General features: G+C 33.1%; 2 protein-coding genes across 10 annotated transcripts; both read right to left on the bottom strand.

Moving 5' to 3' along the window:
• Positions 1 to 19: 19 nt before the first annotated feature.
• LOC132744491 (uncharacterized) lies at positions 20 to 2,227 on the bottom strand. Its single transcript, XM_060733216.1, has 5 exons — positions 1,965 to 2,227; positions 1,468 to 1,628; positions 1,038 to 1,098; positions 599 to 753; positions 20 to 104 (listed from the first exon to the last, which is right to left on the bottom strand). The coding sequence occupies exons 1-5, from the start codon at positions 2,190 to 2,192 to the stop codon at positions 20 to 22; spliced, it is 690 nt and encodes a 229-aa protein (XP_060589199.1). The 5' UTR covers positions 2,193 to 2,227.
• Positions 2,228 to 20,011: 17,784 nt separating this feature from the next.
• Positions 20,012 to 53,856, bottom strand: LOC132744494 (uncharacterized). Of its 9 annotated transcripts, XM_060733219.1 has the most exons (13): positions 28,564 to 28,713; positions 28,315 to 28,401; positions 27,625 to 27,741; positions 26,594 to 26,883; positions 25,727 to 25,896; positions 24,824 to 24,887; positions 24,503 to 24,654; positions 24,053 to 24,251; positions 23,737 to 23,838; positions 22,998 to 23,033; positions 22,510 to 22,638; positions 22,092 to 22,178; positions 20,012 to 20,709 (listed from the first exon to the last, which is right to left on the bottom strand). In XM_060733219.1, exons 4-13 carry the CDS (start codon positions 26,876 to 26,878, stop codon positions 20,437 to 20,439), a joined length of 1,497 nt encoding a protein of 498 aa, XP_060589202.1. In that variant the 5' UTR covers positions 26,879 to 26,883; positions 27,625 to 27,741; positions 28,315 to 28,401; positions 28,564 to 28,713; the 3' UTR covers positions 20,012 to 20,436. The 9 variants fall into 9 exon arrangements, with proteins under 9 accessions (XP_060589202.1, XP_060589203.1, XP_060589204.1 ...); XM_060733220.1 differs by lacking the exons at positions 28,315 to 28,401; positions 28,564 to 28,713 and adding an exon at positions 30,501 to 30,581; XM_060733221.1 differs by lacking the exons at positions 28,315 to 28,401; positions 28,564 to 28,713 and adding an exon at positions 30,501 to 30,581 and having other exon boundaries at positions 26,594 to 26,880.
• Between the last annotated feature and the right edge of the window lie 4,598 nt (positions 53,857 to 58,454).

The raw sequence follows: 58,454 nt of genomic DNA, 5'->3' as shown, positions 1-58,454 counted from the left end.
TCGTAACTCACTGAAAATTTTAATTTTGTGGTCTGTTAGGATCAGAGAGCTCTGCTATTGCTGGATTGTCGACAACTAAATGCTGCTCGGGAACTTTACTAAGTCTACAAAAATAAAAGATGAAACGGTACATTAAAGATGGTAATTAGCTTTAAAATTTTGTAAGTATGCCCAATTGAAATTGCATGTCATTTTGAAAAAAAAATATTATAGAAATAATAAATTAAGGAAAATTTAATAAGTAAAATAGTCATAAGCAGATTCTTAACTTATTGCCTCTTAATTATGACAAAGTAAACTAGGAACTGTTAAGGCCATCAATCAGGATCATTAAGATGTAATACGTAAAAAAGCGCAAACAATAAAATGATAATTAAAACAAGCTTATTCATAAAAGAAAGTTTAGGCACCTCAAGGTGCACGCATGTTTGTATGACCCAAAGCTTCAAATACATTTGATGAAAATCACGCTTAAAATATATAATTTGGAAATAAATGGGTAAAATGAAAAGTGTTTTCTTCTTAGAAATAAACAAAGAAATATTTTTTTACCGCTGAATCAAAGCTTGTTTCTCATGATTGAGTGCATTCAGATTACCCTCCTAACTCTTTTCTTATGCCTTTAAGATGATCAATAAGTTTCATCGCGCTTTTGTTTGAATCTATCAGGAACGTTATTTCATCTTCTTGATTCTGTACTTTAACTGTAACTCTTTTATGCATTGGTCGGTATTTCGTTCTGTTCCTTTTTCTCTGTTAAATTAAATTAAAACAAGATTATTGTTAAAAATAGAATGTTCTAGCTCTTTCTTTATTCAAGTGAACAGATGTAATATGTCTGTCAATTGCTTTTATATCTTTTAATGTTAAATTCGAAAGTGTTTAGACATAGATAATCAATTAAGACCTGTGACTCTTGCTTCAAATGTTATGAACGCATAATAAATTTATCATACTACGGTGTTAAATTTGTGTGTACATATTCTTAGATTCTGACAAACAGATACATTAATTATAATTAAAATAAATCACTTTACATGAGTTTCTTGTTTAGATTGTTCCTGTCCACGTCCTTGTTGTGCCTGGTGTGAATCATTTCTAGATTGAATTATTCAGAACTTGATAATTGGAGGTTTGCATATACAAAATGTACATGTGAATGATAATAAAATGACTTCTTATGTTGAATAAAATATTAAAAGACTTCATATATTTATAATGATTAAATGTCTTGATATATATTATAATCAAATAGCTTCATATATATAAAACGGCATATTGTCATGTATATATATATATATGAGATACCTAACTATTTTTTTATTTTTTTTAAAGTAAATAAGAAAAGTATTATTTACAATTAGGACAAAATAGAAAATATTCTATGTTTCAAGTAATTTTCAGTATATAATTACAGAAACATTTTAATTTGTATCAGGAACTGTTTGAAGAATTCTGATAGGATACCTTTTCGTTTCATTAACAGTTTGAGACAATAGTGCCTCGATATCTTTATGAGCCTTTCTGAGCCTTTCATTTTCTTTCATTTGCCTGTTCAATTCTGTTCTTAGATGCTGTATTTCTTCGGAGTCGGCTTGTCTTATGTTCGTTTGACTGGCCGGTCCCATCTTTTAGATAAGAACATTGTCAAATGCTAAAAGTGCCTTTTATATGCATGTATACAAATACAAATTTATTCTCAATTGTATTTTGTATTTCAAATTTATTATACCAATCATTGACTGACAGGTATCTACTTAACGTTGAAGAAGGTTAATAGGTCAGTATATTTTGTATTCAGTTATCTGATTCAATATGAAAACATATACATGTATGTATTACAACTATAATCAAATACAATTATATCTTTACTTTAATCAAACTGATACAAATAAACGTTTTGATATAATAAAATCTGATATCATTCTCGTATAACCTTTCATGTATTAAAAGTAAATACATACCATGTCCTCATTGAATATATGTATCTTATTTTCTAGATCCTTCATTATCTGACAAATAAGGGATCTTGCATTGCCATCAAATCTCATCTCTCTTTGTAAGCTTCTAATGGTATGTGATGTTTTATAACATTCGCCATCCAACACTTTATACAAATCAGAGGTCTTCATTAAATGGTAGGGTACTTGGTTCTTACTTAGACCTCGGTCTAATACATGTACGTTGCCCATCCTTTTTGTCTTTAAAGAAAAACTGTTATTATGAAGTAGAAAACCAATCAATCTATGAATGTTTATAACTTTATATATTTGTTTCCTATATATATGTATTCCCATCTAAACACAACGGTGAGGTGTTAAATTAATAAAAAAGAAAAGTTTACAGGAAACTACAATTGTATTTTCGATTAAACCCTAGGAATCTTATAATGAAGTAAAACTCGATCAAAACAGTACTGCTAACTGACCTATGTCAGCTTAAATATTTAATAATATTCTATATATTTAATCAAAATGTTTTATAAAATAGTTCGTGTTTCATTGTACGTAGGTTATATATATAATTAGCTATAAAGGGAAAGGAATTCAGCTTAGATCTAATGATTTATAATAAACAGTTATCTGACGGATAAAATCAATACCGTACTGATTATGACCTTGATATGCTTGCAATAAACCAATGTTATAATAAACATGTTAACTGAAATAGATAAATATTTAGAGTATTTAGGGTGTTCAATGTTATGGTTTGATTAAAAAATGATTTAAAACTGTAAATGAAATGCTCTATAATTTTGAAGGTTGTTTTGTGTAAACATGTTATATATGATAACAATAATTTTACATAGTGTTCGGTATCTAGTTTAAATGTCAAAATATTGGGAACTTGTATGCATTCATAAGCAAATTAAAAAAAAATTTACATATTGTGTAATTTGTTCCAATCAAATTTTTCCAAAAAATTATTTCGTCTGTTTAATTTTCCGCGAAAGGTTTTTCACTGTAAAATTCGATTGAAATTTACGTGAAAATTTTAAATTTTTAAAAGGGGGTTTTATTGTTTTAAAATTCTGACTTTACTCTTTTTAAAAGATATAAAATTAACTAGAAATGGTCAGGGTTTAAAATAGTGGCTATAAACGAAAAATATATTCTACCTAAGGTGATTTAAAATTTTTTACAAAAATTTCATAACAATTAACTGTTGCAAAGATCATTTAAAAATGATCCCATGTCATGATATATGTTTTTTTTAAATTAACACAATTTGGGAAATTTTTGGTTTTTTTAAAAAGTTGTGTATCCGCTGTCATAAAGGGAAAATTAAATTAAAATATTGACAACAACATTTATATTGCTTTATCACATAAACCGCGGCGCAGGAGTGTAATAAAGCCATTTAATAATCAAAGCACTGAATGTACTGATGGGGAGGCTATGAGAGAATGTTTCAGACTTACAGTTTCTTTTCTTTTTGCTTAAGATATGCTACCAAAATAAAAAGATATGCACATTGCGCTATTTATCCTTACTGTTGTGTTCAACCATTCATATATATGGTTAATGTGGTTGACTATTCATTTTGTTAATATTCCAGAACATTTCATTGAGGTGTCCATTCGGACTGTTAATCATGCAAATTTTGAAAAACCTAAACTGTCAATAATAAATGACATACCAGCAAGTATGACGACTGTTCATTATCAGATAACAATAACATTTTACAACTGACGGTTCCTTATCAAAATATTATAGGACTGTTCATCATAAATATTTTATGTCATTTTAATATTATTGAATGATAATAACAACTGCAAGTGATGCAACATTTTTATTGAACATAAAAATTATACACGTTTAGCTGTACCATAATTGAGATCAATAAGATACTGTCTTGTGATAAGTATTAATATTCATGCTCTACGGACAGAAGGTTGTCTTCTCCAGAAGCAAATCTCGAATAAAATCACGTTTCAGAAAATTATTCCTATTTCATTACTGACGGCGTCGGATAATATTAAAGCTAAATATTTCTTGAAAGAATACATATCTGCAAAGCTTATTCAAAACTGAATCAACCTAAGTGAAAATTGATCAGGAAGTTATATCTTCTTTTTATACCGCCAACACTCAACCAACTTATGGTAGTTAATCGATAGATTTTACGTGTATTTTTAAACCTCACTAGCTTGAAATATATACTGCGGAAAATCTGTTGTTAACAGGGTGTGCGGTTATTACGTAGGGTTTCCCTGTCGACCATTTCCCGCAAATAGATGAGAACATCGAAGCCGACAGTGCTATGAATGGTGTTATAAATGGCGTGTTTTGGAAGTGTTTGTTGAAACTTCTCCAAATCCCTCCAGAGGCGTGCACGTCGCGGAGAAGGTACACGGAAGGTCATAGTCAATTCATCAGAAGTACCAGAGGTGATTGGTTGACCTGTCGTGACTTACTCTGGAGGTTTGGCGCTAATAGATGCCGTTTTTGTTGTCGTCAGTCAGAAAGTTGATGCCTTGACGGTATTGTCGTCTCCTTTACCACCAAAGAACGAAGAATGGGCTTCCAGGAAGAATCTGCTTGAAAAAGACGTTCCAGATGCTATAATCTCGGACATATGGTTATTCCGGTGCCGAGTATAAATAAACTTAAAACACACACACTTTTGTTGAAAAAAAACAAAAAAAAACAACAACACATTTTCTGTAGTAATTTTTCAAGTGTTGTAAAATGAATAAGAAATTCCTCTTATGCCGCCGATTATTTTTAGAACACAAACATAAAAGTTCTTTTTTTTTATTTTTCAAATAAACATTAATCACTTCAGCGCGCGCAAATATCGTTTTCAAATTAAAGTTTCGTAAGATATTTTAATGACTTCCTGATGCTCGACTGTAAGTAATTTGTATATGTATGCGTTTTTTTTTTGTTTTTTGTTTTTTAATTAAAGCTTCTTATTCTTTAATATTTTTATGTATCTCATAATCTGTATTGAAAATTTGAATTTTATTACACATGGACTATCAAATTATGATGTATGCCCTAGAATTGAATAAACTTTCTAATTACACAATACGGGGTCATACTGATCTTTGCGTCTTTCTCTGAAATAATTATTTCCTTGTTAAAACATATTTGACCACATATTTCTGTCAATTAACTGTTCACTTTACTTCCGATTTTTGTTGTACGGAAACACATGTTTTTATTTGTGTTTTCTAATCAATTCGAATCTATAATCAGTTTAATGGGATCACCACCGGGTAAACGACTACTAGGTACTTCGGTCATGTTTTTTACCCCAAATATTTGAATGTTTCTATTGGGATTAAAATGAGCATAGTTAACTAAACAACTGGTTGTATAAATCCCTGACCTGTATAATTCTAATTATGAGATTAGTGAATATATAAGACTTTCACTACAAAATATTCCTAAACAAAAGAGCACATGTTTAAATTTATTCCTATACAAATAAAAGATCAGAGTAGGGATCTGTCAATTGCCAAAGATACTTTTATGTTAAAAGTTTGATTAATGAATTATGTAAGATGAAAATATAAGTATTGCTTTTTATTTTGCTAATGTAAAATGTAATATTGTGCTGGAATTTTGTCGGAGGGTCCTTAGGGGTTTTGTAGTTAAATAGTTTTTTTTCGGCGATAATGGTTCAAGAATATAATGTTTTCAAACTATATGTTCATCACCATCAGTGAATTTTTAGTTAAATGTATGCAAAATATTTACCAACAGCTATATGATATAGCGGTTTATGACCGTTTTCCGCGTACAGCCTCCTGGGGTGTACTAATAAGTTAGTTTTCCTTAGTTATCACGCAAGCATGACCCATGTCTCTGATGTAAGCGACAGTTTACAATTATTTGTCTTTAAAAAATATTAAGGACTATTAATGGTTTATAACAACAAAAGAGCATGCATGATATTGAGAATACGGTGTTGCAACGTTCTAGTTAATGACCTGTCATAAACAGTTGGTCGCTGCGTAGTAATTGGAAAATTTTTATCAAAAATAATAAAGAATATTTGCCACTAAATTAAAGCATTTACTTATAAATTTTCATTTATGCTTTTTGTTAAAAAAATATTGATAAAGTTATTATTTTGAAGGGTGTTCATACCAGAACTATTTATTACAGACGTATGTATGCCTAAACCTGATAACCGCGGCAGTATGACGTCACAGAGTAGTGATTTAAACAAAAATCAAGAATTTTTCAGAGAATTATTATCTTTACAAATTGCAGATATGAAATTAAAGAATGAAAATATTTTCATATTGTAAATGTCTGTGATGAGTGATGAGTCAGCTTAGAAAAAATCAAGGTACTATTTTTGACCTGATTACCGCGGCAGTAAGATTTGACGGACGGTTATTAACATTGGGTCGGCATAGCCTCCCCAAAAACGATATTACACTAGTGTAATAACACTTTGACGTGACGTCATTTGCGCTATATAAAAACATAGCGTTAAAGCGCGCTAATGTTAGCGTTACACTATGGGCGCGTCATTGAAAAATTACTCATTTTAACAGTTTAATGTTCTTATTTTATATATGTGATAAATAGAATATAATATTCGTGTAGATTCAATACTAAATTTATTGAACTCGTTGAATAAAACAATATTATGCTCGCCATATAATATGATTTTATTCACTCGTTCAATAAATTTAGAATTTAACTACACTCATTCAATATCCTATATTTATCATAAACATATTTAATTGAACAACCAATACGAAATAAGAAATAATACAATTCCGAGAATTTATCAATCAGCCCTCGTGCATCTGTTAAACGTACAAAATTAAAGGAATTCTCAAAATAAATCTAGTATAAAAGTTTTAATTTAATTTATAAAGATCCTGTTAATTATTATATTTTTATTTGATGTCTTTATGTGATCATATGTTTTGCACTTTTATTTTAAACTACTTAATAATCTTTCATTTCCTCTCTGATTTTTAAACGGTTTTTACTACAACGGTAAAAGATAATTTAACATATACAACAACAATCATGTAGATAAAGATATTATATTTATCATTTAGATATGAATACTATATTTATAAGGAATTTAAAGATGGTACCTACTATTAAAATAGGTTAATCTTTTTTTATGGTAAGCTTGTTCTTTTATATAGGAAAAAGACTGTTCTCTATCGAATGTATATATCTAGAAGTTTATCTAGAAACCTGTATACATCAACACAATTACTGACAGTGCTGAAAAAAACAAACTATTCAGTCAGCTATGCCTTCATTGTTTTGCTAACTGGTGTATTGTTAGTTGATAAAAACACGTTGAATAAGTTCCCATTATTAATGATATGAATCTAAAGTCACGTGACGAATATGGCGGACGTTATTTTTCCGATCTCGGATTTTGTCAAATTTTTTGCTAAATATAAAAAATCACGGAGTATTATGGATATAAAAGTGCTATTTTTGAAGGTTGAACTGTATGGTTTCTCAGTTTGAGTGACTTAAAAAGAGAAATTTGAGTGTAAATGAGTGTATAGCGATTTATAGTTTGGTTTGTGTGTTGAATGGCGTAAGCTTTTCATTTTCGATGGTTTGAATGAGTGGTAACAGGGGAAATAAGGGAAACAAAAAGAGGACTAGGTCTGATTCTTCTCCAAATTATACTAATGACCAGCCTGGCAAACGCGTAACAATGACAGACCAATCACAGGCATCGGTTACATCTCCAGGTATGTCAGGGAGCTTTTTGTCTCAGCTTCCACCTATAAATGGTGGCTTTTACCCCGTAGCTCCCCCACAGTATATAAATCAACAGCCGACGGATGTTCAACAATTACAAAGTAACGGTACAAACTTCAATCAAGTAAAATTGGACGCCATGGATAATCGGTTACGTAAACTTGATTCAATAGAAACACAGATAACCAAAATGTCACAAAAATTGACCTTGATGGATGAACGTGTGTCTTCTTTGGAGAGACAATCTTTTGACCTAAACAAACAAGTATCGGATATAGAGCTCAGCAGGCAATATGATAGTCAAATTTGTGATGAGATCAAAACAAAACAAGCTGAAATTGATAATAAATTGATTTCTGAGTCATCAAAATTAAAACACATTGATAAACAATATGAAGCCATTAAGCAGGAAAATTCACGTCTATCTGAAGAGGTATAAGACATTCAGTCTAGATCCATGAGAGATAATCTTATGTTTATAATTTTGACGAGTTAAACACAGTGGAGGAGAGGAAAAGTGAAAACTGTGTCAATAAAATTTTAGAATTTTGTGAAAAAGATCTGGGGATAGTAGGGGCCGGAGAATCCATTAAAATTAATCGAGCACATCGCATCGGTAGATATATTAGCTCTAAGACCCGTCCGATTGTTGTCAACTTTAGCCACACCCCTGATAAATTGAATGTTAAGCAAAAAGTATTCGAGAAGCGTGATGACACAGCTATCAGGGTCTCGGACCAATATCCGAAAGAAATTAAGGAGCGGCGGAAAAAATTAATTCCTGAACTTGTTAAAGCCAAAAATCTTAATAAAACAGCAGTCTTGGTCTATGACAAGATATACATCGACGGACGTTAGTTCGTATCATCTTCAGATAAGGACAGCGATGAGAAGCAGTTTAGCTTTTTATTATGGAACGTTCAGGGGATTAAGAATAAACTAGACGATCCAGAGTTTTTGAATTTCGTTAAATCATATGATATGCTATTGTTGACTAAAACATGGAACTCCAAAACAGCAAACATTGATATTGATGGATATTACTCTTTTGTTTGTGCGAGACCAAAAACAAACCGTAGAGCGTGGAGGAGTTATCATATACTATAAGGAAGAGTATCGAAATAAAATTGATCTAATAAGCTTAAATTCAAACGGTATTGTTTGGTTCAAATTAAAGAAAGAGCATTTTGGGACATTTAATGACCTTTATTTTTGCACATGCTATATACCCCCTGAAGAATCTAATGTATATAAAAATGTTAGTTCTAACTTATATCAATTCGATTTTTTCGGACAGTTAAATACTGACATAAGGCACTATAGTTTTCTTGGTGACGTATTTTTGACAGGTGACCTCAATTCAAGGACAGGTAAAAAACCCGACTTCGTGCAAGATATTAATCTTGACCGTTATATCGATTAACCCGTGAATAACCAGTCCGTAATTAATATTCCTGCACGCACTTCTCAAGATAATCATGTAAATGGATTTGGTAATCGTCTGCTTTCCCTTTGTAAAGAAAATGACATTATTATTGCAAATGGTCGCCTTGAGAGGGATGAATTTACCTGTCATAATTTGAGTAGCAAAAAAATGCAGCTAGTGTTGTAGATTATCTCATAACGAGTTACACTAATTTTCCTTGTATATCGAGTATGAATGTGCATAGTTTAACTGAATTTTCCGATCACTGCCAAGTATCTTTTTCTATGAATATTGAAAAAATAACTTTTTCTATATGACTGATAGATTTACGTATGATAAAATTGTATGGGAAAATACAGACCCAGAACAGTTGCAAACTTTATTAGAGGAAAATAGATATACCTTTAATGAGTTGTCACATAAACTGAACACAGGTGAAATTGATTTAAATGTACATGTATGTATAAATGAATTTTCAAAGACAGTATATGATATATCATTTAGGTTGAATGGTCGCACCTACACAAGTCAAAAAAGAAAACATATTAAAAAGGAGAAAGCCCCATGGTTTAATGAACAGTGTAAAAGTGCTAAAGCTGTTTTTCAACGCAATAAGATAATTTTTTATTTTGATAAAACTGAAATAAACAAAGTTAAGTTTCTTAAAAGTAGGAGTGAATATTCAATTATTAAACGGGCTGTTAAACGTTCATATTATATTAAAGAGAGGTCCAAATTAAATGAAATGAGCAAGAAAAGTCCAAGGAAATTTTGAAAGTACATAAATAAGTTTAAAAATAGTAAAAAATCTAAATCATCAGATGTGAGTACAAATGATTTCGTAGAACATTTTAAGAATATTTCTAATACAATGCAAAATGACTTTTCATTTGACGATGTACATGAAGTGAGGTATGAGGAGGTAAACATTGATGAGCTTGATCGTCCTTTTGATATTGAAGAGGTTACAAAAACAATTGCATCTATGAATAGGGGCAAAAGTTGCGATTATGACAGGAATGTAGCTGATTTTTTAATCGATTCTAATAGTTTTATCTCCCTATACCTTGTTTCTATTTTTAATAAAATTTATGATTCTGGTTTATACCCAGAAGCTTGATGTAAGGGTATAATTGTACCAATTTACAAAAAAGGCGATGTAACAAATCCTTCTACTTACCGAGGTATTACCCTTGTGAATGTTATAGGTAAAATATTTTCTTTATTGCTTAGAAATAGATTGAATAAATGGTGTGAGCAAAATCATGTATAAAATGAAACACAATTTGGTTTTAGAGATAATCATTCTACCGCTGACTGCATAGTTTTCTTTCATTCCATCATTCAAAAAGTATTGACTAATAAATCGAAATTGTTTTGTGCATTCATTGACTATGAAAAAGCGTTCGACACAGTTGTTAGAGATGCCTTATGGGTAAAGCTTTTAAAACAAGGTGTCAGCTGTAAAATGGTTAATATTGTTAAGTCTATATATGCAAATGTTAAATCATGTGTACAAGTGTCTGCTATGAATTTTTTGACGTGTCTATAGGTTTAAAATAGGGGAACCACTCTCGCCATTATTATTTATTCTTTTCGTTAATGACATTAATGAAAATTTTGATTTTAACCTATTAACTGAAAATGACCTAAATCAGTTAAATATGTATATGCTCCTTTTTGCTGATGATATTGCTTTATTCACAACTAACCCTGAATCTTTGCAAGCTCAGTTAGATGTTGTTAATAACTGTTCTATTAAATGGGGCCTTAAAATAAATGTAAATAAAACAAAAATATGTATTTTTGAGAAAAGAAGACAAGTAAATAATTTTGTTTGGAAAATAAATGATGAAGAAATTGAGGTAGTAGATAATTTTACTTATCTTTGTCTAAATTTTACTTATACAGGAAACATGAAAAGTCTGTTAAAGCACTGTCAGATCAAGCTCTTAAAGCCTATAAGTCACTTTTGTCTCTTTTTGATAAAGTAAATTTTGATATCAAAATGAAGCTTGCACTTTTTGATTCTTTGGTTGTACCAATTATTCTCTATAGCTCTGAAGTATGGGGTATCTATGAATTTCCTGAAGTAGATAAAATACATATAAAATTTTGTAAACTTGTTTTTGGTGTTAAACAACAAACTCCTAATTTAGCTGTTCTTGGTGAACTGGGTAGGTACCCACTTTCTGTTATTTGTAAAGAAAGAGCTATTAAATATTGGTTAAAAAAATGAAAAATCAGGATTCACCTATGTATAGATTATATTTAGATCTTAGCAATGGAAATAATGTGAATTGCTGGGCCTTTAAGATTAAACAACTGATTGACAATTTAGGCTACAGTAATGTTTTAGTGAATTTTAGGCACGATGTAAATTATTTTCCTGCTATGAAACAACGTATTAGAGATCAGTTTATACAATCTTGGAATGAGACAACATTGAATATGTCTAAACTAGATTACTATAGAAAGTATAAAATGTGTTTTGGTTATGAAAGTTATCTGAGCATTATAAGAAATGATAAATTACAAAAATGTTTAACATGTTTCAGAATGTGTTATCACAACCTATAAATTGAATTCGGAAGATTAAGTGGTTCACAAAGAGACGGACGAATCTGTAAAATGTGTAATACAAAAATGATTGAATCAGAGTATCACTTTGTATTAACTTGTCCTGCATATGTTGATTTGAGAGCTAAATATTTGGGTAATTGTTCATGGCCCATTGTGCATAAATTTGTTAATATTATGTCTTGTAGTAGTAAATGTAAGCTGTATAAAACTGCAAAATACATATATGAGGCTTTCCAGTTAAGGAAGATATGTCTAAAAACGGAAGCTGCTTCTTAAACTTTGAAAATGTACATATTTGTTTATATGTTTATATGCTTATCTTGTAAACTATGTATGTTATATGTCTTGGCCATATTCGTCATTTGTATTTGTTAAATTGGCAAAAGGTACGTTAAATATGCCGATTTGCCAAATAAAAACTGAAACTGAAAACTGAAACTGAATTAATAAGAGTTGGGTCAACCCCTTCCAGCCATCTATGCAGTTTCGGGAGAGATTTAAAGGTAATGATTTTAAAATATATACTATGTTATCATTATCAACCAGTGTTAATCAAATACATATTAACAACAAAATATTTTGTTTTGTATGGTGTCCTTATCGTGCCATTTAGAATGTCGTCCGTCGCGTCTAAGGGTAGACACACGACAATGCGAAGTGACATCGCGACAATGCGAAGCGACGCTCGACAACGCGAAGCGATATGCGACAATGCGAAGCGACGCTCGACAGTGTCAAACGATATGTCGCACTGTCGCCTAGAAATGTCGCGGTAAAAAAGGGCGACATTTAAGAGATGTCGCTTCGCGTTGTCGAGTGTCGCTTCGCATTGTCGAGCGTCGCTTCGCGTTGTCGCGATGTCACTTCGCGTTGTCGCGATGTCACTTCGCGTTGTCGCGATGTCACTTCGCGTTGTCGCATTGTCACTTCGCATTGTCGAGTGTCGAGGTTGGTAGAAGTGCATACCACGACACTCGACAATGCGAAACGACAACGCGACAATGCGATACGACGCTCGACAATGCGAAGTGACACTCGACATCGCGAAGCGACATTTTTAAAATGTCGAGTAAATGTCGCGTTATTTTTATGATTTTTACACCGCGACGCTCAACATTGCGAAGCGACACTCGACAATGCGAAGCGACACTCGACAACGCGAAGCGATACTCGACAACGCGAAGCGACACTCGACAATGCGAAGCGACATTTGGAATAATATCGTATCGCATTGTCGTGCGTCTACCGGTGCTTGGTCAGAATTTACTAACTCACCGACAAACGGTGCGATCATGGAAGGGGTCGCACTAAACTGCTGACGAATTAGCTGACGATATAGAATATATAGGAAACTGCTGACCAGTTAAACAAAGAAGGATTATCGAAAACTGCTGACCAGTTACACAAAGAAGGGAAACATTGAAGGTGTCAAATTGCCGTTGGTGATATTACAGGCGAGGTCGAGAAATACTTGATAAAATGTTTTTTCAAGATGTCAATATTACAAATGATACATATTAATTATAAAAAATTCAATTGATATATACTGTATATTTCTCAATTTATTTTGACATAATATTTTATTTAAGTACCTTAATGAATTTTCTTCTATGTGTTATATATTGGTTAAAATTTTAAAAATGTAGTCAAAATATGATGTACGAAAAATCATAATTTGTTTCAAGTACGTATAAAACTATGCATCATAGGTTAAAATATATACATGTACATATACGTAATGTATATTTTAACAAAATATAATTATTATGTCGTATTTAGTGCAAATATGAAATAAAGTGATTTCTGTTTCCTTATTTGTTGTCGTATAATTGTATAAGTAATATTGAACAAAAATTAATAATGTGCTAATTGTTATAGTTAATAAGCTTTTATTACATTATAAAACAACATGTTTCCACAGATATCCATTAAACTGATAATTTATCGAGATCGATATGCCCCAAGGTCATATTAAAATCGATTTCACACGCGACGTGTCATTCTTGATTTATCTATGACAAAATACAATAAACAGTCAAAAATATGTTATTAAAATGCTGACCATATTGTAGAATCTGCTGACCAGTTAGATATATAGAGAAAAATATATTTAAATGCTACGAAATTGTTACTCATTATGCAAATTTTAATATATTTTATAAAATAATGTCGACATTTAATTAAGTAAAAACACTGCTGACCAATTTAATGTTAATTCAAATTGATTTAAGCCGTAAAACTCTCTTATTATATATGGTCAGCAAATTTAACGCTCTTTACATTCAGGCGAGAAAATGCTGACCAGTTAAACATATAGTAGAATCTGCTGACCAGTTAGATATATAGGGAAACTGCTGACCAGTTAGATATATAGAGAAAATATATTTTGCCGTGAAATTGTAATTCATTTTATAATGTATGCAAATTCAATATATTTTGTAAAATTATGTCGACATTTAATTAAGTAAAACACTGCTGACCAATTTAATATTATTTCAAATTGATTTAAGCCGTAAAAGTCTTCTTATTCTATATGGTCAGCAAATTTAACGCTCTTTACATTCAGGCGAGAAAATGCTGACCAGTTAAACATATAGTAGAATCTGCTGACCAGTTAGATATATAGGGAAACTGCTGACCAGTTAGAAATATAGAAAAATATATATTTTGTCGTGAAATTGTTACTCATTTTATAATGTATGCAAATTTTATATATTATATAAAATCATGTCGACATTTAATTAAGTAAAAACACTGCTGACCAATTTAATGTTAATTCAAATTGATTTAAGCCGTAAAACTCTCTTATTCTATATGGTCAGCAAATTTAACGCTCTTTCACATTCAGGCGAGAAAATGCTGACCAGTTAAACATATAGTAGAATCTGCTGACCAGTTAGATATATAGGGAAACTGCTGACCAGTTAGATATATAGAGAAAAATATATATTGCCGTGAAATTGTTACTCATTTTATAATGTATGCAAATTCAATATACTTTATAAAATTATGTCGACATTTAATTAAGTGAAAACACTGCTGACCAATTTAATATTATTTCAAATTGATTTAAGCCGTAAAAGTCTTCTTATTCTATATGGTCAGCAAATTTAACGCTCTTTACATTCAGGCGAGAAAATGCTGACCAGTTAAACATATAGTAGAATCTGCTGACCAGTTAGATATATAGGGAAACTGCTGACCAGTTAGAAATATAGAAAAATATATATTTTGCCGTGAAATTGTTACTCATTTTATAATGTATGCAAATTTTATATATTATATAAAATCATGTCGACATTTAATTAAGTAAAAAACACTGCTGACCAATTTAATGTTAATTCAAATTGATTTAAGCCGTAAAACTCTTCTTATTCTATATGGTCAGCAAATTTAACGCTCTTTCACATTCAGGCGAGAAAAATGCTGACCAGTTAAACATATATAGTAGAATCTGCTGACCAGTTAGATATATAGGGAAACTGCTGACCAGTTAGACATATAGAGAAAAATATATATTGCCGTGAAATTGTTACTCATTTTATAATGTATGCAAATTCAATATACTTTATAAAATTATGTCGACATTTAATTAAGTAAAAACACTGCTGACCAATTTAATATTATTTCAAATTGATTTAAGCCGTAAAAGTCTTCTTATTCTATATGGTCAGCAAATTTAACGCTCTTTACATTCAGGCGAGAAAATGCTGACCAGTTAAACATATAGTAGAATCTGCTGACCAGTTAGATATATAGGGAAACTGCTGACCAGTTAGAAATATAGAAAAATATATATTTTGCCGTGAAATTGTTACTCATTTTATAATGTATGCAAATTTTATATATTATATAAAATCATGTCGACATTTAATTAAGTAAAAACACTGCTGACCAATTTAATGTTAATTCAAATTGATTTAAGCCGTAAAACTCTCTTATTCTATATGGTCAGCAAATTTAACGCTCTTTACATTCAGGCGAGAAAATGCTGACCAGTTAAACATATATAGTAGAATCTGCTGACCAGTTAGATACGAGGGATGTCCGGAAAGTTCATATACATCTTCATTTTTTTATTGTAAAACAATACATACGCTGTACAAATTTTGTCAGCATAAAAATACATATCTAGCGAACACATTTATCAAAAATTACTGAACTGTGACTAACGTTTGTATTTTAAAAGTATTTACATACAACATATATACATAATCATGGAGCACTTTGACAACGTCAACGGCGTCAAATTAAATTCATGTTTACCAACTATTTAATTTCTTCCGATTTCAAAAGCCATCATGGTACCTGTCTGACGTATACTTAATACATGTTATTGCTTCATACATTTCATATTTAAAATTATTATTTAAAAATAAAGATTTCACTGGTTCCCATACTGTGTGTAAGATGTCTGCCTTTTTCAAAAAATGTTGTAACGCAATCTACGATATTTCAGCCATGCTACTTTTGGTCACTTCTGGAGCGTTTCTTATACAATATCCTGTCATCACCGCTTCTTTATCTTGTTTGACATTTATTCATTTAAACACAAGTTGCCTTAACATTTCATGGTTAATTTTGTTTTAAAGGTAAAGATTATAATCTCAGATGGCGCCATATTAGCGTTGCTATGAAGTTAAATATCATTACGTTGCTCCGTCCGTTAATTTGACGTCATTTTTGCAACACAAAATGTACGCACCTTCATTGCCTATAATCGCCGTAAACAAGCTGTTTATTTACGTATGACATCATAATTTACACTGAATATCATGTTATACTATCCTATGATGTCACAAAATTAAAACGAGAGATTGCATTAAAATTACATCTTTTAGCAACTTTTTATTCGAGTAGCTATCATCATGAAATCAAAGTGCTCCGTGGTTCGTTGATCATGTTGCCATGGTGATCGGCGCTTTGCGAATATTACTTTTATCATGTTTTTTAATTTAGAAATATGTAGCAGATAAATACTTAAGTAAAGTATTAAATCATCATATTGATATGTCTGCTTAAAATAATTTTATAGCCTTGTCTACGAACTTTCCGGACAGCCCTCGTATATAGGGAAACTGCTGACCAGTTAGATATATAGAGAAAAATATATTTTGCCGTGAAATTGTAATTCATTTTTTTATGTATGCAAATTCAATTTATTTTATAAAATTATGTCGACATTTAATTAAGTAAAAACACTGCTGACCAATTTAATGTTATTTCAAATTGATTTAAGCCGTAAAACTCTTCTTATTCTATATGGTTAGCAAATTTAACGCTCTTTACATTCAGGCGAGAAAATGCTGACCAGTTAAACATATACACATGTAGTAGAATCTGCTGACCAGTTAGATATATAGGGAAACTGCTGACCAGTTAGAAATATAGAAAAAAAATATATTTTGTCGTGAAATTTTAATTCATTTTATAATGTACGAAATTCAATATATTGTATAAAATTTTGTCGACATTTAATTAAGTTAAAAACACTGCTGACTTATTTAATATTAATTCAAATTGCAATTATTGCTTTTGAAAATACATTTTTTTTTCCGTTACAAGATTTTTCTATTGAAATATCACTAACAAGAGATTTTGATAAAACTCATAACATCATAATTCTTTAATAAAACATTAATTCAAATTTTGCATATCTTTAGAGGTATAAAAAGCTGTCTAATATATCCTTTTAAAATCACGGATTTATATTACATGTAGTAATGTAAATCCGTGTTAAAATGTATGATATTATGGTACTTTAAATGTATATATTAATTTAGTTTATAAACATAGTCATATAAATGCAAAAATTAAAAATATAATTAAAAGAATAAAAGTAATTTCCCATCTTTTTATTACCCCCTACGGCGTGTTTATATAACTTCACACCTTCAATGTTTCCCTTCTTTGTGTAACTGGTCAGCATTTTCCGATAATCCTTCTTTATTTAACTGGTCAGCAGTTTCCCAATATATCTATATCGTCAGCTAATTCGTCAGCAGTTTAGTGCGACCCTTTCCATGATCGCACCGTTTGTCGGTGAGTTAGTAAATTCTGACCAAGCACCGGTAGACGCACGACAATGCGATACGATATTATTCCAAATGTCGCTTCGCATTGTCGAGTGTCGCTTCGCGTTGTCGAGTATCGCTTCGCGTTGTCGAGTGTCGCTTCGCATTGTCGAGTGTCGCTTCGCAATGTTGAGCGTCGCGGTGTAAAAATCATAAAAATAACGCGACATTTACTCGACATTTTAAAAATGTCGCTTCGTGATGTCGAGTGTCACTTCGCATTGTCGAGCGTCGTATCGCATTGTCGCGTTGTCGTTTCGCATTGTCGAGTGTCGTGGTATGCACTTCTACCAACCTCGACACTCGACAATGCGAAGTGACAATGCGACAACGCGAAGTGACATCGCGACAACGCGAAGTGACATCGCGACAACGCGAAGCGACGCTCGACAATGCGAAGCGACACTCGACAACGCGAAGCGACATTTCTTAAATGTCGCCCTTTTTTACCGCGACATTTCTAGGCGACAGTGCGACATATCGTTTGACACTGTCGAGCGTCGCTTCGCATTGTCGCATATCGCTTCGCGTTGTCGAGCGTCGCTTCGCATTGTCGCGATGTCACTTCGCATTGTCGTGTGTCTACCCTTAGACGCGACGGACGACATTCTAAATGGCACGATAAGGACACCGTAGTTTTGGCATATATATACATTAAAATGTATACTTCATTAAAATAGGGTTTATTGAACGAATGAAATTATATGCTTTAAGCATCGTTTGGCATTACTTTTAATTTAGTCGTTTTTCTTTATCTAATTTGCTAATGCGACAGTATATAAATAACACATGGGTTTGTGGGTATATAACAGTATTTTTACGAGAGATCATATTTTTACTGTTACTCACAAACCCATGTGTTATTTATTTTATTACCCCGAATAAAAATACTTAGATGATCTGAAATTGTCAACTAAATCTAACTGTAACAAAAATAAACCAAGAGTAACAATAACTAAACTGTCCTTACCTTTGAAGTTTTAAGTTTACTTTAGGCCTACTTGAGAAGTTTTCTTTTTCTTTTATTCTTTAAGCAAGTGATGATATCTACAAATCATAAACATACAATAAGCTAGGTTTTATTTAGAAAACAAAACACTAAACCATTTACACGGTTATGATATGTGAAATCTGATCCTTCTGTTTCCAGAATATTCTTAGAAATAACGATAATATCCTATGTCTGTCCACCATATCTGTAACGTTTCACTGATTGAAATTGTAAAATAATCCTTTGTTGCATGCTTAAATCGTCTGCATGTTCCAGTTTGACACATAATTATTTACATTGCAATTACTTCCGTTGAAAACGGATGTTCACTTTTTGACTATTCAACAAAAGATATTTTTTACGCCACAAGCACACCAGGTTGCAAACAACTAAAATTTTGAGTGTCATATTAACGTTGAAAATAAGAATGAATCGAGAAAAAATGGCGGCCATTTTATTTCATTTAATTTAGAAAATAGACCACGTGACCAGATTTTATACTGTTAAAAAATACTGTTACCTATGTAACAGTACAAAATTCTTAGTCAATTGGTACACTTGCATTAACAGTAAAAATAACTCCCAGAGGCCTATGGGAAATTAGCATTACGAAAAAAGTGAGGGGTAATAATATCAAAATATCCTGTCATTAGTATATCATTGTTCCCGCTTTTGTTTTGATCCGGTGCTCTATGAGTTCGTTGTTGAGAGTCCTTTTTTGTTGGATTTTGTTACGGGCTGCTTATAAAAAAAATGTCATTAAACGCAATCACTCGTCGGCATTAATGCGAAATTTCGCAACTCATTTTCTTTTATAGATGCAAGACTAAGTTCATGACACGAAATAAGTTGTTTTCGTTTAATATATAACATGCATCGTTCTTTATTTTTCACTGCTTTGTAAGACGATGATTTTCCTTTTCAGTAGCAGTGGATATAATGAATCTTAAATCCGCCGTCATTTCATATACATGTAATTATACATATGACTCGTATAGTGATCTTATGCAGCACGGTAACGTTGGCTATAACACTTTCTAGGACTGGTTAAATGCAGTTGTATTTAAAAATTACAACTCGGTATCGTTGTAACAAAAATGATGAAATAGATAACAAAAAAAAAGGAAAATATATATTATTTTTATACTGTGAAAGGTAAATAATTATGTATGAGAAGCGTATAATACATCTGATATGATTCAGTCTTTCATTATAAATTTAAAACAGCTCACTCAAGAAAAATGATCGAAACACAATGTATAATAAAACGAAATTAAAATTCGAGATTCGAGATTGTTTCGTTAATCTTATATTTTCTTACTCAATCGTACTAAATAAATAAGTATAAACTAACTGAATATTTTTCATATAAAAATAACTAGCTTTCAGATCGCAGATATGAAATGCTATCATTTATTAACTTTTACAAGTTATACACAATCATTATATACTTTATTGTCCTGTTTATATTTTCAAGCTTATAGATTTAATAAATATAAGAAATTGAAAACAAACGTGATAAATCCAAACCTCAGAAACGTTTTAGTCATAATTTTGTTTTGTTATGAAGTTAGAATATTGATCACATGGTATACAAGAAGACAATACAACAGTTGTTTCCATTCCAATAGTAAACAGTGTTATTACACCTTGCTAAGTAGCTTTCTTTCCTTGAGCTACACCTTTTCCGACAACAGGACCATCTTGATTCAGAAGTAAAGCTGGCCATACTTCATAATCAATATGTGATCCGCGTGTTGTGTATTCCTTGTAAATTTCTTTCCTGAACTCTTCATTTGGTTTAAACTCTGCAAAGGTCATAGGTGGTGACTGTACAACCATCATCCATCCAAGCAGGAGGCACTTCCGGATAAACGGTTTTAAATCGTGTATACATTCTTCATTCCAGCTTGCGGATATGTATGCCTATTTACAAATAAGAAACTATTGAAAACAAGAATGTCGAACGACACATATACCCCCCTTTCTAGCCATTGACTCACATAATTGGTAATTTTATTAAAGAAACTTGCCAAAAATGGGTACATGGAAGTGTTCAATTATGGAAAAATCAACGGAAACCATTTTGACATTTAAGGCCCATGTGACATTGACCTTTGACCTAATGACCTCTAAATCAATAGAGGTCATCTAATTCTTATGACCAATAACTAGGTGAAATATGAAGACTTTGTGATGAATACTTTTCAAGATAATCAGCGGAACCCTTTTGACATTTAAGGCCCCTGTGACCTTTGACCTTTGACCTAGTGACCCCAAAATCAATAGGGGTCATCTACTAGTGATGACCTATCACAAATGTTGAAATATGAAGACTTTGTGATGAATACTTTTCAAGATAATCAGCGGAAACCATTTTGACATTTAAAGCCCCTGTGACCTTGACCTTTGACCTAGTGACCCCAAAATCAATAGGGGTCATCTACTAGTTATGACTAATCACTATGTGAAATATGAAGACTTTGTGATGAATACTTTTCAAGATAATCAGCGGAAACCATTTTGACATTTAAAGCCCCTGTGACCTTGACCTTTGACCTAGTGACCCCAAAATCAATAGGGGTCATCTACTAGTTATGACCAATCACTGTGTGAAATATGAAGACTTTTGTGATACATTCTTTTCAAGATAATCAGCGGAAACCATTTTGACATTTAAGGTCCCTGTGACCTTGACCTTTGACCTAGTGACCCCAAAATCAATAGGGGTCATCTACTAGTGATGACTAATCCTTGTGTGAAATATGAAGACTTTGTGATACATACTTTTAAGATAATCAGCGGAAACCATTTTGACATTTAAGGTCCCTGTGACCTTGACCTTTGACCTAGTGACCCCAAAATCAATAGGGGTCATCTACTAGTTATGACCAATCACTATGTAAAATATGAAGACTTTGTGATAAATACTTTTCAAAATAATCAGCGGAAACCATGTGGTCTACCGACGGACAGACCGACAGACCGACGGACAGACCGACAGACAGACAGACCGACATTAGCAAAACAATATACCCCCTCTTCTTCGAAGGGGGGCATAAAAAACTAGAGCGCATTAATCTTTCATTTTCATTGTTGTCATATATGTTTTTTCAAAATCATTGTAACTAATGAGAATCAAACCTTAACCAAAATTTAGTTCCTTTTGGAAAATGGTGCTTAAGTATGAAAAAGAGCTATTGCATGTAGTTTATATAAATGTTTAAGAAAAGATATGTGCTTAATTATATATAACACATGTATTTGAAGTTTACTTGAATAACTATTCTTATGATAATCTTAAAGACCTTTTCAACTAGTGGCACCATGGATACAGCGACTTCCTTTCTAAATTTTCTCAACTGGTTGGCAATTGCGTCATCGGACGATTTTGGCTTTTATGTCAAATGATAAAAAAGAAATAGAATTATAGCAATTATAGCAAAAACACCACTCAATCATAAAAAATACAAGTATACACATATGTAATTTTCCAGTATTATCCTAGATGGAAATGTTGTTTATTTTTTGTCTAAAAAAACCAACCTAAGTGTTTCATCTTTAATAAATCAATTGAAAGGCGATGTTTGTGTGATTGCTATCTAAAATAAACATTTACATCACAGTTTCACATTGTGGTTCTTAAATCACAATTTAGCTGTACACTTGAATAAAACGTGTGCACGTAATTTTAATGGTTTATCTATGCATGTTATTTTAACATACCTTCGCAATTGTTTGATACTTAGTATTGGCGTTTGCTTCACTATTGTCTTTTGGCTTCCACTTGTTTTGTAGGAAAATATCTTCCGGATCAGGAAGTGTTTTGCTACCAATTTTACCCCAATGTTCAGCCTAAAGTTACGTGTAATAGTATGACACCACAAGTAATTATGAATAAAAAAAATCAGTTTGTCAAAGGTATAAAATAATTTTCATTTTTATAATAATTTAGCATGCATATATCTAAATATTTTCCGAAACATATTATTTATGTGTATACTTAGTTATTAACATGAATATTTCAAGAACTTGACTTTTTGTTTTGAGAGTATTACATCTTTACATACTTCAATGAAACTACAAGTATTTCATTTAGTCTGTTATAGTATTGTAATTTTGAATGCAGTTATGTCTATTTATCTTAAATATTTAGACTTAAAACTGTATTTAATATCAAAATATATCAACCATATCTTGATAGATTAACTTACACTTTTCCTAGGCATTGTCAAATGTCTTTTGTTACTCTGTAATTATATGATGTTTAAGCAAGATTAATAGTTCTTATCTTTAACATAAAACATGTTAAGAAAAGGAATCTATAAAACGTGAAAAAGGAATGTTTTATGCACCGCCATGTTTAAAACATAAACAATTCATGAAGCAATAGTTTATGTACTATGTAGATAACTACATAACAATATACGTACTGATATTAAACAATGAATATGAACAATTTTTACAAATACTAATTCTATATATGAAATTATATACATGTATGTAAAAGTTATTTCAAACCGTAAAAATAAATGTCAAAATGATGACATATTTGTCATAACACGTATTACACCGAGTATCTTTATCTTATTACATACTACAATCTCGAAACAGCTTGGAAGCAATAATCACAACGAAATCACAAGAAAATTGCAGACTTGGTTTGATTGAGTCTGTACATGAGGGATAATGAATACGTGCACTATCCCTCCCGCCCCCCACCCCCCCCCCTAGCAACGGCTTGAGCGGTATTAAAAACTAACTGACTTATTTTTTTGTTGAGGTATCTTGCAGTGTTTCGTGCTATTCTATTATTAAAATTCATGTTATGTTTCAAAACTCATATAAGTTATTTGCATAAAAATTTATAATTTATCTGGATATGAGTAATTTCAATGATAACGAATCGGTTATGGTTTTTTTGAATTTCAATTTAAAAAAAACCCCATATACCTTCTGCTCCGTAGCTTTATACTCTTCAAACAAGATATTTACAGCTTCTTCTGTCCGTTTGATCAATGAGTCAGATTTCCTGCTGCAAAACTGAATGACATTCTGAAAAGAAAAAAAAAATATTTAAGACAACGTTGGCTCAAATAATTATGTTCTAAAGTCAGCAGTCAGAAATAAACATTCTTTGATAGATTTCGTGAAAAACTATTTCATTACCCAATCAAAGTAACAAACGTGTTTGAAATACCATTTTATGCAATTTTATGCACTGTCTGTATATTTATGTGTATTATGATATTTAAATAACTATATGTACCAATAAGGTCAATCGCAATGTATCAATTGCTTCCCTTTCATCATAACCTGCATTAGTGAGAGCTTCAAAAGCATCTGTCCATTCATTGTCGTACACTTCACTGTACATTTCACCGATCTTTGTTGGTCTGTTAGGATCACTAAGGTCTGCTATTGCAGGATTGTTATCTGTAAGTCTGTCTCCCGCAACTTTGCTCAATCTAGAAATATTGTTGGTATGTTTTTCAAAAACAGATGAAAGTACAAAGCAAAAATTAAGCATGGAGATATTGATTCGAAATTCAAGTCAGAAATGCTAGATGATGTTTTTCATCTGATTTTCCAATATCTCTGAACCTGTTTTTTTAATTGCTAAGTGCAGTATCTTTATCTTTTTTGTCTGACTAGACATAATTAAACTCTTCAAATGAAAAGATATTTTTCATTTTTTTTATGATCAAAGAAGTCTTACCTCATTTGTATTTCGTTCTTCTCTTTTTCGAATTCATTACATTTCTTTTTCAGGTGTTCAATGTAAGAAACTGCCTTCACTTGTCTCTCTCTTTCTTCGTCGAGTTCGTGAGAACAGATTGCTAAACGTTGTTTTAAATCTTGCAGACCTTTCTGTTTAAGAAGAAAGTACGCATACATATAATTATTTTTATTTTAAATTTCATTCTAGCTATTCTGTTAGAATTTTAATTAAAAGAAGACAATAATTCTACAATTCGAAGGCAGCATTTTTATAGCCTTATACACTATAAATTTCTATTAAAATGATTTAAAGTCTTACCGAATTATCCGTCTTTTCATTTCTGTCAGTTTTATATCCTTGACTCAGCGACTGAGCATGGTTGCTTAAAAAAATAGAAACAAACAAATGATATTGCCAACAAGAAAAATAAATGAACGAAAAGTATAAAAAAGAAAGGTTTTAAAGTTTAAAAAAATAGCTTATATAAAATGTCTCACACACACTCGCAACACTTATTTTTTTAAATGTATGAATTGAAACACAAATTCATTAAATAATCGTGGACGCAGCTAATATTTTCCTGTTATTATATAAAAATGAGCGTACTTGCGTATGAACATGTGCTCTCATTCACAATTTCATCGAATAAGTATTTTACCAGCAGTTTAGTTTTGTAAGCAAATTTACGGTTTCTTAAATGCTATTATTACATTCTCACAGTAGATAAAGAGAAATCACTAAAACATATCTTGCAAGCCTAATCATTAAACTCTGTACAATGTCTTGCGTTTACAAATATAGAAAATAAGAATACCCGCTACATTTAATCACTGTGCCTTTCTTGAGGCTTATATATTTTTACTTGAACCCTTCTTGCAAAAAAAAAAAACACCAAAAAAAAAAAAAAAAAAAGGAATAGACTTGTTTGTACATTGTACCTGTCTGACATCTGAAACGTTCCCTAGGCCAAAAGAACATTGTCAATTATGATTTGATGTAGGAATCGCGCAGTTATTCAGTACATACAGTGCACGATTTTTTAAAGGGATAAGCATGTTTTATTCATAAGGCAATGGACAATAAATATACTGTTTCATCAAAACTTCTGAAGGTTAATTTGATAACTTACACACGGCAGCTTTGATAAGGACGTAAAAGTGATCTATTGTCTGGCTAAATCATTCAAATTTTACGTGACGTTTTTATTACTTTCTTACAAACCTAGCACTTGGTCGCTTCATTGAGGTAGTCAGTAATCCATCAAGGTGTTTCTTCTCGTGTTGTAAACGACTATTTTCTATTCTTAAATTATTTATTTCACAGTTAAGGCTTTGGATCTCCTCGTCAGAAGTAGTTGTCTGCCTAATTTGATCAGCAGACCTACCAGAATTCTAAAATATATTACAACAAAATCATTGGCAATTGACGAAATAATCGTTTCGGATATCATTTATTACATAACGTGAGATTGGTGGACGGGTAGTCAAACATTTACAAACAATGTCATGTTCTCGAGGTAACTCTCAGCTAAGACTTCTACGTTATAAATGCATACTAAAAGAACAAACATGAAATGCATGTGGTATTATTTACCAACCGATACAGAGATTTTTCTGAAATACGACAAATAGAAAGGTCTGTTAAGTTTAGCTTGTCCATGATTGTTGGATATTAGTGTACGCTACCATTCACCCACCCCACGTCTGTACTTGCTTAAGCAAACACTAACATTTATATTTGTAAATGGACAAATTTGGAATTGATACATACCTGCAGATGGGTTCATACGACGGTGTCAATGGAACCTTCAATGTGACACAAATATGCTACAATTGTTGGCAGCACATTTTATGGATGCCCATAATATTTCCATTTTCCACTAATGGAGCAAGTAAAATTTTCAAACATTCAACTATTTTATGATTGCAGTGTAAGAATGCTCAAATGCATTGCCAATTTTCAACTGATGACCCCCTTTTCAATATCTACAAGTTTTTGTAAACCTTTGTTTGGATTGCCCTGGTAAGTAATTATAGATTGTTCAAACTACAAGTAATAACTATAATTGTAACAAATAGAGTACGTTACCATGCCTCGATTAAATTTCCCGAGGTTATTTTCTGTTTCAATCATCACGTCACATATATATTTTCTTCCACCTTCATCAAAATTCTTCTCTTTTTTCATGTTCCGAATGATATCTACTTTTGATAAGAACTCGCCTTCCAGGTACTCTAACAATTCTTGTGTTGTTAAGGACGATATTGGACGTTGTTGGAATCTTTGTCGTCGCTGGCGTTGAAACTGTTGGTTAGGTTGTGAATGCTTATACTCTTTTTCTCGTACGTCCTCGTTTGATATAAAACCTCCCATTGCTACTTAAAAATGGAATAACATTTTTCAGTTAACTCATATATAAACTTAACATGCAAAGCAATAACTTGTAAACAATTGCATTTTGTGGTCATCAAGCAAAATACGTTGTGTTCACGGGAGCTTCTAAGTTGTAAGAAGTCTGAAATATCAACGTGTACAGTCAATATCGATGTTTTGACGCAACAAATATAACTATCTCATTATATTTGTAGAGATCACAACATTTCTTTATGCATGAGAAAAAATATGAGAAAAATTGTTTTACTTGAGTATTTAAGGCAGAATGTTGTATCATTTAAATGGAGAAAATGTTCTATTTATACTAAATTAAATAAGAAACTGATTACTAAGATAAGTCTTAATTATGTGCAAAAGTTGTTTTCATTCACATTCACCCTTACCCCCACTGAATGTATATAATAAACTTGCTCTTTTTTAGTTTGTAATTGTCCTTCGGATGTTCCAGATTAGATAGCATCACATAATTGAAATCGTGTAGCTAACAGCAGCTTAGCTCCTGTCAGAGTTCATGATAGCACAGACTGACATATCTCTTAAAACAATTTTGAATTAAGATTGATAAGGATTAATATTTCAATATTTTTTGTAGTTTTACAGATAATGCATCCGCATTAACATAATATTTATCTTTAATCAATGCATGAGCTATTTCGTTTCATATAAATACATGTTTGAGTTATTTATAAAACTCCTTATCAATTTCGGCGTGCCTCATGCCATACCTTGTATCTAATACCCCGCTTCTGATTCTAATATGATACATGTAATGTGAAGTCTTTCAGTATTTGCTTTCGATGACAAAGATGATAGAACTGGAACTCTCTGGCACTAGATGTTAGCTAAAACAATGCAAGTGTAAATACAAAACCTCCCCTGAATATTTTCTGATCTGGTAAACAAATGTTTGTTTTTGCAGTCTTAATGCAATATATAAAATAGATAAATACAGAATCCCTAAAGAAAGCCCAACACGGCAAAATTGAAAATGTTGCAGGCTCGGTTTGATTGAGCCTGTTCATGGACGGTTCTGGAAAGTGCAAATTACCGTCCACGCCCCCTAGCACCGGCTTAAGCAGAATTCAACATTTAAACGTGAAATAGTAAAATTTTGAATTTAGAAACATCCGCAGATGTGTTCATACGGCGGTTATCATGGAACCTTCAATGTGACACTTCCGTGCCATTCCATGAAAAGCGGCGTATGGTCCCCAAGAAATAAAAAGCGTGTGCCCTAAACGAGAAAACAATGGGCGGAACTAAATAAAATGGAATTTTGAAAGGGGATCAGAGGTTATGAAGCCTGCGTATCACAGATAAGACGTCAAAAGACAAATTTAAAAGGCAGGCAACATATCCTAAGGGTGATTCAACATTATAACCCGTTCTCGTAAATGGCTGAACATATACTTAACTATTATTTATTTGTAGTTATATCTACCACAAGTGGGCTCCCTGTAATAGATACAGAATCGAAACTGTTGACCAACTAGACTACATTACTGAAACCGAAAATTAAAAATTTAGTATATGATGATTAAATCAAACACAGAGGTTATAATTATGTATGAATATTGATAATTTATGAGTAAATATTGTTAATTCAACTCGAAACATCTGTTTTAGTTTAAGAATAAAAAACAACATAAATGATATAATAATACCTTTTAAATCCCCAATTTAAACAAAACAATTTTTTACTTCCTTGTTAACCGTAGCTATCAATTCATATGTGATACACAGCCTGTGATTTGATGTTAACACAACAATAGGGTAAATTTATTGTTCCGATGTATTACTTTACACACATTTAAATGTGAAAACAGAACAATTTACAATATATTTACTTGAGATGTAATTGAATATCCATTTATCGCTTTTACCTCCCCAAACCGACATCATCTACCTTCATAGTTGTTGCCGCAAGGGTTGTTTATATATAAAAATATAAAGCTGCATTTTACGGATCTCATAAAAACAAATATAGCTACATTTCGTTAATAAAATCGGGTTTATATGGATTATGGTTTTACCTGTTCTTATCTTGGTCCAGACATTCAATTATATGATAAACTTTAATGCTTAATTTGCTGCGTGCTCATTTATATTGTGTATACATTCTGTTAAAATGAGAAACTCCAATATCCGAACATCAACAAACATGGCTATAAGTCGCAGTCCAAATTTAACGGTATTATATTTCCGCATTATATAACGGACGTTTCCATTCAAATTTAGCTGATAACTCTCTGGTATAGTCTTATTTTATTGACCTGTCAATTATGAATACATTATAGGATTCATTTAAATATTCGGTCCTATTTCGGTTTGGTCCGTGTAGTTTACGAGAATTAATGTGAAATATATTATTCATGGACTGAAAGTCACGCCAGCTTAATGGGAAAGTTTTCGTTCATTCACAATAACACAGTTGGTTAAGAGAATGCCTGATAGGTCTGATGAGAGGTCTGTGGTTCGATCCATACTGTTGCCATTGTTTTCTTTATTTTTGCAGTATACTTTAATGAAACAGATTTGTAGTGTGTTTTACGGCATTGAAAAGACATTTATTGATTTTAATCCGTTTCAATTTTAAACATGAATTCTTTAAACATGTTATTTAAAAAGAGTATAGACATAACAAAAATAAGTAAAACATAAAAAACAAAACGAACAACATAAAATAATCATATATAGCTTCAATAATGTTGAAAGTATTAATAAGAAAAAAACATGGACGAACGCGGTTTCGAACTTAAAGCACGTGTTGCACTTAGTTTATAAACTCGTGCTTTACCCGATTGCGCTATAACGCTGAGCACTATTAGTTTAGAGATACAAATTAATTTTTAAATTCCATCGTACAGCGTACATCTCACGGAACTTACCGATAATCCACCGAAGATTAATATACTGTGTGCATCAACCGTGTAATCAGTATGTAATTGACAGGTTAATAAAACCAAACAATAAAGGGCGGATTGTACTGTGAAGATATTACGGTAAAATTTGTTTTCACACCCAGATAAGATCAGAAAATCAACACTTGTCGTGCACACCTATTGATTGACAGAGGTTTAAAACTGAGACATCGTATACACGAGCTTATTATAGTCTTCATTTGCATTTTAAAATTTATATTCGAACTTTAGGGTTTTCCTTTTAGAATCAAAATTTCTGAACAATATTGGCCTAGACTTACAACAATACTGATAACAATGTTTACTAAATGAAACTGCAGAGTGCTTTGATTTAAGTCCGACGGCAAATTATGTGTTCACATTGATTAAATGCAGATTTAATACAAATGCTGTATGCATGGGAGTCATCTTTAAAATGGCTTCACCATTAACTTATGAAGAATAAATTATAAACACTTTCAAGGGAATTTGAATATGGTTTTATAAAATGTAATTTACTTCCTGGAACCCACTTTTACCTGAATTACAGTGGATATCAGAGTAATATTTACAATCTTTAAATTCTATACATTCACTTGTATATACAAATGTAGTTTTTGCACAATTTCCCGAGTCACCATTCCCACGGCTCTCATCATATCACATTTTTTAAAACACAATTAGAAAAAATGTACACTTACATGTCCTCCAACAATTTTTCCGCAATGCATTAATCACCTTCCTCTTTCAATTCCATGAAACCTGTATGCATGAGACGATATTATTTTGCTTCACTTTACTTTAGTTATTTAAAGCAAAAATTGATTAAGATAATATACATTTATTTATTTCTCGTTGCTTTAACTCAGTTAACGTTATTAATACCGTAGTAATTTTAATTAAAATTTAAAATGTTTATCTACATTTTGTCAATGTACATGTTATTGCCGAACAAATAGACAATATATTGAACGTTTATAGTAGTATAGGGGCCTCTTTAGCCCCAAGACTGCGCATGCGCGGCGGCCATTTTGTTTTCTATTAATAGCTACTCATTTGCATAAAAGAAATGACCTCACTACACAGGCGCGGCGACCATGTTGAATAACAGACGCGCGGCGGCCATTTTGAATTCTATTTTAAGACTGACATCATCACGTTATAAATAGAAACGCGAATAAAAAAATATCTCCCGGAAGTATACGGAGCTGACTCGTATACACGATTTAGGGCTTGAATCGCGGACATTGAGGGTCAGGTCCTCGGCCCTAGACGGAGAGATAATTACCATCATGACAGATAAAAGAAATGTTTGTAAATAGATACGTACTTAACATTTTAATTTATAAAAAATAGTTTTTTAATAGGTTCAAAATAATATTGATACAAATATAACTCGTTTACTTACCTACATTTAGTAAGGAAATGACTGTCATAGCGTAACGTTCTTGTAGACTGCGCATGATCTATTTTTAGTCGCGGTATTTCACAACCACCAGGAGCTATTTCATCAGCCCCACGCGGGTGTCAATGAAAGAAAAAGGCATTAAGTACAGTCGCCGCTCAGTCTAGATTCACAATACCTAGCGGAACTATTTTGAACAAAAACCCTTTATCCTTCGTTACTAAATATAACTTTTCATTAATCACAAAAGAATCTATTATCCTTTCAAACGCAGCGACCGTCAAGTACAGTCGCCACTTAGTCTAGATTTACAATACCTAGCGGAACTATGTTGAACAAAAACCCTTTATCCTTCGTTACTAAATATAGCTTTTCATTAATCACAAAAGATTAATAGAATTGACGGACCTTTTTTGTTACGGTTGATAAACCGGAGGGGATGAATTAATTGAAATATGGACCAATGAAGATGGTTTATTTTTACAACGCATCAATTATACAGATTCTGCCGAACTAAGGCGTGTTTGGTATCAAACGAAACGTCTTAAGCCGCTCTTTATGAATACGGACTAAAATCGAAATTAAAATCACTCATGCGTAAAAATCATTAAAATAACTAAAATAAGCTTACCCCCAGTCTTTACTCCTTGCCTATCAAACTATTTATGACAAGTTACTATAGCCTATCGTTAAACGGTCCAGTTACGACAGGTTTAAACCGGTATTGCTATTTTTGATTAGCCAATGAAATTGAAGAACGGTGACGTTTAAAAATAGACAGCCTCGTTTTGAACCCACTCTTTTTCATTAACCAATCAAAATGGAGAACGATGACGTTTAAAAATAGACAGCCTCGTTTTGAACCCACTCTTTTTCATTAACCAATCAAAATGGAGAACGATGACGTTCTTACCAAAAATAGATATGACTCGCGCAACGGAGAGTATATAAGAGAGCGCTTTAGCCCCCTCCGTCATTCTGACTTCAGAACTCTAACCGACAACATGGAAAACATAGCAGCTACTTTCGAAATGATGGTGAATTCTTTCACCGACGCTGAAGAATTAATGAATTTTGCTGCGACATGGGGGATACAGGATTCCCCCGGGGTGCGGTTTCGACTATTTCAGTTAAGGAACCCACAATATGGAGATGACTTTGTGAATGAACAAATGGAAAGATTACTCGACAGTTTAAACGACACAATGCAGAACCGAGAAGACACGGAAAATTTTGATTTGGCGCTAGAGTACGTAAGAGAGCAAGAGGAAATCGAGGGTGCAGTAAGAGCACTATTATTTGACGAAGAAATGGATAAGATGGCGACTGCTTGTGTGGAAGACGGGGAGTGGAGCCCTCAATCACCAGGGCTACAAGTAGGGAGTGGGGATGAGCCTCAAGCGGGACCCTCTCATAGGCCCGACGCCCCACGGGAGCTTCAGTATACGATAAGTAAAAAATCAGAAAGGACATACGCAACAAAAGCAGCGGTGGATCGTACATATCGAGTGAAAATTGATGAACAGTATAATGGACAGAGACTGCAAGATGTGAGACAAGGACTTCACCAAATGTTTGAAGACGTGCTCGAAGAAGCCCGGGGCAATTTGGCGGGGAACGATTTGGGTCGTGTCGTTATTCATCATCAAGGATTACACGATCCCATCATTGTGCCCCTCCAGCCCTGGGACCAGTTGACCGCCGATAAAGTGATGGAAATCATCGAAAAGGTACTGAATAGCAACCAAAACTTGTCCATCGATGAAAGCTTCTATATTTCTATAGGCTCCATCGAATTACCAAAAGGAGGAGCAAGGCGGAGAATCACCAAATTAAAAGGAAAAAATAATTCATTAAAGTTGAAAACCTCTATAGTGACCATCGAAAATGATGACCAAATGTGTATGGCCAGGGCGATCGGGGTGAGCTGGGCCAAGTTAAACAGATGTAGCCAAGACGAATGGAAAGAAATTGCTAAAAACCGCCAAAAGAAATCAAATTTACAACTTATACTAGAAAACCATAAAGTGCCAGAAAGTTACTACAAGAAGCTCAGAGAAAAGAAAAGAGATGAACAGAGACAACTAGCGGTAGCCATCAGTCAATTAGCCGGAGTGCCCTTAGATCGGCCCGCTAGTTTGAATGACGTAGAGGCGTTCGAAGAAGTGTTGGGGGTGCGCGTGATGGTGGTCAGCGCCATACTAGGCAACAAGTTTATTACCAGCCCTAGTCAGGACGAACGTCCATGTATTTACCTGTACCTCGTGGACGACGACCACTTTCACGCCATTACCAGCGTAACTGGATTCTTCAGCGCAAGGTATTTCTGCGACCAATGCCTCAGACACTACAACAATAGAGAAAGGCATCAGTGTGAGACCTCGTGTATAGTATGTAAGACGGATACCTGCCCGGAAACAGAAAATACAGTCAAATGTGATAACTGCAATATGACATGTAGATCAGAAAAGTGCTATAATCAACACAAGACAGTACCGGTACACAAAAAAGGAAAATGTAAAGGAAAACCCAATGGACTATCCCAATGTCAAAAATACTGGAAATGCCCAACATGCTACAAAGTCATAAGGACCGACAAAAGGAAAAAAGAAGACCATGAGTGCGGAGAATATTTGTGTAACTCGTGCGAACAATATGTAATGGAAGGACATTTATGTTATCTCAGATCAATACCAGCCAAGGAACATTATAATTCTAAATTTATATTTTTTGATTTTGAATGTTGTCAGGATGAAGTGTCAGAGTGTGAAAACGGATATGTAGCGAGTAGAAAACGAAATTGTAAAGACTGTCAATCACATGAGGTATGTAAATCTTGCTCTAAATGTCAACACTGTAAATCATCTTGGTGCGGAAAAGCCATTCATCGTCCCAATTTCGTAGTAGCACATACTGTGTGTCCAAAATGTATCGATAAACCATTGACCCCCGAATCTAAATGTAATAAATGCGGTACACGGTGCGACGAATGTGACAACTCTGATTTACTCGACATTGAAGATCCAGGACCGTGTCCTGGGAAATGTGGATTCAGAGAAGTCACTTTCGAAGGGACCGACACAGCTGAAAAATTTGGTGAATGGTTATTTTCCCCCCAGCACGAATATTTTAAAGTGTTTGCTCATAATATGAAAGGTTACGACGGTTATTTCCTTTTAGAGTATTTAATAGACCAATCATTGAGACCGGACAAGATTATTTACAGTGGCTCCAAAATTATGTATATGACAATAGAGTCGGATTTACATATCAAAGTGATTGACAGTCTCAACTTTTTACCTATGAAATTGTCCGCCCTTCCTAAAGCGTTTGGATTGACTGAATTAAAGAAAGGTTGGTTTCCTCATTACTTCAATACTAGCGAAAATCAGAATTATGTAGGCCCGTACCCAGATGCTCAGTGTTATGGTCATGATTTTATGAGTGAGAAAGAGAGAGCTGAATTGTTAGTGTGGTTGAGTGAGAGAAAGGACAACGTGTTTGATTTTAGAAAAGAAATGTTGGATTATTGTAGAAGTGATGTAGATATTTTAAGACAAGCGTGTTTGAAATTTAGAGAGTTGTTAATGAGTGCTACGGGTGAAAGAATAGAGGTGGTGAATGAAAAAGGAAAGAAAGAAAAAACGTGGGTCGGAGCCGTGGATCCATTCGATTCCGTGACCATAGCTTCCGTCTGCATGAATGTCTTTAGAACCAAATTTTTAGAAGAAGAATGGAAAGTAAAATTAGAGGGCAGGGATAATTGGATACCTTCAAAATTAATAGACGGAAAGCTTTATGTGTTGCGCGAAAACGAATGGATCCTCGAAACCAAACTCACGGGTGAGAAAGTAAGTGAGACAGAATTTGTAAGGACACCCATAGCGAAAATTCCTCCTAATGGTTATAATGATCAATATAGCGAAGCGTCCATACAATGGTTAGAATGGGTGGCGTGTACAAAAAACGTCAAAATTCAGCACGCTTTAAATAAGGGAGAGAAATCTTTACCGGGAACACGTTACAAATTAGACGGTTACTGCGAGGAAACAAACACGGCCTATGAGTACCATGGTTGTATCTTTCATGGATGCCCTGATTGTTTCGCAGATTACCGAGAAGAAACGCGTCACCCACTCACCAACCAATCATTAGATGAATTGTACGCGTTAACGATGAAAAAGAAAGCTTACATCCAACAGTTAGGCATGAAATACGTTTGCATTTGGGACCACGAATTCAAAAAACAAAAGATTCAAAATACTGAACTGAAACAATTCGTAGAAAGCTTAGATATAATTGATAGGTTAGACCCTAGGGAAAGTTTCTTCGGGGGTCGCACCAATGCCAGTCAACTCTATTACAAAGGGGAAGAACAGGAAGAAATCAAGTATGTGGATTTCACGAGCTTGTATCCATGGGTGAATAAGTATTGTCAATATCCCGTAGGACATCCTACCATCATAACCAAAGATGTTAAAGACATCGAGGGCTATTTTGGTATAGCCAAGGTCAAAATATTACCCCCTAGAGGATTATACCATCCCGTGCTACCGTATCGCTCAAATAACAAGTTGAAATTCCCCCTATGTAGGACCTGCGCCGATACTGAGAATCAAAACCCATGCGCCTGTTCAGAACAAGAAGGAGAGTTGACTGGTACGTGGTGCACTCCGGAGATTCAAACGGCCGTTAAATTAGGATATCAAATTAAAAAGATTTACGAAGTATACCACTGGGAGGAATCCACACAATATGATCCAAAAACCGGATCAGGGGGACTGTTTGCCAATTACATAAACACATTTTTAAAGTTTAAGCAAGAGGCAAGCGGTTCTCCCGACTGGATACACAATGAGCAAGATATGACAAATTATGTGTCTCAATACTTACAGAAAGAGGGAGTTTCGTTGGATCGGGCAAACATCTCGAAGAACCCGGGTTTGAGAGCTCTGGCTAAATTATGTCTCAATAGTTTTTGGGGCAAGTTTGGTCAGAGACTCAATATGCGCCAGACAGAGTTCTTTCACGAACTACAGGTCAACCTCTTCTTCCAATTGTTTGCCGATCCGACGAAAGAACCTCTGAATTTTCACATACTTACCAATGACATGATACAAATAGAATGGCAATATAAACGAGACTGCCAACCCGAAGATAATAAAACGAACATATACCTAGCTTCGTTTACTACATGCTGGGCAAGACTCAAACTCTACAGTGTGCTCGAAAAGCTCGATAGACGAGTGTTGTATTACGATACGGACAGCGTCATCTATGTGAGTCGCCCTGGACAGTATGATCCGCCATTAGGAGATTACTTGGGTGAACTCACGGATGAGCTGAGTGGAGGGGAGCATATTGTAGAATTTGTGTCGGGTGGTCCTAAAAATTATGCCTATAGAACCAACAAAAACAACGAAACTTGTAAAGTCAGGGGTTTCACATTAAATTATACAAATAGCCAACTCATCAACTTTGAAAGTGTGAAAGATATAGTAACAGACCCACAAAAGAATTCAAATATCGTAGTAACAAACCCTAGTAAAATTTGTAGAGATAAAAGAAAAAGAAAATTGTACAATAGGGAAGAAAACAAAAGTTATCAGATGGTGTATACCAAGCGTAGAAAACTGGACAATTATGATACAGTACCATATGGATATTAGAATAAATTATTGCTGTTGTAAATATTTGTTCTTATTGTTTCGTTTTCTGTCACATGCGTTAAAAAAGTGTAACTGCTTTTTCAATTTTTGTCACTACTGATTCAAAAAGTGTTACGCATATTTCAGTTTTTGCACGTTTACATGTAATTTTCCATAGGGTATGTTTCAAAAAGTGTCACTGCTGTGTCAAAAAGTGTCACTGCTTATTCAAAAAGTGTCACTAATGTGTCAAAAAGTGTCATTGCTGTTTCAAAAAGTGTAACTACTTTTTTCAATATTTGTCACGTATGATTCTGTTTTTTGTCACATGTGTATTAAAAATGTATATTATTGAATAAAAGTATGTAAGAATATGCAGTCTTGCTTATTTCATTCTATCTTTCGTAAGAATATGAACGATACCGAGTCCCATGAACCCGAAAGGGACACGTTTATTCACTTTTCAAAAGCGGATGAAGAAATACGTTCTAACGGAGACAAGTGGCATTTATTAGGTACACGAGTACCCCAGGCTGAAATTGTCTACTTTTGCCAAATGATTATTGTCTACATTATTATTATCGTCTCAATTATAAATCTATCCCTTCAAAACGGTACTAGCGAATTGTGGATAAGTTTGCTAAGCAGTTGTATAGGATACGCCTTACCTAGTCCTAAGCTGAAGAAATAATAATGAAGGCATCTCTACCTTTCGAACCATGCTCCAGTATGTGTATAAGTGGACAGACGGGAAGCGGAAAAAACGCAATGGGTGTACAAGTTTTTGCTTAACTTGAGAGATATGTATTCTAAAGACCCACCATCACACATCTTATATTCTTATGGTATTCATCAGGACTTATTTGATGAAATGGAACGGTCCATTCCAAATTTTTACAGTAAACGAGGTCTACCAACAGCGGAAGAAATGGATGACTTTACCAAAGACAAAAGACATAAGCTGATTATCATTGATGATCTCATGCATGAAGTGATGAAAAACAAAGATATGGAGCTACTCTTCACGCAAGGTTGCCACCACAGGAGAGTATCTGTCATACTTATCACGCAAAACCTGTATCCAGGAGGTAAACATGCCAGGACAATTGCCTTAAATACTTGGTATATGGTATTGATGAAAAATTTAAGAGATGTGTCTCAGGTGGGAATATTGGGACGTCAGCTCTATCCCGGTAAATCGAAAGGATTTGTGAAAGCCTATGAGGACGCCTTAAGTACAAAACACGGTTATTTTTTGGTAGACATGAGTCCACATGCTGAGGATAAATACCGTCTAAGAACGCATGTTTTTCCCGGCGAGGACCCCTTAGTTTATAAACTGACGTAAGAAGCAGTGTGGAACTTGTAAGAGTAACCATGGTCGAACTCATTCAACAACAACGTCATTTCTTACATCTCCTTAAAAGTACTACAACCGCACAAAGGAAGGCATTGTTGAGTACAATTACTAAACAACAGTTGAAAGCTCTTTCTCAAATTGCCTATAATATTCTGCGCTTTAAAATACGCCTTACACCTTCGGAGAAAGCTCAACTTAAACGTCAGAGACGTGTCATTCATCTAATTGGAAACAGATCAATAGGTTTCAAACAAAAGAGGGAGGCCATTCGACATAAGCCTAGAGTGATCTACACCCTGGTGAAAATTGCTTTCGCGTATTTGGAACCGGTATTGGCATAATGGAAAAGTTTATTTTGGTACCTTACGAAAAATATCAACGTATGTTGCAACCGAAAACCAAAGGGTTTGGAATAGTAACGGAAGATGAGCCTACCAAAGTGTCATTACCACCTCCCGGAGAACGGAAAAAATCAACTAAAAAGGCGGGAAAATCTCAAAAGACTAAAATAGACTGGATATCATTTTAGAAAACAAAGACAATGTTCTTTTTTTTCATATATTTTTATTGCTATATACAAAATAAATGAATACAAAAAATACATTTCAGAGTTTGTTTTTATTTACAGTATTTCTAACATATATATCATTCCATTGTCTATTATACACATCAAAAGGTTTGACAATGTCTTTCATAGTCCTTCCTGTACATCTGGCCGTGATATAATATACACAATACAGTCCGCAGGTATCTGATTTAGTGTCCTGAATAGGATCACACACCGTCCAATACTTGTTCGTTAATACGGTTTCTAAGCCCACATTGTAGTCACTCGGTATTTTTCCGAGAGAATCAAAGAACTCGTACGGCCCTTGTCTCGGAAAATAAAAAGTAACCCAATGTTTCCCATGCCCATCGCTCGTGTCTGTGTTCGAGATCACGAATTGTCCTATTTGTTTACGGATTTGATCAGCAGCGCACACTTTTACGGGGTACCCTTCGAGTAAACGTTCCAGTTCTAGATTATTCATTTCACGTAGACCGCCCTGGCTTTGTCAATATTGAGTACTTCTGGGAAGGTGGCGTACAAAATCAGTGTGACACTCTCTGGTAAAGCCTCCGAAAATTTAAGTTCTAGCCGACAGTGGCCCTTCCTTTTCGTGTTGAATGAATAGTAGGGGTCAATATCTAGGGCATATAAGCAGTACCCTTTCTTATAATCTTGTTTTGAAAGGTTCAAATCGCTTCTGTAGAGAGCTAATGTTCTGTAACATTCCACATACTGATCCGCCGCATAATTAGGTTGCATCGGCTGGCTAGGTAAAGACTGTCCATCCACATAGAGTCCTACAAAACTGCAGTTGTAATGTTTAAAGTTGAATGGATTCTTCGAGTAATCGCCATTAAACGCGGCACTCGGGACTAGACCTACAATCAGTTTACTAGGCACTAATCCTTGAAAGATATCGTCCGCGCTGTAACTGAATTGACCCGTAGCAATGGCTGTCGTTTTGATCTCTGTGCGTAAGTAAGGGTATACGGCTGGTATGTCTTGAATGAGTTTTTCGTGCGCTATAAGTACGCTACTAGTGAGTCGCTGAATACATAGTTTAAAATAAGCGTCCACTATTTTTACTCGATAATCGGGATTGGTGGTGTCTGTGATGAGTCTAAATGGGTCCCGGGTAGGATGGAGTTTTATACAGACAGAGACTCCGTTAATGAGTAGCTTCGACTGTTGAAACAAATCAACGTGTAATGGTCCTTCCATTTCTACAATTTTGCTACCTTTAGTGAGGCTTTATCTCATAAAAAGTCCACTATTACTTCCTGTTTTACCATTATTGGTACCAACGTCTCCCGTATCTTTATGGAAGAGTTGGCTGGTCAGTAGGTTACTTTGCATATTTTCGTTGGACTGTAATATCGTGTCGATGTACGCTTTGTAGGGATAATTGATTCCCGTGTGAGATAAAGGCGTTTGTTGAAGAGATACATCGACTTGACCGAATATGGTGTGTAATGGTAAATTGATTGGTCCAACTATTTCGTCCGGGTCTACTGCACTACCGTCCCCGTGGACAATTTGCAGTTTTAGGTTGAGCACGCTTCTTTTTAGATCCAAGTACGCCGATGTATGGCCCGGTATATTAAATTCGAGAGCTGATGCATTCGTCATTTGATTTACTGGACGGTATGTAATCCATTCTCTCGATTGTAATGACGTGTCTGTAGGGGGTGTAACGAACAAAGACAGTTCTTCCTGATGAAAATCTTCCATGTTTAGAATTGAAATTCTGGATTTAGTCTCTTTCGTTTAGATGGTTTGTAGGCGGGTGTCGGTGCCTTCTTACGCTTTTGGGGCCCCTTCTTACGCTCTTCGCCCTCTTCAACCTTCATACGATTGACCTCTGACTTGGCTATTTCTATCGCTTGTGCGACGGGTGAGACAAGTTTTACTGGAGGTGACTGTTTCATTTCGGCCATTTTTCTGAGATGATTTCCGCTACCTACGATGTAACGGCCTTTATGATCGGCTTTAACGTACCCGTCCCTCAAGTCCTTGAAATGTTGATACCATTTCTCAGGGTCGGGTGTATAGGGAACCCATTTCTGTTGTTTATGATCGTAGACTTCTATGGAGCCCATACTTTTTTGAAATGTAATACACAATGAAGATCGTTGGATTTGAACTCAACTGAGTTTAAATCTTCGTCTCTCAAATACAAATGTAAGGAGTTGAAATGATTCACAGTCACAGGTACGTATACCGGGTGGCTATATTCTACAAATTGAAGTTTCTTGTATCTCGAACCGACTTCAACGTTTCTAAGTACGGGTACTTGCGTGTTTCTTACGTAAGTTTGTTGTATCAGGTTGCAGCATAAATACAGTCTTTTGCTTCTCGGCGTAAAGTCACAGGTGAGAGAAGTTTCTGAGACAGCGCAAATCCTATTTCCATCAAAGGTGTACGATTTGGGAAACTGAATATAAAAGTCTGCGGGGTCGTTGTTCTTACGTATGTCCTGAGAATCTCTACTACTGAGATAAAGGTAAAAGTCTGACATGTTTGTTTGCTTTCACAAATACATATGACCACGGTCTTCTTACGCTTCTCTAGTTGTTCGGATTTCGTCCATAATAGTGTCAAAGAGATACGGCGGTCTTAACAATACGGGTACGAGCGAGTGATGACGTCTTAACAGCGATTTCTTTCTAGTCAGTGACACATTTTCAGAAGCTAGGGATCGTAGCAAATTTCGTCTTCTTTCAAGTAATTGAACATCTCTTCTCGGGGGATTAATGGTTCCATTTACCAATCTTTTGGCCACTTGCGCTATAGCCTTCATTTGACCCCCTGTCATATTAGTGATCATATTCTTTCTGACAGCTACAGTGGCATCTTTTAACTGGAGAAGAAAGTTGAGTTTACGGTACACTTGAGACTGGTTCATGGTTGATTTCTCTTGACGTTCACTCTTTCTTACGTGTGTAGAGTTCCAGTTCGATGAGTACAGGGTAGACTACGTCATCTATTTGTGACAGGTTTTTGATACCAGTGATTACCACTTTGCCGCTGTGAAAACAACAAAAATGGGCTCCTTCTCTTTTAAAATTAAGGGATGGAAACAGTTCGGGTTCATATACGACCTGTCTTTCTTTCGCCAACAACTGCAGATCTAACGCGTTACTTAGGGTGTGACTAGCCGATATTGTTATCAATTTGATCTCTTTCAGCCGCACAGTAAATCCGAGACGCTGTATACGTCTTGCATATTGGCGTAGTCTCTGGCGCCCCTCTGTAACACTGAGTGCTTTTCCGTTGCAATTGATTACACCATTGGAGAAAACTAAACAATTCCCGCCAATGGTTTTGTGCTGCCAAATCAATCCGGGAAATGTTTTTGGATCATAACGAGCGTTTGCTATACGATAGCATAACTGCTTCAAGTCAATGGAACAGCTCAAGTTAGCGCTGCACACGACGTTGGTAATTATCATGATGTGAAGTCTCGAATCTCAATATCAATACTGACGATTTCTAGGGGGGTATATCTGTTTTATATACAAAAATGATCACGTGACTTAAGAGTACTGTGTCAGGTCCTTTTCTGGGATCCAGCTATCAAATTTCTTAGGCCAATGCAACCAACGTACTAGTACTTCCTTTCGTTTGTTTCGCGTCCTTTTCTTTAATATTTTTTCAACGTGGTATTCTGTCGTCTGGTCCACACTGACTGCCTGCAATTCTTGTTCGTAAAACGTGCCATCAATTTTCTCTTCATTGGCCCAGTCTATTAAGGTATATACGCATACATTGTCTCGTTTGAAACGGCTTTTGATTTTGAATATTTCGCCAGTCCACTTCTGAGAGTACTCTCTGTCAAACACGCTTTTCACGTGCGATACTCGTACTGTCTGACCTACTTTGAACTTGTAATGTCTGATCCTGTTGTTGGTTGGCCTGCCTTTGGTCCTAAGTAAGTACTGCTGAAGTCTGCTTTCTCCTTCTGACTCTTTTGTAATGTTTATTGGTTTATCGCCGAGACTTCTATGTATAGTTGAGTTATACGAAAGTACAATATTCCTGAGCACGTCAACATAACGTTGGGTTCTGTTTTTTATCATATATCTAAACAGTTTATGCTTTAGCGTCTTGATACATATCTCCGCAAAGTTCGCCTTTGTCTCCGTATTTAAAGCGTAGAAATGATGAATGTCCATGTGCTGAAGATACTTATTGACCTCTTTGCTTCTAAACTCCATGCCTCTGTCTGTTCTCACCGTCTTTGGTTTTCTAGACCCGGATAAAATTCGCTCTAATGCATTAACAACATCGCCCCCTTTCTTGGTTTTGATAGGTTCACAATAGGCAAAGCGGGAGAAAATGTCTATTACCATTAAAACGTATTTATAACCGTCATTGTGTTTGGCCAAGTCAACCATATCCATCAAGTCCATGTCCCATTGACTATCTATCCCTTCTACAATGACGCGTGATCGAGGAAACTTCCTTCTGGCTCCTCTAGTCAGGGAATAAGCCTGCTGACTTTGAAGCCATTTTCGGATTTTATGCCTCCCGATTTTAAATTTCCCCTCTGACTTGATATATTGGTACAATTTTTCTACACCTGAATAGCTTGCTGGGTTGGATGTGTCAAAATACAAAGAAGACAAATATTGTTTCCAGTTAGACATGTTTATTGACAACAAATACAAATACACATTCTTACAAAATTATAACAAATGTATCCACAAGATATTACAATACAGTGGAGTATAAAGTATGTGTTCTGGTGTCTTCTATATAACGTTCCAAAATGTCAAGTAAATGTTCTGTAGCTTCGCGATATTCTCGTCTCACTTGATAGTGTCTCAGCCATATCCAAACCATACAGACAAGTGTTAACATATTCAATGCCTTTGATGGGTCGTGATAGCCTTATTATTGACAAACAAATTTGCTGCAGTTGTAGTTGAACTGAATCCTCCAAAACCGCAAGGTGTTGGTCTAGTTGTTGATACAAACGCGCCAAATCCGCCTATTGGGGTCGGTTTTTGTTGAGGAGCGCCTACTATTCTTATATATTCGCAGTTTGGAGACCACTTGTAATGTTCTCTCAATGCACAGTCCGACCTTTCCCAAGCACTCAATTTCACGTGACATCGAAAACACGCACACACGTCAGCTTTGCCGCTGTAATACAATCCTGCACTTGCCAACTGGTATTTATCTGGTAACATTTGTTTCGGATAGGTTTCAAACGTCTTCAGTCTGTTATCATAATATTCCATATTTTTGTTGAGGGGTGTGCAGTCAGTGACGTTCATCTTGTTTATGCCAAAGCTTCGTGGTGTTTTCATTTATATACACACGGTTTGATTTCTGATTGGATGTTATTTTTAGAATGAGGTTATCGATCTATTTATAGAACTTTTGTCATTGCTATTTATAGTCACACGATTTTACCAGTTTCCGCAATCATTGGGGTTACACTCTGAACATTGTAGGGCTCCTAACTGATTCATGTGGTCGCTTTGTAAATAACAGGGCACCACTGCGTCTAATTCTGGTAGATTCCTGCCAATCTCTGGCATCAACTCTTTCAACCGACTGTACTCGGCGGGTCTCAAACATATCCCCTTCCTAGTCGGTACTACGTCATTTTCAGGTTTCCAAAACTGTCTGATGTCCACACATACACTGCCTTCACCCACATTACAGAACACGTTACCTCCAAGATGAGTGTTATAGGTCTGTCTGTTTTGAAGTGTCTGGTCAACGTATTCTATCGCATCTGTTAAGTTTTTCCATCGCATTAATGTTAACCAAATACCCTTTTTTGTGGGTTTGTCGTCCTGCCATTCTCTGATGTCAACTCTAAGCTCACCTTTCCATTCATTCACTTGCACATATCTTTGGTTTCCAAGACTGTACTTGCATCTTGAATTGTTTGCCATGTTTGCTCGTCGAGTGTCAGAACTCTAATGACATAGGTGATCGTTACACCGTCTTTTATAGATCAAAGTCTCTTCTGATTGGTCATTTTTTTTCCGAGCATTTGATTGGTTACCTTCAGCCTGTAATAAAAGAGAAACTGCTGTTAGATTGGACAATGTCAATTCTAAATTTAGATCAGCGCATGCGTAAGATGCATCGTAAATATGACTTTAGCCATTTAGTGATTGTACGTCATAGAGTAAACATCATGATGTAGTAAGTTAAGTTTTATTTTAAGTACATATCTTAGTTTCTGTGAAAAATGTTAAAAAGAAAAAGCGTTTATGTATGAGTGATTTTAATTTCGATTTTAGTCCGTATTCATAAAGAGCGGCTTAAGACATTTCGTTTGATACCAAACACGCCTTAGTTCGGTCCGGACGTGGTACAAAAAACACGTTTTTACGCTTCAGTGATTTCAGTTCCGGTCCAATGGCTTTTTGAATAGGGTCCGGTAACAGGTGTGGTAAAATGCTTTCCAACGATACCAAACAAGAGTATATTCGGTCAAGAAATAACGGAAAAAATCGATTTTGAAATTTCCGTGACGTCACTTCCGGTGACTTTAAACTCGAATTACTCGAAAACGGTAAAAGATAAACCCATAAAACTATATATTTTCTTAATTAGCGCGACGAGACGGATCAATTGGTAAAAAGTTCTAACGTTTTTATTAATTTTAACATTAATATTGAAAACAGTACTATGTTTAAAATGTGTGCAAGGGAATATGGAATAAATTTAATACCAAGCGTGATATTGTAATATTTATACAAATAACAATGGTGAAAATTTAATATAAGTGTAGTGTGTATTTAAGAAAAACAAAAAAAAACAACAAAAACTTACATTGCTTTGTCCTTTTTTCGATCAGATAGGGTGACTTGTAATCACGAACCACTTTTTTCTGAGTTTTAAACACACAACCTTAATTTCATAGCTTTCTCCTTTTCCATAAGCTTTTAAACCTATACTAAAATTAAAGTTCTTTAATAAATGCAACTTTCCGTTAGTTGTCCAACTATTGTCAGGATTACTTATGCATTCCTGAATCGATAACATCATTATATTTTTATTCCAAAATGCTGAGCTACCGTAATAATACTCAGGGTAATATAAATGCTTTTCAAACGTGTGATGAGATACCTTTAACTTCATGGTAAAGAATGATGATAGAAACGTACCCGTTTGTTCGACAGAATCTGTATAATTGATGCGTTGTAAAAATAAACCATCTTCATTGGTCCATATTTCAATTAATTCATCCCCTCCGGTTTATCAACCGTAACAGAAAAGGTCCGTCAATTCTATTAATCTTTTGTGATTAATGAAAAGCTATATTTAGTAACGAAGGATAAAGGGTTTTTGTTCAACATAGTTCCGCTAGGTATTGTAAATCTAGACTAAGTGGCGACTGTACTTGACGGTCGCTGCGTTTGAAAGGATAATAGATTCTTTTGTGATTAATGAAAAGTTATATTTAGTAACGAAGGATAAAGGGTTTTTGTTCAACATAGTGCCGCTAGGTATTGTGAATCTAGACTGAGCGGCGACTGTACTTAATGCCTTTTTTTTCTTTGACACCCGCGTGGGGCTGATGAAATAGCTCCTGGTGGTTGTGAAATACCACGACTAAAAATAGATCATGCGCAGTCTACAAGAACGTTACGCTATGACAGTCATTTCCTTACTAAATGTAGGTAAGTAAACGAGTTATATTTGTATCAATATTATTTTGAACCTATTAAAAAACTATTTTTTATAAATTAAAATGTTAAGTACGTATCTATTTACAAACATTTCTTTTATCTGTCATGATGGTAATTATCTCTCCGTCTAGGGCCGAGGACCTGACCCTCAATGTCCGCGATTCAAGGCCTAAATCGTGTATACGAGTCAGCTCCGTATACTTCCGGGAGAATTTTTTTATTCGCGTTTCTATTTATAACGTGATGATGTCAGTCTTAAAATAGAATTCAAAATGGCCGCCGCGCGTCTGTTATTCAACATGGCCGCCGCGCCTGTGTAGTGAGGTCATTTCTTTTATGCAAATGAGTAGCTATTAATAGAAAACAAAATGGCCGCCGCGCATGCGCAGTCTTGGGGCTAAAGAGGCCCCTATACTACTGTTTATAGTAAACGATCATAAAATGTTGTTGTAAGTGTAATTTATTATATACTTATAAATGAAATATTGAAAAATATTGATAGAATAAAATTGTATTTTTCCTTTTTCGTATTTTCACTGTAATTGTTTTTACTGCAGTGAAACATATTTTCCCTATTTTCACTTGTGTTTTGCCGGACTACTTTTTTTTCCAAAATTTAACCAATAAACAAAATTGAAGGGGAATTCTTTCAAATTGTTATGTCAAAAAAAAGTATATAATAAATAGAATTCATTTTATAAATACGGGATTTATTTTTATTTGTGGTATAATAATTATCATATTTCACTCATGGCTACCACCGCTTATGAAATATCCATTTTCATACAACTAAATGAAGAAAATTTAAATTAACGTTTAATCCTAGTACTTCTCTTACTATGTTCCTCTGACAAATGTGTCAGAAATTATTTTTTTCGAATTTTGGAATGACAACTTGAAACAACAAATCGTAAATACTTAAGTTAACACATAGTTTATTCCTTTCTATTTTACATGGATTGTACATTATAAAATAACAGAAATAAGAAAAATACATTTTTTGACAAAAAGGGTTGAACCAGAAGTTCCTATCACATAAATAATTCGGTCCGTCTCTTTTATTTCCCTGTTTATTTCTACTTTACATGGCATATGACAACTATATCAGCGACCAAGTACTTGATAAGGTGGGCTAGTATGTTGAGTTGTTTGATATTAATCCGGTAGAAGTTAATAAGGCTAGAAATGAGATATTTTGTTGAATAATTGGCAACTTTCGTTGGTAATTTAACATGATCGTATGTGAGATTGTTTTAGCTATATGACTCGATACATATCTGTAGCATAGGTTGTTAAATTTACTTAGGTATACCTTTGGAAGACTATATTGTTGTAAGAATATGAGTGTAGACTTAGTACTATGACACTATGATTCAAGCACTTAATCACAATTATTCAAGCACTTAAGCATTATGATTCAAGCACTAAAACACAATGACTCAAGCACTTAAGCACTATGAAGAACAATGACTCAAGTTTTGAATCATAATGTCTCAATAACTAAAGATGATTCAAGTATTAAATCATAATGTCTCAATTACTAAAGGACTTTGGCTTAAGCATTATGACTCAATCACTATGTCTCAAGCATTTCGAATCAAGTGGTAAGTATTTTGTGTTGGAGGTACTTCACATTGTAGGCATTTTTTAATATTTCTTTACCTGCTCTGTTTTAAAATGTGACGAGATAAGATAAATAAATGTTATATTAATATGAAAAGATACAGTAATAAAAATGAGTTGCATAACATTATAGTTCCTTGTTGATCTTGTTTATCATATTCATTGGAAAGGGTGATTTCAATGATCTTTCAGTCTAACAACATGCATGAAAACAAGATTTCACGATAAGAAATAGGACAATATCATCATCGAACGATGTAAGAAAGTATATCTAAAACAGTTAAATGATAGTAATATTGGCTCCTGAATGATGATGTGAACAGGAATATCCATGTTCACATGCAAGCAAATAAATATAACAGTTTGTTTGTTTTGCCTTCAAGAGAGATGCTATGAATTTAAATTTAAAAATGGTCAAAGTGCAAACAGATCTGAAAAGCAAACATCAAATATACTTCTGCAAGCATTTTGTAATAATTCCATTTAACGGAAATTCATGTATCATCTATAAAAATATATAAGGAAACTTTTCCAGTCAAGTGATGAAAGTTTTTAAACACCGTGCTAATTATTTTTCTTTCCTTGAGCCACGCCTTTTCCGACAACAGGTCCATCTTGATTCAGAAGTAAAGCCGGCCAAACAACATAATCAATATATGACCCACTTTTTGTGTACGACTTATAAATTTCTTTTCTGAACTCTTCATTTGGTTTTAGATCTTCCAAGGTCATTGGTGGTGATTGAACAACCATCATCCACCCAATCAGTAGACATTTCCGGATAAACGGTTTTAAATCGTTTATACATTCTTCATTCCAGCTGGCGGATATATATGCCTATTGAATAAATAGTTGTGTTGATTAACAATAATAAACAATAATAAGTAATAATAAACAATAATAAATAATAAACAACAATGAATAAAAAATTCAAGAACGAATTAATGGTATAGAATCACCCTTACAAGATTGACAATAAGATAATATTTCTTATTATAAGCCACAATGAATATTTAATGTCAACATACACCTTTTAAACTGTTAATATTATCATGACTACCATGTTGAAGTTTTATGTCAAGCTCACATACCTTTTCAACAAGAGGCACCATAGACACAGAAACTTCTTTTCTAAATTTCTTCAACTGGTTTGCTATGACTTCCCCTGATGTGTTTGGCTATACATATAAAAGAATCGTAAAAGTATCGATTTAAAACATAGAAAACGTACTGGTAAAGCAAATTATACAAATGTGTTATGTATATGCAATTGACTATAATAATGATATTAGTACATTTTAAACATCTTCGTGCGAAACTGTACTGGATAAAGTTAGAAATAATCGAATTATGCAAAATATATCATTTGCACTTCAACAAATTCTCCATAATATACCTTTTCTACTTAGGTGTTTTATATTTGTTTACCTCAACAATTGTTTTATGCAATTTATTCTTCTTCGCATCACTTTGGTCTTTTGGTTTCCATTTGTTTTGAAGCGATATATCATCAAGATCAAAAGTTTGTCCGCGAACTAGTTTGCCCCATCGCTCTGACTGTTGGTTTAGTGCATGAAAATGTAAAAGGAATTGAATATAATCCACAAAACACCATTTGTATTAGTAATAAAATCATTATTTTTCATAACATAATTTATTTTGTAAAATCGTTTGCTGTTATTTAACAGATGTGCCTATTTATTTATTTATGTAAGTTAGATATCTTGTAAAGGTTTTCGATGTCTACAGACTGATTTCATGATATTTACGAAATCTATGGAATTAGCACAATGATTAGAAACATTGATTAGGTTTGCTTTGCTTGAGTATGCTTAGTGTTTTTAATGTTCACGAGTTTGATAACATTCTTTTTTAAAAAGTAATCAATGTTTCATAAAAATATAAATAGAAGGTAATGATTATACAGACCCTTTCAATTAAGCGATAAGCGTCGTCGAAAAATGGTTACTCCCCTTGACGTAATTTGGGAATCATTCTTGAAGTTAGTTATTCAAAAGTTTTAATACAACAATGTTTTTAAATTAATATGCTACATGAACATTTTGATTTATGCATACGAGCATACGAACATTCCATATCAAAATAGTAAGTGAATAATTAAAAAAACGAATTTTAATGTTTAATATAAAAACACCACTACATCGCTGCAGACAATACATTAGATTATACAAATTAATATTTCACAATTGTCATTGAGAACGCATTTGGTTAACCTTTATGCGTCATACAAGATTGTCAAACGATTATGTTACATTTAATTGACCATATATTTTGAAGACACATTTAATTATTTTAATTCATACAGTCATGGGTAACAGTAAAAATACCATCCCTTACTCGAGGCGTAAGCCGAGGGTAACAGTATTTTTACGATTGTTGATATTTTACTATTTAATATGTGTTTTTTTATTCCATTGTCCAGAACATACACAGTAATGATCTGAAAATTCAAGCTAAATCTAACTAATACAAAATCAAAGCAAAAGTAAAAATACATCCGTTGTTTACCTTGAAATTTGAAGTGTACTTGAAGTTATTTTTCTTTTATTATTAAAGCAAATGATGATATGACGTTTTTATAAAATAAACCATATGATCAAATTTATTGTTTGAGTGATCTCCCTTGTGAGAGGTTTTAAAATTTTAGTATTCTGAAAAATTATTATAATATGTGACTATCTGGAGGTAAACTGTAAAGCAAAGTATCGGAAAATTGTGATGAGATATCCTTGACTATATATAAATGCTTTTTTACTTGCAGGTATTTTGCATATTCTACCGACAGACGGCAATTTCTTCAACATAATATATTAAATTGGCATAGGGCCGTACCATCATGAATTTAAATGGTGCATATGTTGTATATACAAGCGGCGCTGGGAAATACCATCATAAATTACCAGGGTGCATATGTTTTATCTTAATTGTACTAATTATGATCCAAATTCTTCTAGGGACTTTACTGAACCTGTCTCACTGACTTGATTCCTTGGAATTACTACCAGCACTTAATAATATCACCACTTTAACATTTGATCCTTTATTATCGGAATTTCTGTTTACATTTATGTACGTTTAGTGAAAAGAAAAAAAAATGATTTCCTTTCTTTTTACAGTTTGTAAAAGCAGAATATGGATAACATAAACATATTAAGTTAAAAATATTACTATTTTATAGTACGTTTTATTAAATATCCAGTACATTTAATTGACGTTAATCTGCGCTTCATACAAGAGTAAGGTTTCTGATCTTTCAATCCATTCATTTATACATTTATACACTTAGAGGTATCGGCAAAGCCGGTTTGTCCGCCGTATCCCCCAATGATCTCATCAAAAGGCAATAACTCGAATCCGATCTTAATTGAAAGGGTCTATATAATGTCAAAATATCAATGTAATCCCCTATATATTGTAAGACATAGAATTGAATAATTGAAGAATTGAATAATTACTTACAGCTTTCTTAGGCATTGTCAAGTGTCTTTTAATTTTCTGTAATTACATAATAACATCATTGTTGATGTACAGATAATAATTTGCATATGAATTAAGATGAACGTTACCATTGTAAAAAATATTCGATTCGTACGAGAAAGATCAATTAAAAAAGCAACCGGGCGAAAAAGAACTATTCAAAAATAAAGTATTTCCTAATGTAAAATACAAGGATTTCTTTTGATTAAACTCCTTATAAAACTATCTTTCTTTGTTTTATATGTAACCTTGACTGATTTTAAACCTTTAAATATTAGCGTGTTCAATAAAAAAGCATAATTCATCAAAAAGTTTGTTCCTTCATTTGAAATTTTTACCATTTGTTGAGTTGCTTTATACTCTTCGAACAAGATATTGACAGCTTCTTCTGTCCTTTCAAGCAATGACTCTGATTTCTTGCTGCAGAACTGAATTATATTCTGAAATAAAAGAAACAAAGGATTCACTATTCTATGAAATAAGTTTATACAAAAACAAATTGATAAAGCTTAACAATTTTAGTATATTCCAGAAATATCTGTTACATCATCAATCCATAGCAATATGATTTCGTTTCTTAAAGCTACACGGTTTTCCAGTGATAAACAAAATGCAATTACAAATATTTTTACTTTAACATAATTTCACAAATTGTACCAGAAGGGTCAGACGAAGTGTATCAACTGCTTCCCTTTCATCATAACCTGCATCATTGAGAGCTTCAAAAGCATCTGTCCATTCATTGTCGTACACTTCGCTGTACATTTCACCGATCTTTGTTGGTCTGTTAGGATCACTAAGGTCTGCTATTGCAGGATTGTTATCTCTTAGCTTGTCTCCGGCAATTTTGCTTAATCTAAATTATGGAATAGTAAATAGGCAATATTTAACATATAAGACAACTATACACTCATTCAATCATGCTTTTCATTAAGATACCACGATAATCAATTTTTAGAACTCCACTTAGAAATAATGTTGTTTATTTCATACATGTGCACATTATTTTTTGTTTTATGTTATTTCTCAAGCTAATGTTTTTCAGAAAATGACATGTTGGAAACTTAGAAATAATCTTTTGTCATCGATTTAAAAATGCTAACCTCATCTGCAGTTCATTCTTGTCTGTCTGCAATTTATTAAATTGTTCTTTCAGATCATTGAAACGTTCAATAGCTTTTCTTCTGTCCGCCTTTTCTTTTTCCAGCTCACGGCCACATTCGGTCAGACTTTGTTGTAGTTGTTTTACGTCTTTTTGTTCTCGATGTCCACTGTCATTCATCTTTGAAACGAAAAATATTTTTAATTTCACATTTCCAAATCGTTTCCTTTTGCTAATCTATTTTAAGCTGCAGGCCAATTATGACCTATAACGTTTTTTGTAATACTATAGTTTCCAAAAAATTATATTGCTCATTTTGCTTATCACCTGAATCCTATTTTTCTTCTGTTGCTTTTCAGCAAGTTGTATAGTTCTAGTGATTTTGTATATTGTATAGAAGTCAAAATTCTACTTGTTTTCATTTTGCACTTTTATGACAAATAGTTTCACATTCAGTGCTCATCTTTAAGTGATAAGCACCTGGTCAGTGATTAAACAATTATTTAAATGTTATAAAATTCGTGCTTGCCCATACAAGGAAATTTAAAATATTTGGTTCTGAGGTATAATATGCCTTTAAGATAAAGCCAGAAACATTGCAACATGGAAATTAAAAAAAAATTTATATTGCTTCAAAATTCTCACTGAATTGTTCTCCGCGAGATTTCCTTTTTTCCATTTTTCTCTGTTCGACTGTGCTTTGTTACTGAAATATATGTTCTCGTAGAAAATATATATCTTTGCAAAATAATTATAATAATGAATGAGGTATACATGCAAACAAGAAATGTTACATAAAGTCACGGTAATTATGTTAGAAAGCCAATAAACATTAATGGCGGCTAACCATCCATCGCAATTCTGTGTGGTTTATGTAAATAAAAGCATTGATGATTGTAGCTGAAAACTGACATTAATTAGGCAAATAATGTAAAAGCATTGGTAAGAATAATAGGGAAGTTTGACTAAAATCACTCTATAATACACTTTTGTTTGTTTCAAACCTTGTATCTGGTCGCACCATAGAAGGTATTACAAACCAATCATGGTATTTCTGAACGTTTCCGTCTGTTAAGTCTTTAGCGTCACCTTTTGGTTGTTGTTTTTGTAAATCAAAATCTGGTTTTAGCTGTGTTTGTAGGGGCTTGTTTGGAGACTTAAATGTACATTGATTATATAAACAAAACGTTGGCATAATTATGCAAGCGAAAACAATTATGTTTTACACCACTTTAAGGCTAGTTTCAAGAAATCTTTTTTTCTGTCTAACTTTTAAAATCCGCATACTTAAAACAATATTCTTCCGCTTTACTTTGTACATACTTTATGTAAACAATACCCCCCCCCCCAAAGCACGTAAGATATACTTTTCTGAATTTTCATATGAAAGAGAAACAAACAAGTACTCATTTAACATTTGACTTCCTTAATTGAAATAAATAAATAAATAAAGTTCGAATGTTTAAATTTGAACTCAAAGCTCAGCTATTGTTGAAATCACAAAATTAACAGGTGGAAAACGTCATCCCATTTCTGCTCACCATATAAAAACATTGAAATATGAGTTTAAAGTGTAGAATAGCGTTAAAATGTAATTATTGACAGATTATTAAGTGAAGAAATTATTGTAAATCTAAAGAGTGTTTAAACGAAACATTCGTCACACTTCGTACTTTCTTTCTTTCAGCCTATAATATTCGGAGACCACTAGTTTAAGAATTTAAAATATGGCTGTTAATGTAAATATATATCATATACGACAATAGCTTCTAGTATATGCGGATGTATAGTACTTGTACTAGATTTTTTGGATGATTATATTGTTACCGCCCACGTAATCAGTATATGAAACTAATAAAATCACGCGAGGATGTTAAGTTGAATTTATAAAATAATCAACATAAGCTCATTATGGGTGGGAGTCATTAAAAGTAGAATTAAGGACAGAAAACGAGTTTTAATAAAGAGAATGTGAGAGGGAGAATCTCTTTCACAAAATGTTAAAACATCGTGTTATCTTAAACATTTTACACTTCATGTATATATCGCATGCTTTTTTTGTTGCGAACAATATTTATTGAATGTAAATTGTAAAAACTATACTTATTCAATTTCAATGAGTCATTTTTTCTGAAGAATTGAAAATCTTATAGAAATAAAAGTATTAAGCTGAAAAACATGTTACAAACCTCAGTACTCCCTAATGATCAAGATAAACTGAATAAAACTGAAACGGAAAATGAATAGGCAATTGTTTAACGTCCGTGTAGAGATGTCAGTTGTATATGATACTTGATGTAATCAGCCTCTATGTATATAGTATTCGTATTGATTAAGCACGTTGAAGCTTTTTCTATTTTTGGAGTGTTTTATAAGTGTTTTAAACATGGTAGATAAATATTCCATATTCACTTAATGAAAACACATGATCCGATAAAACTTTAATTTGCATATTAGTGTAAAACCTTACACGATTAAAAATAAGCTTCTTGGAATACAGTTATGATTAATTTTGCTTCTCATGAAAGTTTGTTGTGATATTCATTTATCATTATTATTTATTTTATATATATATATTTTTTTTTTTGCTATTAGAAGTTTTGTTTTAGTACAGGGATATTTATGTTTTGTAAGGAATTGATATATTTCGCCTTCTAATATTTAACTTCCTTTTAAACTTATAGACTTTGAGATATATTGTTTTTCATTTCCGATAACTTTTCGTGTCATATTGACAAAACCGAACAAGTTGTCACGAAGAACACGAATATGTTATTATGTTTTTGTTATTTCGATCCGCCGGCTTGTCGGCGAATCATTGTAACCGTCGGGTTTGACACTTTGGGGTTTATGTTGACATGATTTTGACTTGTTTCATGACTTTTGCATGTCGTTTCTCGGGTATAAAAAGAAATAATTTTGATTTAGTTCAGTTCGTTTTAAATTGAGAAAAGTAAAATAAGTTCTTATGTTAAAAATTAAATAAATAAAAAAACAACAAGAGTTGTATTAATTCCAGCGTTTTAAAGATTGATACACAAGTACCTTTATCTATCTGACAAAATGTTTTCATGTCCTTTTACTAACATGTATCTTTCACATGAACTATTTACGTTTATTATATATAAGTTAATTAAAAAAGAAACACACTCGTATATTCGATAAGGTTTTTATACGATGCTTTGCTATACTTTGCTATGTCATATTATGCTAATCATTGCTACACTACACTACACTGCGACATTTAAAAACTGAATGGGTTTTGCTACTTACAATATAGGTATTGTTATTTGCTTGTTAAGGTATGACCTTCATAATGCATTACCTCGCCTTTGAAGAGCATTGAAATAGGCTAGAATTAGTGTCAATGGCATATACATTTAGGGATGTTGGTTCAAACCCGACAAGTATCTACATTTTTTTCTTTTAGCATTATTTATGTATCTCTCATATTCCTCCTGGAAAGAAAAAAAAATGTTTAATTTTAACTGAATAATAAATAGGGTTTTTATTGGCTAAATGATGCTAAATCTAATAAATAAATGACACTTGATATTTGAAACTTTGAAAACAGCACCTCAATTTTGGAGGAATTTTTTATCAGGCTTTCTAAGTAGGAAAGTGGTCAAGCAAGTGTTAAATGGGTGGGGAAGGTAACAGTTTTGTACAAATTCCATAAATTTTGAGTAGAAACAATCATTTTTCTTTTGTGGTTGTTAACTGAATGTTAATTTTGTTTCATAAAAATAATGAATTAATATAGACACAATTATTTATTTTATAGAATTTCGATCTTTCCAAGTGGATTTATGATTGATTGGTGCCTCGATTTATATCTATTGTATTATTTACCTCGTGCTGTTTTGTATATATTGTGCATGTCTTGAGTGAAATAAAGATATTGTATCGAAATGGTATCGAGAACATTTCATGAGGATGAGATTATAGATTATACCCGTATAAAGGGTATTAATTTCTGAAAAAGAACCCTTAATCTAGAATATCCATGCTTAAGTTTCGAAAAGTGAATTAAACTCATTAACAGTACGGTTAATTTTGCATGCAGGTGTCCTTTAAGACGTATAATTGACCTCTGTTGTCAATTATTCAGTTCCCTCAACGTGATGTTATATACTTAATAAAAATGCATGGCTTTACGGTTGAAATTTATAATAGTTTATTTTAGGGGTTAAAATTCAGTGTCGGGTGTGTTTGTTCTTTACTTCGTCGATACGGAAAAACGAGTTTTTTTGTTTTCGTTTATTACAATAAAGGTCGTTATAAGCTATCACAATGTTTATATGTTATATACTCTTTATTTCCACATTTAAGTGATTTACATAATATTACAATGTTATAAAGTGAAAGCTAACAATTAAACATATATATAATTTTATGAAAACATAGGTGTTAATAGCATGCATAACATATTGGTTAAGTATAGATCAAATGCAACTTGAAATATAAAGTGAAAATAGTTTAAAAATCAAAATCTGGATTTTATACTTTAAATAAAAAAAAATACCAAATAGATATAGATTATATGAGTACATGAGTATTTACATTTTCATTATACATTTTTTTCTTGTGATTTACTTAAGATGATTATACAGCTATCACAGATGCCAGTATCGTATTTCCTTTCTAAAAAACTTAATTATGACAACGCATATTTTACATGGTACTTTTAAAGCAAAATCATCGTCTTTGCAAGATTTGTATACATCGTGCATTTATAATGCAATAGTAAACATAAGCATATTGGTCATCATTAATCGATACAGAACGAAACAAAATATGAAACTTGTGTGTAAACAATTGATAAATCTTTATTGAATTCTTTATGAATACACATTCACATAAAATGCTAATCTAATCTTTGATTATTAACAAAACATCAATATGAACTTTGTGTAAAAAAATTTGGTATTTTTATTGAATTCTTCATGATACACATTTATAATCATAAAGAGTACAAACGAAATCTACTTGTTACATGTAATATAATAATGTAATGTTTTTTGTTAACTTTTATGTTGCATGAATACATTAAAGACGGTTTTATAAGCTTCAACACCTTGTTACTTAACACATGATTATAGATATAAGTAATATAAGTACAGATTCAACTCGTCCTGAAGATGAGGAATCTAATTAAGTAAATTTGCACTCGAAATACTCAACACTAGCATGAAAACTTTATACAATAACATATCTGCTTAAACATATAATTTAGTTTTTACATGACAAGATGACGTGACTACAAGTAGTGTTTTCCTTCAATGTTTTAAGGTTATTACTCACTTACATTTCAATTAATTTGAGAGATTCTTCGGAAATTTACTATAAATAACTGAATTTATGATTTTTTTCAATAACAGTTAAAATATGATAAACAAGATCAACAATGAAAGGCGGCATTCAATGAGCGCATGACATTGACAGCATTTTTAATAAAGTTCAAGATTAATTTCATTCTTTTATTAATTAATAAGATAAAAATTGTTCTCCTCTTACATTACACTGATATTATAGTGCATTTATAAAATTACTTTAAATCTAACTTATGGAAGTACAAAACGTCTTCTTTGAACACATACATATAAAAGAAATTAGCATACTAGCAATTTTGATATGATTAAAACCAATGAAATTTATTTCATTTCAAAATGTCTATTTGAAAGAAGCATGCAATCGTCTTCTAACTAAAACTCGAACCATCATAGGTCCACTATGAAGTTTCCTCCACATTTCAACCTCTATTTCTAGACGATGACTGGGACAATCTTAATCATGTTATAGCTTTTC

This window comes from Ruditapes philippinarum, unplaced genomic scaffold (genome assembly GCF_026571515.1).
Source record: "Ruditapes philippinarum isolate M1 unplaced genomic scaffold, ASM2657151v2 ctg9552_1_1_1_1, whole genome shotgun sequence".
Lineage (NCBI taxonomy): Eukaryota > Metazoa > Mollusca > Bivalvia > Venerida > Veneridae > Ruditapes > Ruditapes philippinarum.
The sequence above is the reverse complement of the archived record's forward strand: the minus strand, read 5'-3'. Positions and strand labels throughout refer to the sequence as shown.

Excerpts from the sequence above, each read along its gene's own strand:
- LOC132744491 (XM_060733216.1), bottom strand. The coding sequence starts at position 2,192 with ATGGGCAACGTACATGTATTAGACCGAGGTCTAAGTAAGAACCAAGTA. Across the intron at positions 1,099-1,467 it reads ACTGTTAATGAAACGAAAAG|AAATGATTCACACCAGGCAC; the intron begins GTATCCTATCAG and ends AATTCAATCTAG. Across the intron at positions 105-598 it reads ATAAGAAAAGAGTTAGGAGG|ACTTAGTAAAGTTCCCGAGC; the intron begins GTAATCTGAATG and ends TTATTTTTGTAG.
- LOC132744494 (XM_060733220.1), bottom strand. The coding sequence starts at position 26,878 with ATGGGAGGTTTTATATCAAACGAGGACGTACGAGAAAAAGAGTATAAG. Across the intron at positions 24,655-24,823 it reads ATGAAAAGACGGATAATTCG|AAAGGTCTGCAAGATTTAAA; the intron begins GTAAGACTTTAA and ends CTTCTTAAACAG. Across the intron at positions 23,034-23,736 it reads ATAAAGCTACGGAGCAGAAG|AGTAACAAAAGACATTTGAC; the intron begins GTATATGGGGTT and ends ATATAATTACAG.